Source organism: Hydra vulgaris, chromosome 03 (assembly GCF_038396675.1).
Source record: "Hydra vulgaris chromosome 03, alternate assembly HydraT2T_AEP".
NCBI classification, from domain to species: Eukaryota; Metazoa; Cnidaria; class Hydrozoa; order Anthoathecata; family Hydridae; genus Hydra; species Hydra vulgaris.
Genome location: NC_088922.1, coordinates 24,650,546 through 24,722,634, shown reverse-complemented (window position 1 = coordinate 24,722,634; position 72,089 = coordinate 24,650,546). Strand labels below are relative to the sequence as shown.

At 28.2% G+C, this 72,089-nt stretch overlaps 1 protein-coding gene and 1 long non-coding RNA gene across 2 annotated transcripts; one reads left to right on the top strand and one right to left on the bottom strand.

Moving 5' to 3' along the window:
• Positions 1-15,804: 15,804 nt before the first annotated feature.
• On the top strand, positions 15,805-34,091 carry LOC100209158 (uncharacterized). The gene is made up of 5 exons (XM_065792723.1): positions 15,805-16,293; positions 21,665-21,924; positions 32,191-32,354; positions 32,471-32,798; positions 33,075-34,091. The coding sequence occupies exons 1-5, from the start codon at positions 16,027-16,029 to the stop codon at positions 33,979-33,981; spliced, it is 1,926 nt and encodes a 641-aa protein (XP_065648795.1). The 5' UTR covers positions 15,805-16,026; the 3' UTR covers positions 33,982-34,091.
• A 21,682-nt stretch (positions 34,092-55,773) lies between these two features.
• On the bottom strand, positions 55,774-56,482 carry LOC124808751 (uncharacterized). The gene is made up of 2 exons (XR_010637189.1): positions 56,123-56,482; positions 55,774-56,024 (listed from the first exon to the last, which is right to left on the bottom strand). It is a non-coding gene; the product is annotated as an uncharacterized LOC124808751 (long non-coding RNA).
• Between the last annotated feature and the right edge of the window lie 15,607 nt (positions 56,483-72,089).

Genomic DNA, 72,089 nt, shown 5'->3' with positions numbered 1-72,089 from the left:
TGCCACATATCTGCTGAAGCTGCTTGATGTTGCTGTTTGATGTTATTTACGTAATTTAAACGCACATGACATTAAACGTAAAATAAAATGAAAAAGAAAGATGACAAATCAACCAATCCCGAAACTGAATTTTTTCCAACTTTTTTGCTTTCATCAAGGCAGCAAGCAACCACTAATTAGAGTTGGAAGTTACAGGAAGAAAAAAGATGAAGATTGTAGAAAAAGATAACGATTGAAAGACGACTTAAAAGATTACAAATTATATGAATCAGGAAAGCAAGATGAAGGAAGCGAATTCCAAAGAACTGATGTTTAAGAAAAAAAACTTGACGAATAAGAGTTTTTGGAGCACTTAGAAACAGTCCCAGAAAAAGGATGAGACAATTGAATGACGAGTAACACGAGAATGAATTTTAGAAGATGGCACAAGAGAAGCTAGCTCTTTAGAGCAGTGCCCATTATAGTATTTGTAGAAAAAAGAAAGAGAAGCAACATTACGAGAATGTGATATTGGTTGGAGGTTGGCTGCAAGAGCAGGTCCAACTATGTTTACAATACATTTGTTTACAAATTTCATGGAGAAATTAAATTAATTGTAATACAATGTGTGCAGAAGTTGTAAAAAAACTAAAGGCTATAAAGACGTTAGTGAAATTTTCAAAAAATTTTCAATTAACGTTTTGAGCGATGTTTTAATTTCTGATTACACATAAACTTTAAAAAAAAAGATTTTTCAGTTGCATAGATATTGATGAAATAGACGGCGAGTTTTTGTAATTATATTCTATTATGAAAAATAAAAATTTTATAAATGAACATAAAATATTACTTTTTTAAATAACATAGTGTCCAGCTTCCCCAATATTAAAGTAATTTTACGAATACATTTAAGGTATATACACTATAATTCTGAAAAAAAACTACATTTTTTTCCATTGTCTACCAAATCTTTTAAAATATGTTTTAGACAATGAAATTTACAGAGATGATTTAAAAATATTTGAACCATAATTATTTAAAAAAAAAAAATCTTAAATTGAACCAGGGGTTCGCTTAAAAAAGTAATGGCTCAAAATATAGTGCAGAATATTGGTTAAAATTGGCAATGATTATCTTCAAAATAATTGTATAAAGCAATCAATAATGTGGTAATAAATGGGATGTAGGATTTTTTTTTTAGTTTATGTTCCAGGGGGTAATATCTTAAAAACAGATTCTTTCTAAAGTAAATATTATTTATTACAAAAAAAATAAAATATGCTTTCTACATTCCATGCTAAATATCAATGTGTATGTATGTTCAAAATTTTTCATCAAAAGGGGAAAATACTTTAGTCAGGGTCTTCTGCACAGTGATGCTACCCACAAAAATGTTTAAACTGAGAAAAATAGTGTTTTATTTTTAAAAACTTACGAAATCCTTCCCCCACTGAAACTTAATTGAAATTTTGACATAATATTTCTTGATACATGCTTCATTAAAAAAGCAATCAAGAACATAATATATATGATAAACTGCTCAAAAATATAGAGTTTGGCATAAACCCTTTAGCATGCAATAGTATATAGTATTTGAATTAATTTTTTTTTTAATAATTTCTACATAAAAATATAGTACATTGAAATATAGATGTATATATGTTATATAGAAGATATATATTCAAAATTTTATAGGATTTAGGGGAGCATAAGACCCTTGAACACTTACCAGGTCCCTAATATTATATAAAAAAAAGTTTTCTAAAAGTATGTCATGTTGGGTCTCAAAAGAAGCGAATTTATATTAAAATTTTAAAAATATTAATAACATTATTATAAAATTATTATTTTAGAGTTTTTTTGCAGAAACATGACATTTTTTAACCTAAAAATACAAGAAGCGTATTTTTTTTTATAATTATTGCAAAAAAAATCTTAAATATAATTTTTTTTATATACTTTTTTAATAATATAATTTATTTAATAAACTTTATCTTAGCATCTTTTTAAGGATAGATAAAGAAAATTAAACTTTGTATATATATTCACTACATATATTTGTATATAAACACTTTATCATGACAAAAGCAAAATAAAAACTTTTAAAAGTGTTAAATGCCTTTGAAAACAAACTCAATGGCATTTTCATTAACAAACACTACATTAACATTTCCATCTGTAAAAAGGAGCACCTGATAAAAACAAAGGGGTTGTTTGTCTTTTGACATCTTTTCTTTTACTAATTGTTACAGACAAATCTTCTGGCTCCGTAGACAATCCAAAACTACCTGCAAGATAAACTGTTTCATCAATCTTAGATTTTTTTTGAACTCGCAGCTTACGCCGCCTAATTCTAGTTTTTTCAAGTATTTTTTTTTTTTTTTTTGCTGCAAATTTAATCCAAATACTATCTTGTTGTTGGAGCGCAGTAGCCATATTTCTGGAAATTGATAATCCAATAGATTTTGGAAATTCTAATCTTGACTTTGCACCAGCATTAAACTGTTAAAATTTCAACTTTGATTCGTCCGCAAAAATTAGTTTTAGAACATTTGGACCAAAGAACCCCTTCACAGATTCATTTTGATTTTGTGTCAAACCTAGCAAACAGCAATTAAGAAGCTCAATGTTTGTAAGATTTGTGAACAGTGGTCAAAAAACAGTGGTTAAAAGGTCAACAAATGAAGAAGAAAGTTGTTTAATTCTACATGAAAGTTGTTTAATACTACAAAACTGTGATTTATTTCTCCATTATGTAAACCAAGTATCAATATGCTTAGGAAAGAGAGAATATTGTTTTAACCTTAAGTCCTAACCTTTTAAGAATATAAAAAAAAGCCAATCTGTCATGAACATGATTTTACATAATAAGAAAGCTTTCAGGGGAAGAAAGTAACTGTATAATAGGTCAAATAAAAAAAATAAATACCCCTAATAACCAAAACAAAAAACGGTAACTAAGGAAGAAAAAAATATATGAAAAATAGGCTCACAAAAAACTCCCAAAAATATTACTTGCTGTTGGAATATCAAAAAAAAAATTTACATGCTTCCTCCTGAATTGTTTGACCAAAAATTAAAGCCTAATAAAAATTTTTTTTTTTTTTTTACTTTTCACAAAAAGATTGTGTATAGCCTTAACAATCATTAAATGTATTTGCTGACTTATTTTTTTATAAAAAGATTGTGTATGACCGTAACAATCGTTAAATGTATTCGCTAACTTGTTTAAGTAGAGCATTTATGAATTAAATTTTCATTGACTTCTGTTATTTCAGCAGATATAGCAGCATTTTGAAAAAAGCGGCGCGCTGTATTTCCATCGTTAGAGCTTCCATATCATGGTTTTGGTCGATCAACGATAAGCCCCAGTTTTATCCTAAATTGAGTCTGTATTTCTTCCTTACATATTTTCACATTCTTTTTATCTTCCTCTCGACGAGCTTGCCACTTTTCAGTTGTTAACTTATACAACACATGCAAACAGCACTCGAAAAAACGAATCCATGCATGCAATGTAGATATGCCAAATCTTAAATTATCTGTAGTAATGTCCATTTTTATAATGATGTTGATGTCATTAAATTTTTTAGAGGAAGCTTTGCACACGAAGCAGCGTTGTGCAGAAGTGGTACCATTTACTGCATTACAGGCTTTATCGTCTATCATCATAAAAGACATACAATAAGTTACTGAAACGGATTTTCCATTTTTTTCATTAGCATATGGTGCAAGGCCTTGAATCTGCAGTTCAATGTTGGTAACTTCGTTTAATGTTGACTGTACATCTTCATGTACAAACTGCATCGTATTGGTCTGTAGAATTGCGGAGATGATTGTCTAGGTTTTTCCACACAATGGTTGCTTCACCAGTCTTATGATTGTTGTGTATTAATTGTAAAGGTACAAGAGAAATACAAAAAATGCTTTCATCAGATTTTCCAGTCTCAGTAAATTTTTGTTTATTAACACTTTGACCGCTGCTTTCATCACATCCCCATTTACAGTGAATTACTAACTTTTGCAGAATTTCCGGACTTAGAATATCAATGACATCAGTCTGAAGCAGAGACGTGGTGGCACCTAAAAAGCAGGTACGAATTTCAAGAAGAGGGGCGAGTGTGAAGTACTTTTAACGTGAGAAAAATAACTGATCAAGGAAAATTGTATTTATACTAAAAATATATGGAATAAATAAATAAAATGTAAAAATTGGGTCAATTTCCACATTTTCTTATGTTCCACTGACAAGAGAACACGAACCCCAACATGCTTTGATGTCAACCGATTTGCTAGACGAGTTTTGACAAGTTTCAGTTTGCTGAAAACTTTCTCATTCTAAATTTGTTGGAATTGAACTAAATATCTTGTATAGAATTGCAACAGAATGGAATACAGCATCGAACATAGTTTACAGCATAAAATTGTAAGAGGTGAGGAAAGAAGGCAAAGTTATGTTATCCTTCTCAGCAACCTTTCTGTAGATCTCCACAAAATCAACCATTTCAGTAGTGAATTCATTTAAACCGATACCAATTTTGAACTTTTCAAGCATTGATTGAATTTTTTCTTGTGAATTAGAGTTATGAAAATTATGACTAATATCTTCACTCATATTCTTCAATAAAAGATAACTATGCTTTCTAAAAATTTCAGCTGTAAAGAAAATTTGTCAACAAGAATTGCAGGTGCTGAATCCACTAGAGTATAAAACACTTCTGCCAACCACCGATCTTTAGCCTGAGTAAGTCGCTCAACTTCTGTTTCATTGAAGTCCAGTCGTTTCTTTCTGCCAGTCCTATTCTCATCAAATATTTGCTGTTCAAGCTGAGCTTCAGTTGCAACTTTAACAGTAGATAAAATAGCATTTTGGTCAGCACTGTCCCTTGATACTTGAAGCTTTTCCAGTGATACATCGACAGACATTATAGCAAACAAAAAATCAAGTGTTTTTTCTTGAAGAATTTTATTTAAGGGACCCAAGATAGTAAAAATTTCTTTGAAGAGACATAAAGTCACAATTGTTTCGTATGACTGAAATCGGGATAAAAGACCTTGTGCTTCACTTCGAATATACATTTTAAGTTCCATGTCATTTGAAATTTGTTCGAGGCAATCGATTACTGCCTGGTATAGTGTCAGCAGTTGGTCGGTAGTATTTTTTGTAAGGCACTGAAACGAACCTTTTTGGTAGCAGCCAGTTCAATAGATTGATTCACATCCTCAAGAAGAGATTTGCACTTCTCAAAAATATTATTTCGTTTCCTTGTGCTTCCGTATAGAAAAGTCTTTAGTTTCTGCACATTACCAGGCTTGTTTTCTGTTCCAAAAAAGTGAACAGAAACAACAGAAGATTTTGCACAAACTTTCATAACCAGATTTGTTCCATGAGATCCACAATAAATATTTGTTGCCATGAAAGAATACTGCTTCAAATGTGTTACAACTCCTTTGTTTATTCCTTGCATATTACTTGTACCATCAAAACACATACCTATACAGTTTTAAATATCTACGTTAACTGATTTGCTTTCATCTTTAATTTTTTCTTTTTTTCCTTGACCAGTTGTTGTTCCAGTTTCAACCATTGAAATCAGATGTTCCTTTAAAACGTTCCTCTTCTGCAGCAAGCGTAACATAACGTAATACAGTAGAAGTTTGCTCGTATAGTGTAATACCATTGTTGCCATCAGCTGATGTTGAAAAGAATACTGAATTATTTACCTCTTCTGAAATACCCTTCTTGACTATCTGCGTCATAGTATGAATTAGCTTGTTTTGTGTATATTAGAAAGAGGCGTAATTCTAGCAACCCTTCCAGCAGATTGTTTTTGAGTACTGTGAACATTTGAAAGTTTTTCATTCAGCACCTCATCATACTGACTGAGTAAATTTAAAAACTTAAGAAATTTAACCGCACCACATTGAAAGATTTCACTTTTTTCAGAGTCATTATAAATATTGGATTCCTCATTTCTGCGTAAAGAAATACTCTCTGCGATCAAATACCGAATAGCATCAATAACTCGTATTAGGTATTGATGTAGTTTCTCCGCTTCTTTACGTTTCTTGTTCAGATGTCTCGTGGTTTCAATATTTAATATTTTATCAATTGTGGAGTCTGATAATGCATGGACCATAGCTTCAGCAGCATTTTGATAGTTTTTCTGGGTGCAATGCTTTGTTATGATGTGACGTAAGTTTGACCAATTATCAAACCCATCACGTAAAAAATTTCTGTCCTCTCTTGATCCAAAGCTTAAACAAGCAATAGTAGAGAGTAAGTTAGCCATGACTTTTTCTGCACAACTTCAATGTCATTAATTTTAACTGATTCAGTGCGATACTTAGATAACCTTGAATGTTTTGTTGGCTGATTTGGCCCTAATACATTGATTTGCTTTTTATCAATCGTCTTTGCATTTTTCAGCTCTAAAAATTTTGCTGGATCATTTTCAGTGACATTTACAACGTTACCTTGAAGATCATTTAGAAGTAACTATCTGGTTACTTCTAAATAATCTTCATTGGTAGGGCCACTGAATAATCTTTATTGGTCCGCCGCTGCATATTTATCAATGTAAAGCAAATGAATTCATGGACTTTATATATTTATTGTTTTGAACTTTTCAATAACAATTTTCTCTTTTTTTATTGATGGGATGGTTAATTTCAGATAAAGAGGAGACATTGTTTAATCGTTCCTCGCTAAAATGGTTGTTTTCGGTATTCTTTTAGTTTAACAATACATCTGCCTCTACCTTCTTTTGTTTCAGCCGCCATACATATCGTTCTCTTCTTTTTTTTAGCCTAGATGTTCGTTGTTCAGCTGATTCATTTGCTCTAGCTCGAAATTTCCGTTCTCTTTCTCGAGCAAGACAATCGATCATATTCAGTTTCCAGATTCTTTTTTATATTTAGCTTTCTTCTTTATATTTCTTTGTTTATAAGATATTTTTTTTATTTATTTACTTTAGAAACATTAATTATTATTTTTAATTACTATTTATAAGTAAAGTATTAAAACGTTACTTTTAATTTCTTTTCTTAACGATTTCTTTTATTTACGCTAAACTAAAGTTTAGCGTCTTTCTTTTATTATTACCGCTGACCTACTATTTGATTTGAGAGGACACCAAATAAACGAACAAGCAAACAAACAAACAAACCGACGTGAAAGCAAGTTAAATTGAATGTTGTAAAAAATGCCCTGATAGAAACTTATAGAACTGAAATAAATTTTTTCTGTTTGAGGATTGGGGGCCCAGTTTCCTGAGCCAGATTAAGAGCCCAGTACAAGTCCTCGTACCCTCGTACTGGGCCACCACGTCCCTGGTCTGAAGTTGTATAATTCTAGATGTGGTATGATCAAGTAAAGCCTGTAGTTCAATTTGTGCGAACGACTCACTAACAGTTGTGCACACAACTGATGGATAACAACGCTTTTTTTGCTTTTTCTACTTCAAGGTATGATGGGTATAATTTGCATTAATTTGCTCTAGCTACATTTCTTGATAGTTGATAAGAGTGCTTTGATTCTCCTTTCTCGATCATTAAAAAAAGTGCTTTGTCTGGGGTTAAAGGTACTTTATTTTGTGAACGAAAAGCGGATATATATTTTGAGGCTCTTGTTGGGGTTGTTAACGTGACATCTTTAACAACTTGAGCAGCATGTACTTGACCAGAAGTCCTTAAACTCATTTGAGCAGCATATGCTAATTTTTCTGTGGAAAAAGTAAAACGTACTTTTTGAGTCTTTCGCCTATTTGATCTATCACTAGATGAAGCAAAGGATTGCGAAGGTCACCCACATGTTCCTTTTTTATTATCATTCTTCACAATCTTCTCAGGTACCGTGCATTCAGTATTGAATAATTTTGAAAATTGTACAGTGCTCTTCAACCATTCTTCATTTTTTTTCAGAAAAAATTCTTCACATCTTCCTGCTGCTCTCCGTCTCAATCGAAAATTTCCAAATAACTGTGATAATGACATTTCATCCTCGCCTACTTGTATCACATGTTCCGTTTTTTTGAAAATTGCATCTGTCAAAACATCAATGATGAATTTATATTCATTTTTTGAACTGTCTTTTACCATAAAGAATATGGTAAAAGATCTTTTCTTGACAATTCCATATTTGAAGATTTGGAAGACTCTGTAAAAAAAATACAGTTATAACTGCTGAGAGTTCTTTGAGGACTATTTTATAAAATTTTGAGATTATCATAAAACGGAACGAGAAGTAACTTGTAAAGCATATATTTAAAATAATAAATTATTGTATTAAAATGTAATTAATGCCATTAAATTATGTTAATTCACTAATTTCTTTTTTTCTTTCTTTCTTTTTTTTATTATTTCAGTTTACAAAGTCAGTCGTTATACAATAAAATAAACTATTAAAATACTTTTACAAATATATAAATATAGCAGACTAACAATATAAACTAGGTTTCCGAAAGAAGATCACAAGGATCTTGTCATCGGGACCTTATAAAATATAATAAAATATATAGTTTTTTAAAACTTATTTAATATTTTTTTATTTACAATTTCCATGACCATTATAAGACATTATTCTATTTTAATAGATTAATGTCTTATAAATGGTCGCACCACGCATTCCTCCATAAAAACAAGTCTCACTATTAAAATGGCACTCAATGGCAGCCAGTTTTTTAAAATGTTATATTTAACACTATACACTATCAATTCCTTGTCGAAAAAAGGTGGATAACCGCGGTTAAATTTTTAAAACTACATTAGAAAATCGATTTTAGATAAAAAATGCTTACTTGTCGCGCGATTTAAATATTAAAAAAATTAAAAATTAGCAATAACTGTGCATAACCGTATATTCTACATACCTCCTGAAAGTGATTCCATATTGCCGAATTCCAATTGAAATAGTTTCTTCAGTTTAACAGCACTTTAAAACAAGGCAAGAACTTTTCGACGTGTCCACTTGTTTAGTGCGTACCGAACGGAGGCTAAATGTCAACTGATGTCCAGGCCACCCTAGAGCAGGTATACACCTGCACTGTTCAGTATTTTGTTCTAGGACTATCTGTAAACAAGATCTGAACGTAAAAAGACGAAAGTATAAAACTCAAAAGCTTGACTTTTGGCCACGAAACAGCATCTATGTTATTCACATATTTACACTTTATATTTCAATTTCAAGTTATATTTTGCGTTTCATAGAACTTAAATTTATTTTGGAGGCATTTAAAGTTCATAAATAATTTTTAAATATAAGTTCACTTTAGTTAAACTGAATAAACTTGTCCAAGATTTCAATAAGATTAAATTCAAAAAAAAAAAAAAAATCTATTCCATAACTCTGCAATGCAAGTGACAATTTTATTAAATTAGTTTGTCACAAAGTAACTTAGTATGTAATTCTTATATTGCAAGATTTATATGGAGTTTAAAGAAGATTAACTTTGAGTATAAAAGTATACATCTACTTATATGTATAATATATTTATGTATAATATACATATATGTTTGTGTACTATATGCTTAAAGACTTGATATTAGTATTGAGATGTGCTTTTGGATGTACAGATAAATCTTTTGAAGGGATCTGAAGATGTTTTCATAGGTAGGAACATAGTTCATAAATAAACTGTATATATATATATATATATATATATATATATATATATATATATATATATATATATATATATATATATATATATATATATATATATATATATATATACACATACATACATATATATTAGGGTGATTCATATTTGACGAACTTTTGAAAATCAAGTTGGTCCTACCTGGAATGGTTGACCAATAATATAAAAATAATTTTAAGCCCAAAAATTTTAATGTCACGTGACTTTAGAGGTCCCCGCCAGTCAAATTTGTATATAAAAACATAACAAACTTCAGGGGTCTGGCGGGGACCTTTAAAATCAACACGGAAAGCCAACTTTTATTCTATATGGTATATTTTAGACTACTTATGTATAATAGGGTAGGACCAAAAAGAAATACGGTGGTATTTATTCCACATGATGCGGAGAAAGTGGCGAAAAAACGGTTTTTTTACATAAAATGACGCATTACTATGTATAACTGACGCTGGTTTATTCATCATATTTAGGCCAAATTTTGAAAATTAATATTAGATCTAAGCATTAATAATGTTTATATAGAAGGGGCGTGTCAATAGCTACCCGCCCCCCTCACCCTATTATTGGAGATTTATACCCCCTCTATCCCTTCTTTGTTAGAAGGGGGGGGGACGAAGTTATTTAAATTTTATTATAAATCATAATATTTAAAATTACTTTTTTTCTTTACCAAAAAAAAAACATAATTTGGCAATATAAATATTAAAATCATGACATGTAAATATAATATAATATATTGCAATGCATAAATATAGTATAAAAAATCATGTTATTTTTTTCTCTGCTTTCCTATTGCTTCATACGCTAGTTTCAACTGTTCCTTGGTTTCTGACCCACGGAAGTGATCTCGTCTTTGCTGCACAGCTAGTATAAGTTGTTGACGATCATCCTCATTGTGAACATTGTTCACAAACTCTGATACAAGTTTTACAGCCCTTTCAGAACAATCGTTCACTACTTCAAGTTTACTTACAAAATTGGAGAATGTTTTGAACTGGTCAACATAGCACCACATAGGAGCAGGACAGTTTAACCAAAGTTTGTCCTCCATTCTTGTCAGGTTTAATAAACTGAAGATAAACCAAGAGTTCTCTCCAATTAATGGAGCAAGTCCTGGTGGAGCAAGTCCAAAGTTTCATCTAAGTACCAGGTGTGTCTCTTCATTGACATCATTGTACTTTCAATTCCGTTTAGAACTCTCTTGGAATCAGTGTCGCGTTTCTCTACATATTCTTTGTACTGCACCATTTGCCAATAGGCTTTTACATCCTGAAATGGTGCCGCTGAGGGCAACGAGGTTCTCAGAAATCAGACAGAATAGAAAATCGAGATAAATTCTGCCATTGTCTTCAACTCTTTATTTTGGGCAGCAGTCAAATCATAGGGCAGATGTTTACTCAATATCTGAATCTTCAAGTAGTAAATGGCTTTCGACATGAACCTAGCATGAGAAACACAGCCTGGAGCTCAAACTTTGAAAAATATTTTAGGATACAGATACATCAGGGAAAGTTCCAATAACTCCCTATAATCCCCTCTTGGAAATATGTCATTGTTTAATGCATCTTTGCAAAACTGGATAGTTTCCTCAATCTAAGTTGCCAAGAAAATATTGCTGATGGAATTGATATCAAACCTTATTAAATTGGAAGAATCGACAGTTTCCTTGATGTCATTCCAGTTTGTCTGAAACCGTTTGAACATTAAATTTTCTGGAGTTGCTGTTTTGCCTGAGGTAATCTGCTCCCAAAAATGTTTGAGATAAAGGTCATATATATGCCTTCTGCAGGCAAGCTCTAATAAAATACATTCCTGTCTTTGACTGAACCTAATATTGGTTCCTGAATGTCTTCCAGTATTTGTGGCAGTTGTGTCAAAATATAGTCCCTTCACACCGTCACGTATTCCATAATCTTCCAGTACATTATACAAAGCTTCATACTGAGCAGCTCCAGTCCCATGCTCCATTGCTGAAATTCCAAGAAGCTTAATGTCTCCATCAATATTAGCTGAAACAGCAAACCTGTCTCTTTTTTCTTTTTTCCCATTAGTAATATCTTCAATAATTTTGCCATCAAAGTGCGCTATTATAGGGAAAATTGCGTTCTCAGCAGCTTTTTTAACCTCTATTTTGAGCTTTGCAGCATTTTGCTGGATGGTTTTCTTTTGTGCCCGCCAAATAGTAGATTGAGACAGTAAAAAGTCTTCAACATTTCCACCTGAACTAACAACCAAATCTGTACACACATGCAGCAAATCTCTGGAGGAAATATTTTTGGAAACTGAAGTCACGGCAATATCTTTTACAAAATCCTTGGCTAACTGTGGCGTTTCATTACTTGGACCTGGCTGATCGAAATCAAACGAACAATCTGAGTCTATGCTGGTATTTATATCACTGGTTTCTGAGGAAAACTGAAGCTCTGTAGTAAAATCATCTCTCTGAGAAAACTGTTCAACACTGTGTACTAACTGTGGATGTTTTAATCTTCTCTGTTCTCTCTTAATTATCCGGTTATAAAGTTTGCCTTTTTTACCAAGAGTCATTTTGCAACTGGTCTTTTGATCTCTCAAAAACTTCATATCGGTACAATACGATTGCTTATTAAGACTAGTCTTCTTTAGAATATCTTGTATATTTGGTTTAGCAATCCAGAAAACCTTCTTTCCTTTTTCTTTGAAATCTTGTCTAGCTTCTCCTGCTTCTTTTGAGTTCTTACACTTACTTTTCTTTAAATTCTCTCAGCTGTATATAACAGTAATATATATAACAGGTTTAGAAAGTATTATATTATTCAAGTTTTGTGTAGTGTTTATGGTAACCTGTCCCTTTAATTTGAATTAAATTTTGTTTGGCCTACCTTATAAATGGGTCAGTGAGTATCCCATCCTTGTATCCTCCGTCTATCCATGGTTTCTTAACTGCAAACATAATGCAGTTTTCAGGACAGCTACCAAGACCAGAGCACTTTGCTGTTTGACGACCAATGGTACAAGCAATCAGCTTTTTTGTTGGAGTTATTTTGTCTGCAGATCTTCTAAACTGAAAGTAGAGAATAATGTCTGTATTTGTTGAAAACATTATTTCTGAAAGATTTTCTTTAAGATCCTCTTCTTCAAAAAGATATGCCCTTGTTTTAAGTCTTGTCGATCTTGGCATCTTAGTTTCTAAACAGTAATTTGATTTATAAAAACAATTGATATTCATTCTTTGTTTAAGTCACATGTATTTTACAATAATAATTTTGTATATATACCTTTTATTTTCTGTGTATACCTTTTATTTTCTGTGTGTTATAGATAAATGTGTGTGTACACAGAATGTAAAATTACGACAATATGTCTTCCGCAAATACGACAATATGATACAAATACGAATATGAATAAATATTCCAAAATAAGAATCAAAATGTAATCATAATTTAATGTTTATATTGTCTTTTTTTGCTAAAGAAAATAAAGTAATTTTAAATATTATGATTTATAATAAAATTTAAATAACTTCGCCCCCCCCCCTTCTAAAAAAAGAAGGGATAGAGGGGGTATAAATCTCCAATAATAGGGTGAGGGGGGCGGGTAGCTATTGACACGCCCCTTCTATATAAACATTATTAATGCTTAGATCTAATATTAATTTTCAAAATTTGGCCTAAATATGATGAATAAACCAGCGTCAGTTATACATAGTAATGCGTCATTTTATGTAAAAAAACCGTTTTTTCGCCACTTTCTCCGCATCAGGTGGAATAAATACCACCGTATTTCTTTTTGGTCCTACCCTATTATAAATAAGTAGTCTAAAATATACCATATAGAATAAAAGTTGGCTTTCCGTGTTGATTTTAAAGGTCCCCGCCAGACCCCTGAAGTTTGATATGTTTTTATACACAAATTTGACTGGCAGGGACCTCTAAAGTCACGTGACATTAAAATTTTTGGGCTTAAAATTATTTTTATATTATTGGTCAACCATTCCAGGTAGGACCAACTTAATTTTCAAAAGTTCGTCAAATATGAATCACCCTAATATATATACTAAATATATATTGTACTATTAATATTAGTATTATTGTATTCTTATTATATACTGTTTATGTATAAGAACAGAATGTTTGAATTGTATTATATTTCAAACATTTTGTTTTTATAAATTTAATATAATTTTTTGTGTAGATTTTAGAAGCACAGTATGTATAACAAATCTTAGCTATTCATTTTTAAATAGATATCCTTTGATGAAAGTGCGAAAAAAGCAAAATAATTTTTTTGTCTCTTCAACAAGTTTTTTAAATTGCCAAATATCTGGTTACTGTTTACAAAATATTTGAGACCTTATGCTATAACAATTTTTACTTGCCTTAAATGTTGAAAAATATTAAATTTTCGGTATTTAAAACCAGCCATAAAATATTCAAAAGCCTAAAATAAATTGAACTAAAAGAATCCTTTAAAAAATGTAAATAAGAAAAAGTATAGGTGCAATTTTGAAAAAAACATAATACTGAAAAAAGATTTATCTAGGAGATTGCATAGTTTTAAACAATCTGCTAACTGTCATCAAGAAGTTGTTGTTTTTTTTTTGTATTGAATTCCTAAAAAAATTACAAAGAAAGCTTTTCAGATGTTTAATGCAAAAAAAATTTTGCTCTGAAAAATGATTAACAATTTACAAGTTTCAGCTTGTAAATTGTTAATCACATTTCTCAAAAAAAGTCTTAATTCTAATATTAAAGATTTAATTCTAAAAAGAATGAAATGCAAAACCAATTTAAATATTACTTTTATAAATATGAACTTGCCCAAATCAACTTCGTTTTACCTGAGGCATCTTATCAAATACACTCACTATTCCTAATCTCTATCTCAGATGTTTTCCTAGCATTACACTGTAAAACGTACTCATTCCTAACAACATGTTCATATAAACAGGTCCAAAATTCATAGATGCAATTAAATTAAGATAAGGAAAAGTTATTTATAACAACATATTTCTAAAAACATGACAGATGCACGCAATACTTTAAATATATAAATATATATATATATATATATATATATATATATATATATATATATATATATATATATATATATATATATATATATATATATATATGTATGTAAATTATGTTATTGTATTATAAAAATAGAGTGCTCAATGTTCTTAAAAAACAGAGCAATAATAAATTAGTAAAAAACACTTATCTAACTTTTATCTTCTACTTTAAGTTTCTACTTTAAGTAAATATATGTATATATATATATATATATATATATATATATATATATATATATATATATATATATATATATACATATATACATATGTATATATATATATATATATATATATATATATATATATATATATATATATATATATATATATACATATGTATATATGTATGTATGTATGTATGTATGTATGTATGTATGTATGTATGTATGTATGTATGTATGTATGTATGTATGTATGTATGTATGTATGTATTTATGTATGTATGTATGTATGTATGTATGTATGTATGTATGTATGTATGTATGTATGTATGTATGTATGTATGTATGTATGTATGTGTGTGTGTATGTATGTATATATGTATGTGTGTATGTATTTATATAATATAGATACATACATACATTTGTATATAAAATTTGAGTAAATTTAATCCTTGTTATGACCGGTTTTATACATTTTATTTAAATAAAATGAACTACCTTTAACTAAAAAATTTAAATTCTTCGTCAATGTAGGATACACCAAATATTTATAATATACATAAATATAAATATATATTATAGTAAATATAATACACATAGATAAATATGTATATAAACTTGGTTACTGTCTTCTAAAAACACCATTTTTTGGAAAACCAAATTGATTCAATGAAAATATATTGTTAATATTTAGACTATATTTTATTTGTCAATATAACTTTACTATAAAATAGCTGCTTATCATTGGATTTTCAGGTCTCTCGATTAACGCGATACTAGTAAATTGTTAATAGACTTCAGTCTTCAGTCTAGTAATTTCATCATATAGAATATATAAGCTAACATAATAAATTTTGGATTTAGCTTATTAAACATTCAAATATTAACGAATTTGAATTTTAACTTTTTGCCTCACTCTACGTCACTCTTTTAACGGAAGGTCGGCTTCGCAAAATTTTCCAAAATTAAAAGGCTGGGCATGCCTATGCCGTATCCATTAATTTATATATTTATGGGCGAAATATTCGTCACTTGGTTACGGTAGCCGTACGATTATACTTTAGTGTATACATTTTTGAAAGGAAATATTTTGAAGTTTTTGAGAAACATTTCATGTATATCTTTGTATAAGTAAATATATACAGTAAATAGTAAATAAAAAAGTACAATGATACCTGCAAAATTACAATTGTTATCTCGTTCATCAGCAGTTTATAAACTGGAATTAGGAAAACGTTTTTTGACAAATATCTTAAATAACAGTTCTACTCCTGAACAATTAAGGGCACAATGGTCTGGTACATTTTTCGACGTAGAAAAAATGACAGAACTGTTGGATCATGATAACCACAAAATGAGGAAAGATTTTCGCAAGTTTTTGAGTGATCCTATATTTACACCAAAATATAATATATCTCTTGTGGAAGAAAGAGAAGTATAATTTTTATGCGTTTAATTTTTAAATTTGTGTAATAAATATAGCAATTATAATAATAATAGTAATAATAAAAACGACATCGAAAATAAAAATAATGTTATGTGGGGCATAATAACATAAGGTATACTATTATGAATTCCAAAATTAAGTTTTAAGAATACTGTTTTTGAATATTATCACTACCCACACAAAGTATGCTGTGAATTAGTTTATTAAATCAGTTGTTATAACAGCATTCACCACTTTGAATAATTTTTTATTTTGAATGCTATAAGTTGAATCTTTTTAATTTTAAACACATTCTGTTTCAAATGCAAGCAATATTTTTTTATATTAAACTCAAGATATGGGTGTAAAAATTTTGTGTATAATTTTATGCAATAATATATAAGTATTAAGATATAATAATATCTAAGTATTTGAAATTTCTTTGTACTAAATTCTTATTTATGAGTGTTATATGCAAATGTTTCTAAAAGGTAGCACTTTTTATTGGAAGACTTCTGGTGGCCAACCTCACTTATCATCAATAGTTATTTAAATTATTTTTTTATATTAAAAGTTAAGTTTTATTAAATATTTGAAATATTTTTTAATTATTACAAGTTTATGGCCTATATTATTAGATAAAGAGTTTAAAAAGCTGCTTATGAAGTGCATATGTCAGCAGAAAGACACAAAAGTTTTTGTTGATATAAAAAGAGATGGTATGATATGTGCCTGCCTGTAATCTAGAAAGAATATGCCAATATTTAATACCAAGGCACATTAAAACATTATTTAGTTCAATTTTGGCTCTATGTATATTAATATTATGCAGAAAATGCACCTGTTGAATTCTGAAATTCCTTTAAAATAACATGTTAATAGACAATGAAAAAAAGCATTCAAAAGGAAAAATACTACAAACCATTACTTAAAATAAAAAATGTCAAATATGGAAATTTTTAAAAATTTGCCTAACTTGGCCACAAATTGCTGCAAGGGGTAATTATAATCCAATTTTTCTCATCTTCTTCTTATCTAGTGGTGGCTCTGCCTGCTGTGAATTACTTTTATCTATCAAGTCTCACGTATTTTATGCCATAAAATTGAGAGTAGAAACTGAATTGCTCCACACTTGTTTGATTATCTTTCATACTTCTTTCTTCTCTAGCTCTCTGTGTATGCCTTACACCTAACTTTCAAGTTTGTAGCTGCTCAGCTGATACCATTGCCAGAACAATATTTTCTTGATGAATGAAGATTGTATTTGTTTAAATAACTTGTCTACTGCCTTATGTAGGGCATCTGGTAGATACTGTTGACTATGGTGTTGCATGGTTCGATTATAGTACTGCATGGGTGTCTTCTGTCATTACGGATAATAATCTCCTTTTTGATGATTAACCACATAAGAGCATAAACATGCATAATGTATGTTGCTATAGTTACCAAATTTAACGAGGGATTGTGGTAGAAACATATAATTTGAGGACCCTGTTACCAGTGGTGAGCCATCTAGATTGGCAGTTTTCCAGGGCTAGATTAGCAGAACAATACCACTTTTTTTTTTTTTTTTTTTTTTCATAATTCACCTCCCCAAGGCAGAGAAGGCCACTACAGAAGAGGAGGCTAATTGTGGTTATAACCCTCTCAACTCCCTAACTCCGAAACACGAACCTTAATGAACAAGGAGAAACAAGTTGAGCACAGTACTACCAGGGACGTGGCAGGAATCGAACTTGGAACCTCTTGCTTATGAAGCGAGCGCTCTACCACTACACCACTACCGCATATACATAGTACAGATGTCAAAAAGGCAAAGCTGATCTGTAGTGAGCATTTTTCTGTTTACCCTCTGGCATTTCAAATGTTGTAGTGGAAGCTCATTTGCATGTAGCAAACAAGTTACCAATTGTAGAGGCCATTGAAGTTTTAACTCAATCAATCTAATAACATTACCTTTGCTTCCAGTGTTTACACTAGTTCCATCACTGCCTATCAGTTACAAATTGCCCAATATGATATTGTGTAAAATGCTTCAGCTGTTCCGCTAAATGAAGAGTAGTGTCTCAAAATCCTCATTAAGGTTCCTGAATAAGGATATGTGCTTTTCCATCACTCTGGTTTTCTTTTTATTGAAAAATTTGAGTGTCCTGTCATTTTTAACATCAAAGTACAACATCTTTACTTGAACTTCACTAACTTTCAAGTTAAACCTGGCTTTCAAGTGCTTACGCTTTATCTTGCTCTGGTCAATAACTTGTGTTTTGTCATAATGTGAAATAATGCCAATATCCTCAAGTATATATTATGTTATAGCTGCAGCTGCTCTGTCCATGAGTCCATAACAGTTGCAGACTTATGAAAACGAAAAGATAGGCAATCTCATCTGCTTTGAAAATGACGATAATGCTGGAGTGTTTTTATCAAGAGCAAGTTGTTTTGAAGTACTAGGTATGGCAGAAATGATAGAATCTAGTTGCGCTGTATCAAAAAAGTTTAAGTTTTGTTAGCTTCAAATACTCTGCAGTTTTTTCTTTATTGTCTATTAAAAGTGTGCTCCATAGCTAGTATAAAAATAACTTTGGCATAGCAGCATACATAAGATTTTTGCATTGGGAAGCAGATATATCAATCAGTTTGGCTAGTCTGTCCTTATAGAAATGAAATTTTCTATTTATTTTCTCTGTCACCAGTTGTAGTTTGCTTCAGCTCTTTGTTCTGCTTAAAAAATTTAACAACTCTCTTTGTCAAGGATGTAAATGATGACACAATGGATATGTTGTTGTTAAAGCTGCTTTATTCTTTTTTTGTTGGTTTTTCCAGGAAGTTTTTTTAAAATTATAATATATTTAATTGTACTATTATTTAAGAAATAATATGCAGTATAGGTAGCTTACATTTTCTCACAAATACACCATATGCCACATCACATCTAGCCCCATCAGCAGTTGCACCTCAGAGAGTAATTTTGAATACCCAAATAATAAATGAACTCTTTTTATATCTAAATATCCTATTTATTGAAATATAATTACCCAAGTATTATTATAATATAGTATTATCATAGTATTATTAAACATAGCAAAGTATTATTAAACATAGTATTATTAAACATAGCCGCACAAAGAAACATACATAGTTTTGACAATTTTTTTACAAAAAAAATGTAGTAAAATGATTTTATACTAATAATATTTAAAAAATAATATTCTTTTTCAAAATTAGTTCTTGCTGAAATTTAGAACCAAAAAAGATTTTAGAGTTAAGCAATTAAGATTTTTAATATATGTTTAATATTTATGGTTTTTCTTAAATGTATATATATATTTTTTTTTAATTTTTTTTTTACTGTGTAAGTTTATTCCAAAATTGATTTTATCTTTAAAAATATTAAAATTTTTAATTAAGTTGAATACAGTATAGTGAAAAAGTAAGCATACTTAAATATTTATGCTCTTTGAGAGAATTTGAATTTTTCATATTACTTTTGTTTGAAAAGATCAAATTCTCTTAAATCTTCACTGGAATGTCAAAAATTGATTTCAAAGTTAAAAACAAATAAATTTTTACTAAATCTAAACAATCTAATCTAAAAGTTTTTTTTAAATCTGCATGTGCAAAAGTATGCGAACAGAACTAAAGTATCCGGACAGAACTTAACTAGTAAAGTTTAAAGTATTTTATTTAATTTTTAAAAATAGTAAATAAAAATCGAGATATTTTCGAATAAAAAATGTTTGTTTTGAATAAATGCTAAAAATGCCAAAGGAAAAAATACATTTAGCAACGTTTCATCACATTTAGCATTCAAAGAAGTAGTATTGAGTGTAACTGAACAAGACAGAACTACAAGAAATACTGTTTCTCAGTTTGTAATTGAAAATTCAACAGTCATGTATATAAATAAAAATATATATATATATATATATATATAAATTGAATGTTTCCAAAATTAAGAAAGCCACAAATTACATATGAAAAATAGATCAAAGTTTAATTTATGTCTTAAAAAGTGATCCAAACAAAAATACTAAATGCTTAAGTGAAAGAATTTCAATGTGAAATGTAGTGCTTGTCTGCAAATCTATTTAAAAAATGATCAGTAAAGAAAACATTTATTTCTATAAAAAATTGAAAAGCATGAGTGAAGTTTACTCATGAATATTTACTCATAAATTGGCAAAAGTATATTTTAGTGATGAATCAAAATTTAGAGATTGTGTTATTCCTATCCATTTGATTGATGACATGGAAAAAAACATGCTGCTTTGTGCTAAAGACATAATCCCATAAGGATGGATGTTTCAGCAGGACAAAAAGCCAAAGCACTCAATGGTCTACAAATTTCTTCAGAGTCAACAAATTTCTGGTCAAAAACCAATAAGTAAATATAATAATTAATGCTAAATTAAAAATAACTTGAATTCTAGTTATAATTGTTCCATGTTAATTTAATTTCTATAATTATTTCAAATTTATTATAGCAGTACCTCTTTTTTTTTTTACCTCTAATTTTTATTTCAAAACTTAAAAAAAGGTTAAGAAAAGTTGTCAACGTCAAAAAGTTAAATGTATGAAAGTATGGAACAATTGCGCTCTTCTATAAATTTTTTTACTGTAGGCATAGGACATTATGTTTTCCAATAAAAATATACCAAAGTTTTGTGCAAAGAAAAGTCTTATTTATTAAAAATTTTAACAGTATACACAAGTAAGGCAAGGGCTGTTGCTCTTGACATTGATAAAGCTTTTGATGAAGTTTAGCATGGGTTCTAGCTTGCTTCATATTGTGTATATGGGAAAATTTTTGAGATTATTAAATCATTTCTTTCTAACCAAAGTATTAAAGTCATCAACGAAGGCTTTCTGACCTCTCATAGGAACCATATATATAATCCATTACAAAGTTAGCATCTGCTAATGTTGCTTCTCTTTATAGCGCTTGCATTATCTTACTCCTGATTCTATTTTTCACCTCTGCAAATCTTTTATATGTCTCTGTATGGAATACTGTTATCATATTCGGGCTAATTCTTCTTATGATTTGTTCTTCTAATTGAGCTTTTTCCCATCGTCGTAAGGTTGCATCGCTTTCTCTTTTCTACAAACACTTTTCTACAAACACTATAAATTAATTATTCTTAATGATAAATATATAAATGTTTTTAAAACATCTATTTGTTGTAAAAGAAATATTTTCTCTGCCAAATTATAGATCATTTTATTATGCTGCATACAGATTCTAATATGTTTTTTTAATCATGTTTTAAGTCATGCATGTCTATTTTATGAGTTGATAAAACTTATTGACTTAATTTATTAGAGTAAGTTTTTTATCTTATGTATTTTTATTTGATCTATATCTATTTATAATATATAGGTAGCTCTTAAACGATTAAAGAAAATATGTGATGCTGGATTTATTTCTGTTTTTGACTTCCATAAGAATCCTTTAAAAATATTTGCAGCTCATGAACTTGCAAGCATAATGGATCCTGCTATGGCTACCAAAATGACTGTTCAGTTTAATCTATTTGGTGGAACAGTTCTTAAACTAGGTACTGATAGACATCACAAGCAGTTACTAAAGGGTATTGACAGTCTTGAAGACATTGGTTGTTTTGGGCTAACAGAGTTAGGGTAAACATTTTATTTACTTTTTAAGTTATTTTTGTTTATATTGTTTTTAAAACAGTTTTGAGCTATAATTATTTATTTGAAAACTCCCACATTGAGTTAACATAAAAATTATGAGTTTATTAAAAAAAAAAATTAAATTAAAACTTTTTTATTAGCCCCCCCCCATCCATGATCCCTTCGCCGGCCCCCCCCCCCCCCTCCTTATTTCGCCTTGCTAAGCGATATTTTATGGATGACTCCTTGAATACTTGTATTTTATGTTAAATATATTGTTATTGCTCCTAATTTCATAAAGTTATTAAATTAAAAAAAAATTTATTGTTTTAACAATAGTTGTAAACATTTCTGCGCAAATTCATTATTCATTGTTTTATTCTTTTTGCGAAAAAACCATATTAATTAAAGTCAAAGTATTTGCTCATCAAATACGCATCTAAATTTGCAAAGGTATATGTATATATAGAGTTGATCTTAACCATTTGCAATCATGTGTATATTTGAGAGGTGGGGGAGGGGGATTTTAAATTATTTTTTTCATGTACTTTAAATATAAAACATTTTTGTAATTGTACATTTTTTATTTAAAATTTAAAACAATGATAAGCTACAACCATTAAGTTTGCATCTCTTTTGTTTCTAAACATTTCAATGGGTTTTCAATGAGAGTGGGAGGAGGGGGAGGAGAGGGGGAGAAGTCAAAAAAGATTTTTGTGAAATTTTTTTAATTTTTTTGTAAATAAAAAAAATGTCAACAAGCAATTGCTAAAATAAAATATCTCATTTTAAAGTTTTTCATGTTGGAAAAAGAATTGAAATTATATACAACACATTATACATAATATATAACCAATAACACTTGCTTATTAAGAAAGCTGTATTACAGAGGTTATCCTATGTGTTAATTTTCCAAACATTTATTTAATTAATATAGTTTCATGTCTATTTTTTTACGGCTTAATGTATTGAAATAGGATGTTGTCTTATGGTAAAAAAATTTACCATGCGCCCTTTATTAAGTGAAGAAAATATAGTAAAATGCTTATAAATTTACAATTTAGTCCAAATTTAAATTGACTTAATAATATAGTAATATGTTTTTTACTTTACTTTTGATATGTCATTTAGAGACAAGAATATTGACTTAAAAAGGAATAGAAAGAATTTAAACAAACATAAAACCATAAAGGCAAAAATGTGGTTTTAAAAGAGGAAGATTTATTTGAAGAAAAATAAAAATATCTTGAAAGATAAAACACAAGTTTTAAAAAGTAGACAAGAAGATATAAATTTTCTCAACGATCAGAAAGGATTGCATGTTCAAAAAATGTTGTGCAAAAAAAATTTTGCAAAATAGAAAGTGAAGTAAGAAAAAAATTTAAAGGTTATAAGAGTCCAAAAATTTGAGGAGACAATAAAATGTTTAGATACTTGCAATAATGGAGATAATAAGATAGACAATACCGTCAGCCTTTTAGAAAATTTAAAGAGTATATTGTTCCTATTTTTATTTATTATCTGTAAAGTAACTACATAAATTAGCTCTTGAATTAGCTTAAACAGAAAAGTCTGCAAGTTATACAACAATTAAAGATTTTTTGGACCTGAAAACTGTTTTTCTTTGATTTGTTAAAAATGACATTACTTTAGACAGAATGACTGAAAACCAGTTCATCAAACTGGAACTTATTGCAGCTATGTGCTATGTGTATATATCGCTACATAATATATACTTATTTCCAGATTATAAAAGACTCTAAAAAAATTTATCACTGGTTTTTTTGTTCTACAATACAGTGCAGAATATGCTTCTAATTCTAGTCAAGATCTCATTGAAACTTTTAGAAACAAAAGTAGACAGAGAAGTAAACTTAATGGTTGTAGCTTATCATTGTTTAAAGTTTAAAACCACTAATAAAATTTTTCAGATAAAAACCATAAAACAGTCTTTCTTTAAATAAAAAATGTACAATCACAAAAATGTTTTATATTTAAAGTACATGAAAAAAAAAATTTAAAAGCCCCCCATCACCACCACCTCTCAAATATATAAATGGTTGCAAATGTTTAAGATCAACTCTTCCAATCATTTATACTAAAAAATAAAACATAATCTAAAAGTAGATAGAACAAGCTACAAAAATAACTATATGGTATTTTTGAAATTTTGTTAAGTGACCCTTACTATAAATGCAAAAACTTGAATTTTTTGCATTTTCAGACAGGTGGGACCAAATTTTCATCCGCACTGGTGGAAGAGTTTTTTTTCAATTCGGAAAAAAATGTTATTATCTTTAGTTAATACAAGTAAAAGTTCATCTTTTGCCGCTATGCCATTTCCGAAAAAATGAAATGTGTTTTGAATCAAGTACTCTTTATGTAAAAACAATTAAGTTTAATTAAGGAAACCAATTAAATTTTATCAATTTTTAAAAAACCAAAAAGACATTAATAATAGACTAGAATGTTTATAAAAAACTACTAAATGTTTTTAAAAAAAACAAAAAAACAATCTTAATGTTTTTATTTTTATTTTTTTACTGTTTACATACATAGTCTGACAAATAGGTAGAACATGCAAAGAGTGCTGCTACATAGACCAATAAAGAGGTAAAACACAAGAAGAGTGCTGCTACATCAACTGAAAATTTTGGTTTGGGCAGGCAATCTAACAATTAAAAAAAAACTATTTTAAAGTTTTTATGTTCTTTTTGGTCTACTAAATTAAATTTTTTTTTTTAAAAAAAGCATAAAGTTTACATTTTTTTTTACAATTAAAGTCTACCAAGCAAGAGTATAAATATATATATATATATATATATATATATATATATATATATATATATATATATATATATATATATATATATATATATATATATATATATATACACATACAGTTTTCATAATCTTTATTCTGTATTTTTATCAATGAAATCATTAATCAATAAACCTAAATCAATTGACTTAATTTTGTCTGAGTTATTTGATAATAATGCAAAATTATTTAATATATTTTGTGACATAGTAGATCGCAAATCATTTTTTGTTAATTTAATTTTGAAAATGACCTTTCTCCAGAGCCCTTAGATATCATGAAACATATGGAAATCCTAAGAAAGATTTCAGTTTTTGGAAATGCAAAATGATGATATAAACACTTATATAAATAGCATAATTTGGCAAGCTTGATTTATGGATCGTAATCTTCAAGAATGTTATTTCATATGGTCTAACTTCTATAATGAAGCGTGCTATAAGTTTATTTCAAAAGCATCAAATAATATTGCCAAAAAAAGACAACCCTGGATCACAAACAAGTTAATGAAGTTAATTAGACTAAAAAAAGAGCTCTGGTGCAAAAATACAAACTCAAAGTGGAAAAATGCAGCACTCATCAAGGAGTATACAAATGTCAAAAAGGAGGTAAAGAAAAACAGCAAACAAGCATTATGTGTCTACGAGTCAAAGCTAGCTAACGACAGGCACAATCCAAAAAGACTATTTGCTTATGTTAATAGTAAACGGATAATGAGCAATCAAATATCGGCCTTAACCTCAGATTCAAATCAAATGAGCAGTGATCGAATAACAAAAGCAAACATTCTCAACCACCAATTTCAATCAGTTTTTACAAAGAAACCACTGACTCAGACACTAAATGTCTTTTGCACCCAAAACAAATATTTTAACTTAGGCTATAACAATTGACCAAAACATTGTTCTCAAACACCTAAATATGCTTGATAGAAATAAATCAATGGGCTATGATAACATTAGTCTGTTTGTTTTAAAAGCATGTGCCACATTGAAAACAGTTTTGGGAAGAAGAAGAGGTAAAAGTAGTACAGTCTTGGGAAAAAAAAAGAATGATAAAAAACAAAGAGATTGAGTGAAGAGGTACTAAACAGAAGCACATAAAATAATAGCCAGTATTCAAACCTGGTTCTACAAAAAGTAGGGAAGTTAATACACAAGTCTATCCCCAGGCCATGCATGTGGCTATTGGAGTCTTTGCAAATCAAAGGATAATAGCCATTAATATTGAAATCTGAAGTGATGATTAACTTCTAGTTTAGTGAGTAAGAATAAGGTATCAACCTAAATATGCTAGGGTAGATAACAATCAAGTAAAATTATCAACATGGAATCAAAATAAATACACTTAAAATGCTTTTTGCTTTAGTATACACTTTATACACTTAGAATGCTTTACTTAAATACATAATAACTTTTTATTTATTTAAAAGTCTTTTTAAAGGGATCCCCAAGTGCCGAGACAAGTTGTGTTTGTATCATAGATAATCACTAGAAAATAAGTTTAAAGTTCATTAAATTTTCCAAAACAAATCATTGAATGAGATGTTAACAAAAGCATTTGCTATTTTGCCATTATACTTCTGGTTGAGAGCCTAATTTTAGGCTCTCAAATCTGCATAGTTTTTTCCATTAAAAAAAAACATCTGGTTTCAATAATAAATGTTTTCACTCATTGCAGATTTTTTTAAACTCAGTTCAGTTTTAAACAATTAGATTGGGGGTTCCCCTTTATATTTAGTCTGCAACGGTTATAAATAACATTCACTGTAGCATGTTTTTGTTTTTTGTTCAATGTATCATCAAGTGTTTGAGTTAAATAAACTACCGTCAACCGGGGTGCTGTAGTCACCCCAGTTGACGGATTTCAAATAAAATTTGACAATTTTCAAAGAAAATATTAAACTGTTTCATTAAAATCAATACAAAATGGAAATATTTGCGTGGATCGTACCACTGTAATTATAAAGAACATGAAGAAATTTTGGCTTTCAGCTTTCCAATATGTTATTAGCATAAAAAAATGGTCTAAAAATCAAAATTGGGAAAGTTGAAATTTCAACATCAAGGATTTTAAAATGAAAGTATAATTATGTAAAAAAGCTGTTTAATTAAAAAAAAATTTATTTCAAATAACAAAACAAAAAAACAACTATTGATAAACTATTTCAAATATTTTATACATATAGTTAATGATACAACTACAATGATTGAATGAAGAATCAATTACTAATCTTTCTTATTTTGTTTAAATTATTGACAACTGTAAAAGCAAATCATAGACAAATCATTGTCTTTTAAAAAAATTCAAAAAGTTATAGTTTTAGGCATACAGTGCAATCAGTCAAAATGGCATTTTCTAAACACTTTGAATGATACCAACAACCACAACGTTCACAACCAGTCTAATCAATTAAAACTTCCTCTTCTTCTTCACTGATTTCATCGTTTTTGTCATTATCTTCTTTTCCACAGATGAAACAAAGATCAGTTTCAATATCATTAACAACATTTAAAACTGTCCCAGATGCAATGCTTAACTTATTGCCCCTGCGTTTTTTTGTTTCATATGCAACATGATGAGACATTAGCAAAGTTGTAACCAAATAGTTTAAAATGGATACTGTTGATTCACCAGGTTCCTTGTACTCAGGAATTCTTTTTAAAACCTTTATACAGTTTATTGGGTATAGCCCACATATAATAAAGCCAGAAACCAAATTCTGACGCACTGTGTCTTGCAACTTAATTGATAAACTTTTTAATAGAGCTGGAAAATATTCTTTGGGAAAGCATCCAGTTTTTCTGCTTTGTTTCCTCCACTCATTCAGTACATATTTCCAACAACACTTCATTGGGTCAAAGACAGATACATCTAATGGCTGCATTAAATGTGTGACATTTGGTAGCAACATAGCGAAGTAAACATTATGCTCCTAAGCAAGTTTAATAATGTCTGGATTAAAATGAGAGGCCAAGTTATCTCCTAAAAGAAGCTTGGGTCCATTTAAATGTTGAAAGTTTGGCAAGAAGCATGTTTCAAACCACTTGGCAAATGTCTCCATATCAAACCAACCTGATTTTGTGCAACTGTATGCAACTGTGCCTCCTGTTACCCAACCTTTATAAACGTTTGATGCTCTATAAACTACCATAGGTGGTTGTAGTACTCCTGAAGTAGAGTCACACTACATAATAGATATTGAGGTTTTACCTCAATATCTATTATGTAGTGTGACTTTGAATATCACCAAGAGATTCATTTGTTTTTTCAAATTCATCAAAAAAATTATTTATCATCTCTACTCCTAACTTTGATCTTGATCATTTAATATTAGTAGCATTTTTGCCAGAAATATTGCTTCATTTCATAAAAGAATTTAACCAATCATTTCCAGGTATCTGCAAATTGAAACTGTTTGACCCATTAGGATTTTTGAAGAAATCAAAAGCCATCATTCTGACTTCCAATAGGAAAACCCCAATCAGCAACAGCTTCTAGCATTTGAACAATGAGTAACTCATCTGCTTTGCTTGTAATTGTCTGGCCTCTTACCTTCTTTAAGGTAGGTTTTCTAATGTGATCATGCAATGTTGATTTTTTTACTTATGCTTATCAACAGCTTTTCGAATACTCATGCCTTTACTATGATCTTCCATAGCTTTTTTTATATCTTCTTTAGAGCTTGTTCCATACAACACTTTTAAGTTTAGTTTAGGTTTGTAGTTTTGCGGCATTGCTAAAAGAAACTGAAGTAAAATAATAAGTAATGCTCTGTCCGGAGTCACCCCGCAGTCCGAAGTCACCCTGGTTGGCGGTAGCATAATAAAAATAGTAATTTAGACGAAGCAAACTTTAAAATACACAAGATGAATATTTTTCTTAGAAAATAAGTAATTTTTTTTAATATACAACACTAAGTACAATATAATCCAACATGGTTAAAAGGTTTAAAAATCTTTATTTTTTTAATAAATTGAGGAAACCATTTTAAAAATCTTATCTGTATTTTTAACTTATATAATTTTTATAATAATTTATATTTCTAATTCAAGATTTTGCTTTTAAAATGATCTAATATATATTTTTCAGATATATATATATATATAAAACTGATATTAAAAAGGGGAAACCCCTGCAATTTAAACTTGATTTAAGTTTTTTGAAAGAAGCTTTTTATATTAACGTCAAATATAAGCGCATTAATCAGATTTTAAAAATAAAAGTAGTTAAAGAGCCGGAACTTTCCATCACCAGAAATAAAATGGCGTTAAAAATTAAAAAGTTTTTTGTTAATATCTCATTCAATAGTTTGTTTTGAAAAGTTTAATTAACTTTTAACTTACTTTCTAATGTTTATCCATGATATGAACACAACTTGTCTTAGCACTTTGGGATCCCTTTAAATAAATTAGTTTTAGAATGATGTTGCAAAAGAGTTTAATAAAAAAAAAAAAAAAAGATGGGGTCAATGTAAATAGGTATTTTGTCTTCCATTTATAAAGAAAACTTTAAAAGCAGAAGTTCACAGCAGCAGTATAAACAAAATTTTTTTTATAACTTTAATTAGCTCAAGTTCTTAAATGTTACAGAAAAACTTGATTTGTTTATATTAGGTTTCTAAAATTGTTGTTATAAATTAATAGTATTATCATAAGTTATAAAGTATCAAAAAACAGCATAGTACTAACTAATTTTCCTTTTTTGTGATATTTCGGTCGAATTTGTATAGACCATCATCAGACGTAAAATACTAATTTAAAAACCGTTACAATATAAAATTTAAAAATCATAAAGAAGCCATTACAAAGACAATGTCAATAAAAGTTATTTTGTCTTTCTATGATTTTCTTAAATAGTGGTCTCAAACTATTTGAAGCAACTTTTACCCCGTTATCCCTGTTAAGCAGTACCAGGGATTGTTTAACCTGATGTTTGCACATAGTTAATTTCAAGCGATTCCCTTATTTTCCTTTTATGATAGTTGTTATTTATAGACAAAGTTTTTGGGTGCAGCCAGTCAAATATCCCATGGCATTCTTTGCAATGCTCAGTTGCTCCAGAAGCATGCTAATTGCCATTCATGCTATTAGTTCGATGTCCTATGCTTCTTTGCAAAATTCTCTTTTTTGTTTCCCCAATATAAATTCCACCACATGAACACGTAAGCTTGTACACCCTAGGGTTGCTGTTTGGCATTAAACTAGATTTGTTGTTACAGAGAATTGTTTTTAAATTAGGTGGTTTGTAAAAATAACTTTGGCATTATATGTTTTTAGTGCTTTTCGTAGTTTCGATCCAAATGTTGGTAGCCAAGGTAGCTTTATTATTGCAACATTATTTTCTAGTTTTTTTGGAACTGTATTGTTAGGATTGTTTTTACTTAAAAGGTAATTTGCGGCAATTGTTTCTAGATTTGATCACTGTTTTTTTTTTTTTGTTGTTTTTTTTTTTTTTTTTTTTTTTTTAAGATTATTCACCTCCCCAAGGCCCGAGGGGGGCCACTACAGTCGAGGAGGCTACTCATTTTTTTGTGTTTTTTTTTTTTTTTTTATTTTTTATTTTAATTTTTTATTTTTTAGTTATTATTCGTGGTGCAACCCTCTCTCAACTCTTTAACTCCGAAACACAAACCTTGCCGAGCAAAGCCGCTGCGCGGAGAAACTAAGTTGAGTGCGGTACTTCCAGGGACGTGGTGGGAGTCGAACTCCGAACCTCTCGCTTACAAAGCGAGCGCTCTTACCACTACACCACTACCGCATTTTGACCATTTTCAACAAACATATCTGTTATAAACTGAATCTCGTTGTTAATGTATTTTTCGAAGCAGATTTTGATGGCTCGTGGTATGAAACCTTTAAAAGTTATTGTAACAGTTTTTAAATTGGTATTTTACATCTGATAATGGTCTATACAAATTAGACCAAAATATCACAAAAAAAAACAATTAGTACAATGCTGTTTTTTGATGTTTTATAACTTATTATAACTTTACGTAGTACAAGAAATGTCACTAAAACACTTTATTATTATTAATATTACAGTAAAACATTTTAATTTGGTTTTATTTGTAGGGAAGTGGTAATTTGCTTTGAGTTGCCTTTTTTTTTATCATTAAACCATGAAATTAAAATTTTGTTTAGGTCACGTGTATGTATTATTGAAATTCATTTATTTTTATTCAATAAAATAAGTTTGCATAATTATGTCAAGAGTTACTCAAATAGTTACAAACTCATCAAAAGAGTGTCTAAAAAGTCAAAAGTGCCACCTAAAACCAAAAAGGTATAATAACAACAATATACAAACAAAAGACCACAAACAAATCCTAGACAAAAAAGAAAAAACAATTTTGCAGTAAATAAAAAATAAATAATAAGTAATACTAATAAACTACTACAATAACTGTAAAAAAAAGTAAACTTCTTGCAAAATAGAATCTAAAAAAATATAAAAATAATTTATATTAAAGTTAAAAACTGTTGTAATCCTAAAAACATCAAAGAATAATACTTATGAAGAAAAAAGAGAGTTGAAAAATAAATTGCTAACTAAAAAAACAAAATAAATAAAATTAAGAAATTTTTTATAAAACAAAATTATATAAATGATTTAAAAAGTCTTTAATTAGCATATTTTTCTTTACTTTTCTTTTTCTTTTGAGAATAGTGTTTAAAATTTAAATTATTATTGTTAATTGCATTTTTTTTTTTTTACCTATCACTTTTTTAATTTTTGTTTAGGCTTTTTTAATACAATTTTTCTTTTTTGGTGAATGATTTTGGATCTTTTTTGATTTTTTTTTTTTTTCTTTGGTAAAAAATATCTGCTATTATCAAAAAAAAAGTTTAGTAACCAATAGTTATTAATTACTTAAATTTAGTACCAATGGTTATTAATTAAAATCTAATGAAAAGATCACCAAAGCTCAGAAATCAAAATCCAATTGCTTTAAAAACCAGGTAGTTTCTTAAAATATAAAGAAATTTTCCTAGACAAATGAAGTTAGTTATTTTAAATATTAATATAAAACTTACTACCTCTTTTTTTTTTGAAAATTTCTTAAAATGCTACAAAAATAGCCTAAACTAACTGTAAAACTAATTCTAAAATATTAAAAATGACAGTTTTAATTATCAAGTTAATTGAAATATTATGAACAAAAGTTATGGCTACTTGCCTATCAAGTGATTCAACTTTTCGACATTAATAAAATAATTAAACAAACGTTATGAATCATTGTGTATTCAGAAATCTTTTTTGAAATATAAAAAACATTGTTTTTTATATTTCAAAAAGAAATGGATAGCTTGATATTTAAGAGAAGCAAGAGTGTTGCAACATATCTGACATGACAGCTTGTATGGTGTGGCAACCTTTTTTCTTGTTATTTGTAGATCATTTACATTATACTTGTAATTTAATAAACATTTTTATAATTTTTTGAGTAGCTATGGAAACAATGCTGTAGAAATGGAAACCATTGCTGTGTATGATAAAGCAACTGATGAGTTTATTATAAATACTCCTTCCACACTAGCCCAGAAGTACTGGATCACAAATGGTGCTGTTCATGCAAAGCATTGTGTAGTTTTTGCTCAGTTAAATGTAGGAGGTTTGTTTTTTTGTTCCATATTTTTGTCAAATAACTTATTTTATTTTTATCATTACACGTAAATAATTTATATTCAAAGTTTTTGCATTTTGTACTAACTAAAATAATTGTATTAGGAACTGAGCATGGTATACATGGATTTCTTGTTCGTATTCGAGATAACAATTTGAAAACTTTACCAGGGGTTGTTGTGGAAGATATGGGCTATAAAATTGGATTGAATGGTGTTGACAATGCAAAGTTAACTTTTAAAAATGTTCGCGTGTCAAGAGAAAGCCTTTTAAATAAATATTCTGATGTTGATAAAAATGGCAATTTTATAACTAGTATAAAAAGTGCAAGAGGGAGATTTCTTACCGTAGCAGATCAGTTATTATCTGGAAGAATATGTATTGCTTCAATGGCCCAAGGTGCTGCAAAAACTGCACTTGCTATTGCTTTGAGGTAAAATGCTTGAAGAATCTTTATGTTTCATTTATAGAACTCCTAATAAATATTTATGAAACTCCTGACAAATATTTATGGAACTCCTAATAAATATTTTTGTATATTGTAAAATAGGGCTGAGTTGTAATCATCTTTCCAAGTGGCACTTAATAGTATAAAAAGTGAATTTAATAAAAAGCCCTATTTTATGGTAATTAAATTTTTTAGTTGTTTGTGTTTTTTTAATTGATTCTTCTTTTTATCTTTAATAGTTAAAAGATTTTTCTTAAAAAGGTACTCGGCAACTAGATTGACAGTAGGAAAAGATGGAAAGTCTGACACTCCAATATTATTATATCAATTGCAACAAAATGCATTAATTCCGATGCTGGCAGAAACGTTTTGCCTAAATTTTGCTCTTGACTATGTTAAAGAGAGATGGGCTAATCAATCTGAAGATGGATCTGAACATCCTGAAATTGTAACCATGTGTTGTGTAATAAAACCTCTTTGTGGGTGGAATCTTGAAAACGTTGCTTCAGTTTCTCGCGAACGTACTGGAGGACAAGGTTATTTATCGGTTAACCGACTTGGTGAATTTATTTCTCTTGCTCATGCTTGCATTACAGCAGAAGGTGATAACGCAGTACTTATGCAAAAGGTAGCCAAAGAGTGTTTAGCTCGATTTAAATATCAAAATATTAATCTCCCAGCGGTCGATCTTAACTCTTTGGACTATTTACATGCTTTGCTAGAGAAGCGAGAATCTGTTTTATTTGCTCAACTTGGAAAAGAAGTTGGTTCCTTAGGAAAAGATCAGGTGTTTGAAACTTGGATGTATCATTCCAGTGATCTAGTACAACATGCCGCACGGTCTTTTGGTGAGCGTCTTGTAAGTGATAGATGTAAGGTAACCATAGATCATGCTGACGCTTCTTTGAAATCTACACTAGAAAAATTACATCATCTATACCTTGTAAATGTTTTGTCTCGCAACCTTGCTTGGTTTTTAACAAATAATCTTGTCTCAATAGAAACATCAAAAAATGTATCTGCGTTGTCGTCAAAGCTTTGTAAAGAAATAGCACCTATGTCGTTAGCACTAGTAAAATCTTTTGATCTTAATGACCATATGCTTTCTGCACCAATAGCAAGTGACTGGGTTAAATACAACAAGTATGACAATCAAGGAGAGTTATAAAATTATTTTTCGATATAAAATTATTTTTCAATTGCTTAGATATTTGTTATTTGTTATTTGTTACCATTTATATGAAGAAGCAGAATAAAACTTCTTTGGTAAAAAAAAAATCTCGAAAAGTTAATTAGAGTGGATATACTCTCCTCCCCTGATTTTATATATATATATATATATATATATATATATATATATATATATATATTATATATATATATATATATACACCCCGTAGATGTTGTCCGAAAGTTTTTTCGATATTTTGTTGACAAAAAGTAAAAATTAAAATGCAAGACCGGAATTTTTTTTTTTTAATAATGATAGACTGCCTGCCCTAACCAAACCCTCAGTCGATGTAGCAGCACTCCCTTGCGGGTCAGGCTATTTGTCAGTCGATGTAGCAGCACTCCCTTGCGAGTCAGGCTATTTGTCAGTCGATGTAGCAGTACTCCCTTGCGAGTCAGGCTATTTGTCAGTCGATGTAGCAGCACTCCCTTGCGAGTCAGGCTATAAGATAGTCGATGTAGCAACACTCCGCGCATGATTTTCAGTAAAAAAAATAAAAATAAAAACATTTTATTAAAAAAAATAAAAATAAAAACATTTTATTAAAAAAAATAAAATAAAAACATTGTTTATATTGTTAAAAACATTCGCAATGTTTTTAAAACATTCTGGTCAATTAAATTTGCGTTTTTGTGGTTTTTTTAAAAAACGATTAATTTGTAATTAAATTAATGGTTTTTACTTTCGTCCAACACGGAAATGTTGGACGAAAGTTAAAAGTAATTAAAAGTGACGTATATGTTGGCGTAAGAATCACTTTTTTCCTTCCGCTCTTCCCAAAGCCAACAAACTATAGATCTATATATATATATATATATATATATATATATATATATATATATATATATATATATATATATATATATATATATATATATATATATATATGGTTGTTTGTTTTGTATTTGTAGTTTAAAATTTTTATTTATTTACTATTGTTAAAAATTTTTTTATTATTGTTATATTTTTTGATCGATTGAACAAAACCGTTTTTCTCAAAAAATATTTATCAATATGAAAATGTTTTATATTTAAATTCGTAACTCACCTATAAGTATGAACGTAACTTGAAGTATGAACGTAATTTTTACAACTATTTAAAATATTTTGTGATGTCCTCAAAAGTGATAATCATTTTTTAATTTCATTTATTAGTCTTTTATATCATTAAAACTTTGGAAAAAAAATTTTTTAATTTAAATAAAATTCTATATCAAACTGTACAAAGTTATATAAAATATACTTTAAAAAAAATTACATTACATACAAAAAATGGATTGCATATTGTATCAACTAGACAAAGAACTTGAATCTCAGTGTTAGAGTTCGGACTGATGAAAACAATAACGAAACAATAACTATTGTTATTGTATTAAATTTTTTTTAAAAAAATAACAATACCTGTGTATTGTAATACTGTAATACAATAGCAATATATGCTGTATTGCAATTCGCCTTCTTAATACAATAACAACATCTGAAAAAAAAGGTATTGTAATGAAAAAAATTATTGTAATGTCAAAACAAATAAATTTTATTATAGTCCAGTCTTTGAGTCATGTGACCTTGAAATTGGGTTCAGCTAATATAAAATTATTGATTTTATTTACTGAATATCACTTCCCCTAGTTGCAAACTTTGTATAGCTCCATAAAACTGAGTTTGATCTGACCTGTTCCTCTTTTACTACTGGGGATAGTCATGTATACATGATCAATTACTACCATTTTTTCCACTGAGTTTTTTACTTTTATACTAGGCACTTTATACTTTTATACTAGGCAATTGTTTCGATAATTTCTCAAATATAACTCTAACAACTTTGTTTTTTTGTTTCCCGGAGGCTTTTATGGCTGTATATTTTTCATAAAGTAACTGGACTTTTAGGTCTAGTTGTGAAGTTATATAAGAATTTTGTTACATAAATCAAAAACAATATTTATTTGGTATTCTAAACTGCCTCATTTTTCAAAAATGAAACGCGTACAAAATTTAGCGATACAGTCTGATAGGTGATGGGTAATCTGAAAATGTAGAAAAAATTGTTGCAACATAAAAGTAGCTCACATATTTAGACAATCTAATACATAATTACCTGGTTCAATGGTTTCCTGATTCCATAATGATGTAGTTTATAACCCATTAGCAGTTAATTATAATAATACAAAAAATTATTTTCCCGCGCATTATGTAGTTAATCAATTAGTTTATACATCATCATCCGATTAAACATTTTGTTAAGTAAAACTTAATTTAAGCAGCCGTAGCTGCACTTGGCTCAGAAACAAAGGATTCGTGGTTCAAACCCCACCTCTGGGCAAGTTATGTGACAAATCGGTTGGGAAGGAGGCTTGAACTTTCAATTAAATGCTCATCCGAGGTGTTCTTTGATAATACCGTAAGGACTTCTTGGGGCAACTAAATGAAATTAAAAAAAAATCTTAACAAAATCCTCATCTTTGATAGCATATAACTTAGGTCTTAAATAGCAAATCTGTTTTTGTTTAACACTTCTGCTTGTGTCATAAAAAGTTTCTTAAAGTTGTTTTTTGTTTAAAGAGAATTTAAGACAATGTCTGTTTTTGAACTTCTTCGGGATTTGGATCAGTCGGTTTGCTTCAAGTTATTTTAAATTGAATTAAAATAATTTGAACGTCTAGTTTTGGAAATGATTGTATATCAAAAGAGCTGGAACGTTTACAAAGTATTTAAATCCATAAACTCCGTGAAAAACATGCTTTCTTCGTCCAAAGCTGTTCCTCATTCAAAATAATGTTCTCTATTTGACAAGAAGAAGTACACAAAAACATATCCTGGTAGTGGTAGCTCTTTTTCTTCTATTTCTTTGAGGAATTTCTATTGTTTAAATGTCTTTGCAAAAGTTAAAATAAATCCAGCACCGAGCAAAATCCTCACTTAAAAATACAATTCAAGAACTTAAGATTTAACAAGTCTGGAAATTAAAGCTAAAGTTAGGATTTGAAAATCTACCGAAACTAAATGATAATAAAGTTTTAAAACGTATGAAATTCCGATAGGCATATTTTATTTGAAATAAATTTTAAAAGATTACTTGTAGTCTACAGTAAGATTTTTAGTGTTTTCCTTAAAACAATCTAATTGTTTATCTTGCGGACCATATATTTTACGGAAATACCTCTAATGTTTTTGTTTTTGTTTTTTTTTAAGTTATTTAGGTGTCTCCAGAAGTTCTTACGGTCTTATCGCAGAGCACCGCGGAAAAGCATTTAACAAGAAGTTCACGCCTTCATCCGTAGATATATTTTTAACAGTAAACTCCATTGATCCGATTTGCTGAATTTAAGTAGTCTTCAAAAAAGCACGGCAAATTTTTCTTAAGATATATCATATAGCACATTAGATCTGTAAATAGAAAAAAGTAAAATATCCTAAAGATTTGTTGTTTTATATTAGTTTTAAACCAATTTTAATTTATTAAGTTTAAATTTTTTATGATTTGCATGCATTTAAAATATAAATAAATAAGGTTAGCAAAAAAATTACTGTTTTAAGCTGAGTATGCTGCTTCTCTAAGGTTATTGCTCCATTTTTTAATTTGGCTATTGCTAGTCCTAAACTGTGTTTTGAAATGTGGATTTTCACTCATTAAATTATTAAATTCATCAACCCATTAAATTTGATTTCATTCATTAAATCATTAAATTTAATAACAAGTTCGTTGTGTTAATAAATTTAGAACTTTTTATATATAAAGATATATAAAAAGTTTTTTATCAAAATTGTAACGAAACTATAATAGTATTTAAATTTATTATTAAAAAAAAAATTGTGTGCTTGCCTGTATTAGCGGCAGTAACTATGGTGATATGAGTTTTCAGGTAATAAAAAGTATGATTGAATAACTGAAGCCAAAAGGAACAGTAAAAAAAGAGCAAAAAGAAAAATTGATGAAAATAACGAAGGTTGATTTTCATTATTCAAAAATTCTAAGTCTAAACTTTGATTTCACAACCCCCCTCACCAATATTTTGACAATCTAATAAAGACAAGTGCATGTCTCTTGAGAGCGGAAAATTGCGGCGATCAACAATTTATTATTAATTACTAATTCATCCAATGTGTTGATACTTTTTTTGTAATATTTTTATTTATTTTTTTGTTTGAATTTTCATGCTATATTTTTTTATAGAATTCCCTTATATCCAAAGATATGCCAGCTTAGCATAGAAACAGCCACAAATAGTCATTAAAACTAATCTAAAGTAGCGTCCGTTATTGACCAACATTTTTGTGTACCGAAGTACTACTCAAGCGCTGAGTTGGCGATTTGAACTCGTATCGGATACCAGTCTGGGTTTTAACTTTTCGTTTGACTCTTTAACCAACTGAGCTATCCAGCCACGTCAAGAAAATACAAGACAGTAAAGGTCCGAGACTAAAAACCAAGATCCAGGTTTTCAAGACTAGACAGGTTTTCAAGACCAAGACAGGTTTCTCCAGGTTTTCAAGACCAAGACAGTTGAACATTAGTCTTAAGGTCTCTCGAAACGCGACCTACATCTCTGCCTATTATTAAAAAGAATTTTGTTTTAATAAAATTTAGTAATATTATTTAAAACAACTTTATTGTAATACAAGTCTTCTAAAAAGTCCTCTTTGTATTTGTCATAATCATTAACACTATTATCGTAAACATTGTCGTCAGCAGCAGAATCAGTGCTCTCCCACTTTGTTCAGTTACATAGATCCGAAAACTTTGAAGGTAATTTTATATACGAGCAGCAATCTTGAGGTGATTTACAATTCTGGAAAACTCTTTAAAAACAAGAAGATATGCCAACCATTATTATCATTATTTATTTCGTCATTAAAAAAAAAAGAATACAATAGTGTTATATAAATAAATCTGCATGACCGGGGCTAAAAAAAGTCAATATTTGCCTTATCACTATGCCCCGACGTGTTTTCATCAGCAAGCGTGTACAACCATTAAAAGGTAAACATACTATTACTTTGTACCATTTAAAAATTATATACAAATATTTACAAGTATGTTAAGATCAGTTACTAATCTATAAAATCGAAAAAAGAAAATAAAAAATAATTACACCTAAAAATAAAGATATGTTGATAAAATAATTTAATGAAAATTTTATATTTATATTAGATTTTAAATTTTTATATTTATTTTATATTTACTTTATATTTATTTTATATTTATTTTATATTTATTTTATATTTATTTTATATTTATTTTATACTTATTTTATATTTATTTTATATTTATTTTATATTTATTTTACATTTATTTTACATTTATTTTATATTTATTTTATATTTATTTTATATTTTTATATTTATTTTATATTTTTATATTTATTTTATATTTTATTAGAGACAAGTTAAGAAGATAGTTGTTAAAAAAAATAAAAATAAAAAAATTAAATTAAAAAAAATCTTAAAAAGAATTTAATTCATTAACATCGTTAATAAGTTTTTGTTTGAGTTTTTGTTTGAATAGAGAAAGAGAAGAACAATTTTTCAGCTGGTTATTTAATAAAGTGTTCCATAATTTAGGACCTCTGATGGCAATAGAAAATTTAGTAACCAAATAGTGCATTTTAGGTTGCTCATAATTGTAATTTGAAAATCTTGTAGGTTACGCGTGATTAATTTTATTGAAGTGTACTAAATATTTTAGAAGATATTTTTTATTATGAAGTTTGTACATAAATATAAAAATTTGATTAAGCTTCAACTGAAAAACATTGAGTATGTGATGATTTTGAAATAGTTCTTTAGAATGTGTGAATCGACCTGCACTTGAAATAATTCTGTCAGCGTTTTTTTCTCTACTAAGCAGTTTTTTAATTTTACATTAGAGCTGCACCATACAATATTGGCATAGTTTATGTGACAATGTATGAGGGAAAAATATAAGACTTTTAAGCAGTTTTGGTTTAATAATTGCTTAGCTTTGTATAGTATGCCAATTTTTTTCGAAATTTTATCTTCTATCGTTCTTATGTGTTCTCTCCATGTCAAGTTTTCGTCAAGTATCTCTACTAAAAAATTTAATGATGACTCTAACTATTTTAGAGTTCAACTCTCCGTTAAACTAACGGATAATTTGAGTGTTCGTTAAAATAAACTTTTAACGGCTGGTTATAAAACGGAGGAAAGTTAATGGTATTCTAACCCTTCGGAGTGGTTAATAAACGGAGTGGTTAATAGACTCCGTTTATTAACCACTCCGATAATTTTTTCAGTTAAAGTTTTTCCGTTAGCAAGCTCCGTTAACTAGTTTTCGTGCTGTTTTTCTCATTGCATCTAAGCGTTACGATGCCAACAGACGATAAAACTGTTTAACTGGGAAATCGAAGCCGTTGATTTTTTTAATAATAATTGCTGCGTAAATTTTAAAAATTTAATTAAAACACTGTACAATATGGAAAAACTTAGAAAAATTTAAAATGATTTATTGTCTAGAATGTCGCAAAGCAAAATCATCGCGAAATCGAAAGTTATTTTCAGCAACAATGTCTTTATTATTATTTTCATAATTTTCAACTCGATTGTCCAATTCAACTCGAAAACCCATATAATATTACAATTTTAAACGAAAAATGCAGAATCTCCGAAGATAGGTCGCGGCGTAATAACTTAAGGATAGACGGAATTCCTGAAAATATCAATGAAACTTGGGATGAAACTGAACAAAAGGTTCAGAATTTATTATGTGTAAATTTAGAAGTAAAAGGAGTCGAAATTGAAAGAGCGCATCGAGTTGGATTTAGAAAAGAATCCCGATCCCGAACTATTATATTGAAGTTGTTAAGGTTTGAAGATAAATCAAACATTCTAAAAGAAACAAGAAAACTCAAAGGTCTGAAGATTTACGTGAATGAAGATTTCTCTCAAGAGACGGCAAGAATATGAAGAAAGTTATTTTCTGAAACGAAAGTGAGAAAATTAAATGGAAAAAATTTAATCGTCAGGTATGACAAACTTATTATTTTAAAAAATGTTTATAATAATTCAAAATGATATAGCTAGAAAGCTAATCATTTTTAATCCTAATTTTAAATATTATAATAATGAAAATGGTTAACAAATCAAACGTAACAAATCTTTTAGAAATTTTTAATAAACAAAACACACTTCTTTTGAATAATGATAATGATCCAGATGTAAACTTTTTTGAGGACGTCATAATCAACTCTAACTATTTCGATATTGAGGAAGTATATAACCTCATGAATGCGTCAAAAATGTTATTTTCAACTCTAACTTTAAACATTCGTAGTATGAACAAAAACTTTGAAAGTTTTAAATCAATGCTCAAAAATGTAAACTCTGAGTTTACGGTAATATGCTTAATAGTAGACGATAATTCGTCTGACTTTTTTTCCCGTGAACTTCGGGAAGTCAGACGAGAAAACTTTGGTTATTTAAAAAAATTAATAATGGCGAAAAATATTTACGCTTAGCAGGGTTAAGGACGGGGGTAATAAACTTTTTAAAAACCAATTACCAACTATTTTCAACAAATTATCAACAATTTTATCAAATTTAAGACACGTCAAATATATCTTGTAAACCCGTATTTTTAACTTTCAAACTAAAAAAAGACACATTATTAAAGTTTTTTCTGATTGCAGATTTATAAAAATAATAATAAATTCATTTTTTTTTCTTACTCATAAGAAGTGGCCAAATTAAGTTGGATTAACTTCAAATTTAATTTATTCAATTCAAACATTTTGTTTTGCTTTTTATATACTCATAAGTTTCGGTGAACTCTTTTATTGCAACATGGTATCCAATTTTTAATAAATGGATGATAAGTTGTTTGATTTTCAATGCAATGATCACAATGTTTTATTACTTAAAAAAAAAAAAACATTATACCATTAACAAAAAAAAAGGTCACAACCTTCTAAGGTTTTCTTACCTCCTTCATTAAATGTGTGGATTTTATATCTTCATGATATCACAAGTATTCATCATGATATCAAAAGTATTCATCAAGTTTTCATAGAATCATCATTCATGATGATGATTCTATGAAAATTAATCTATGGGATAATAAGGGAAAAGTAACAGAGGGTGACCTAAATATAGAAAAAATCATAAATGAAAAGCTAACTTATTTAAATAACTATCATTGTATTTGTAAAACATGCTATACAAATGTAAAAAGAATATTAGCAAAAATAAAAAAAAATATAAATGCCATATCAAGAGGTTGTGAAATTCTTAAAGAAAACTCACAAAGAATATTGATATCTATACCAAAAGCAGAAGAAACGGATTGTAGAATATTTTAGAACAAACAAATGAAGCTTGATCAAAAAATATTTTTGAACAAACAAATTGAAACTTGATCTTTGTATTATTATATTTTTCATCATTAAAATCATCATCTGTTTTGGAATGAAATTGACCATATGTTCTATCAAGCTTTTATATTTTTCTCCTAGTTCTTTGTGAAAATACCAATAAATTGATCTCACATTAGTCATAGTTGTAGAAAAGACTAAAGTTCTTTTAGCTGAATAAGTATTCAAAAGAATATGTTGAACAACTGGGTAGAAAAATTTCTCTGGATCTCTAGAGTCAATGTGTATTAGGCTGTATTTAATATTTCTTCTTTCTGGTGTAGATGATATAATAACCAAATTATGCATACAAAGATTATCAATAATAAAGTCAGCAGTACTTTTAGCTACAGTTGCTGTTGATGCCAATACTGGAATTCTTTTAGGGACAAGTGATAGCAATTCGAGAGTCTATTATAATGAGACCGAAATGCATCTGATTGTGTACTTGAACATCTATAACAATCACAGACAAATAAGGTATAAATAAAATCATGTAAATCACAAGATTTTACTTATATAATGCTATAGGTAATGTATTTATCTTTTTTTTCAATGAGTAAAATTTTTTTAATTTTGATTTAATTTAATGTATTACAAGAAGTTCTGACATTAGAGTTGTAAATATCAATGTTTACTTTACGTAGAAAATTTATCTATATAACAAAATCACTTACCACTTTTTCGCACAATGACTTTCATCAATTGCAACTGCAACAAGTTTCTGATTAAAGGCAGAGTCATTGACAATTGATCTATAAGTTGTTAGAATGGCTTCAGGTAAACAAAATATTACATTTGCTTCATTGTAATTTATCTAAAAAAAACAGTATACTTTTAAACAATAAACAACACTCCATAATTCAAAAAAAAAATTTACTTGAAGCATGTCTAAATTCAATATCAGAATAATATAATACTTCATAATAAATGCTTAACACATTTAGAATAAATGAAATATAATAATGCATTTCTAATCTTCAATGCAATTTCAATCTAAATGCATTTAGCATTAAAAATTTCTTAATAAATGATTAATTATTTGCATTCACTAAAAAATATTTTACATATTTTCTACAGAAAAATGAAATCAAAATTCCAAAATTTATGAACAATAATTCAGAAAAAAAAATTTCTCAGGGTAATTACCAAGCAAAAACTAGACCTTCTCTAGAGAAATGAAAAACTTTATTTAGTAACTAAAATAATGTATAATAATGATAATTATTGTTTGATCATCTTCAACATTTGATAATTAATGATAATTAACTGTTTGATCATCTTCAACATTTTTTCTTTGTTGATTACGCTTTATAGAAGCTACTTTGATTTCCTTTTTACTAAGTGTGTATATGTAACCTTAAATTATCTATCCCAAATCATTCTTCGGATAAGTACGGTCATAAATCAATCACAAAACAATGCGTAAAATCTTGGAATAAATTAACACTTCACCTTTAAAACCTGTCTTCATGCTTTTTTTTTTGGAGAGATACTGTTTGTAAAATGTTGGAATTATTGTGGGTCATTATTATTATTGCTTTTGTATTGTTATACATGATATAAATATTATTATAACATTATTCTATATGTGTATGTATATGTGTATGTATGTATATGTGCGTGTATATGTGTGTGTACATATGTATGTAGGTATGTATCTATTTGTATATATGTATGTAAGTGCGTGTGTATGTGTGTATATGTATGTATGTATATATGTGTGTATGTGTATGTATTTATGTATATGTATATGGGTATGTATGTTGTATGTATATGTGTGTTTATATGTATATGTGTGTGTGTATATGTGTATGTGCGTGTGTATATGTATGTATGTATATATGTATATATGTATATGCATACATATGTATATGTATGTGTGTATGTATGTGTGTATGTATATATATGTGTGTGTTTATATGTGTGTGTATATATAAATATATGTATATGTGTGTATGTATGTGTGTATATGTATGTTTGTGTGTATGCACACATACATATATATATATATATATATATATATATATATATATATATATATATATATATATATATATATATATATATCTGTGTGTGTGTGCATGTGTATGTATATGTGTATGTATATATATATGTATGTATGTACATACATACATATGTATATATATATACATATGTATATATATATATATATAAATGTGTGAGTGTATGTGTGTATATGTGTATGTATATGTCTGTATGTGTATATATTTATATATGTATGTATGTGTTCATGTGTGTGTATACATATATATATATATATATATATATATATATATATATATATATATATATATATATATATATATATATATATATATATATTTATAAATGTTATACATTTTTTGTAACAATGACTTTTATTATTATTATTACTATTACTATTGTTAAATTTTGATAAATACTTGTGTTGTTCCTTATTATTATTGTTTTATATAATTATATAAATAATATACCTAATAATTACTACTATTATTCATATTTTATTATTATTAATATCAATTTAATTTGTATTTACTTTATACTATTATAATATCAGTTATTACTAATATTATTTTTATATTATTACTATTATTATTATTAACCTGTTATTATTACTGAAACTATTTCTATTTATAGTTATTATTTATATTATTGTTGTTGGTATTATTTTTGTGGTTAACATCGTTATATAACTTTTACAGTTACTATTATTTCTTCTTTTTCTTACAGTTATCACCTTTTATCTGACTTTACTTTTCTTTTTATTATCACTATTTAATATAATTAAATTTGATAGGTTTTTACTTGAGATTAGTATCATTACTATTTGTAAATATCCTTGATGTAAGATCTTTTATTCAGAATAATATTTGTAAATATCCTTGATGTAAGATCTTTTATTCAGAATAAATTTGATTTGATTTGAATTGATTTGTTTTCTTGATCTTTCATTCAACTCAAAAGCGGAGAAACAACTAAAACTTTATTATTGCACATCTTAATACATATTCATATCGAATACTATCAGGTGCTTGTCTTTATCTTAACAAGTTTAAAGAGAAGGTAAAAAAGGGTAGACATTGAAACACAATTGATTTTTCACTGCCTGTTGGTTGGCAAACGAAACAATTTACGCAATTGCTGAGAGCAAGATTATTTTTGGTAAACCTTCAAAGATTTAAAACAAAATAACTCACGAACTATTTAAATGTATACTCTAAATTATCTTTTTTGCTTGTCATATAGCTTCTGAATAGCACTGATAATTTAATAAAATAACGCATTTTTAAAATAAAAACCCCCGAAACTTTAGGATATTTCATAAAGATCAAAGCAAAGCCGCAGGAACATATTTGTTCCGGTAGATGATAAATTGCATTAGCGCAAAAACCAAAGTTTTCTCGTCTGACTTCCCAAAGTTCACGGGAAAAAAAAAGTCAGACGAAACATCGTCTAGCTTAATAGAAACATGGTGCAGAAATGAAAAAAATAAATTTCAAATTCCAGGTTATAAGGCAATCCACCAAACTCGAGGTGGTGGCATTGGTGGTGGTGTATGCATTTTTGTTCATGACTCAATCCATTTTCAGAAAATAGATATTTTAAGTATTCAAAACGCGGACTTTGAATTTCTAACTAACGAATTATTAAACCACAATAATCAAAAAAACATTTTAATAACTGCTTTGCATAGACCGCCATGCGGAAATAAGAAATCTTTTTTAAAACACTTAAAATGCTACTTAAAAAAAGTAAAACACAAACAAATTTACATCACGGGAGACTATAACCTAAATCTTCTTAATGTTAAAACTGATAGCGAAGTAAAACGTTTCTCAAACACTCTTTTTCAGTACAACATTATTCCCTTAATTAACAAACCTACTCGCGTAACTCTTCAAACCGAATCTCTCATTGATAATATTTTTACTAACAACTTTATAACATGCAACATTCAAAGCGGAATCATAAAAAGCGATATAAGCGACCACTTTCCAATCTTTTTCATTTCAGATGTTTTTAAAAAAGGAAAAAAAAGCAAAGTACAAAGGGAAGTAAAAAGGCAGATTAATGAAATTAATATTGAGGCGCTTAGAAATTATTTACTCAAAGTAAACTGGAAAAAACTGGAAATAATTGCAAAGATGTTAATATAGCTTATGATTTTTTTTACAATGAGTTCATTAATGCTTACAACAAAGCGTTTCCGATGAAGGAAATAAAAACTAAGCTTAAAAACCTGCAAAGTCCCTGGATTACAAAAGGGCTTATTAAATCTTTAAAGAAAAAACAAAGACTATATGAAAAATTCTTAAAAAATAAAACTTATCAAAACGAAAAAAAATATAAAATTTACAAAAACCTGTTTAAAAACCTGAAAAAGAAAGCTAAAAAAAATTATTTCTCAAAACCACTACAAAATAATATTGGTAATAACAAAAAACTTGGGATATAATAAAGGAAGTAATAGGAAAAAATAAACAAGATCATGGTAATACTTTACCAAAATACGTATACACTGAAGATAAAAGAACAGTAATTAATGAGCGAAAAGTTATTGCAGAGAGTTTTAATAATTTTTTTATAAACGTCGGTCAAAACCTAGCAAATAAAATAATTCCCGGAATTAAAAATTTTAAATCATATATTAAAGAAGAGGACTGTGTGATGGATGAGCTTGAAGTATCTCCTGATGAACTTCGGTTTACTTTTAATATGTTAAAACCAAACAAAAGCTCAGGTCTTGATGACATAAGCCCAAGGGTTGTTAAAGAAGTTTTTGATATTATTGAAAACCCCTTACTAATTATTTTTAATCTTTCATTTAATAATGGTATTTTTCCTGACCTCTTAAAACTAGCAAGAGTAGTTCCAATTTTTAAAGACGGTGATATTTCTAAATTGTCTAATTATAGACCTATCTCAATACTTCCATGTTTTTCTAAAATTCTAGAGAGAATAATGCATAATAGGCTATACAATTATTTTATAAAACATAAATTGCTTAATAATAATCAGTACGGATTTAGAAAAGGGCACTCGACAGAACATGCAGTAATTAAATTAGTTAAAGAAATTTTAAACGGATTTAAAACCAACCAATATACTCTTGAGGTTTTTATTAACCTTTCAAAAGCCTTCGATACTGTGGACCATACTATTCTTCTTTACAAACTCAGAAATTATGGTGTCAATAATAATAATTATAAATGGTTTTTTTCCTATCTTAATAATCGCAAACAATGTGTATCTTATGACAAAACCTGTACGAAACTAGAAAACATTTCTTGCGGAGTTCCACAGGGATCTATTCTAGGGCCATTATTATTTATTATCTATATAAACGATATTTACTTATCTTCTAGTGTATTAAATTTCAATCTTTTTGCTGATGACACTCAGGTTTTTTATACCCACTCAAGCATAGAGTCAATCTTTATCACTATGAATCGTGTGCTTGACAACCTCAATGAATGGTTGAAAGCCAACAAACTCTCTCTAAATCAAACTAAAAGCAAATATATTCTTTTTTCTAAATCCTCCAAATCTGAAACTTTGCCCCTAAAACTCCTAAATATTTCAATAGAAAAAACTAATTTACAGCGGACATTCTGCATTAAATTTTTAGGCGTTTTACTTGACGAACAAATAAGTTGGAAAGACCACATTAATTTAATAGAAAATAAAATTTCAAAGAGTATTGGAATTATTTACAAGACAAGACATAAGTTGGATAAAAACTGCTTAAAACTTATCTACTTTTCGTTTATCCATAGCTATATCAGTTATTGTAATATTGCGTGGGCCAGCATTTATCCATCAAAATTAAAGTGTATTTTAAATAAACAAAACAAGCAAGCCGCCTTATATTAAATGCTAATAAATACACCAGTGCCAATCCACTGCTTAAAAAGCTTGGAGTGCTTAATGTTTATCAGTTAAATGTCTACAGTATTCTTTTATTCATGTTTAGATTTAAATATCGTATGCTGCCAAATATTTTTGACGACCTTTTTGTTATTATAAATCATAAATATCAAACAAAGCATTCATTGGATAACTATCAGGTACCAAAAATTTTATTAAAACAGTCTAATTTCTCAATAGCATACCGAGGGCCACATTTGTGGAACTCATTCCTTCCAATTGAAAGTAAAACTTTAATTTCACTTCAAACTTTCAAAGTTATTTTTAAAAAACAGTTACTTGATTATGACATATCTCAAATTCTATTTTATTTTTAATATCTTCTCTTTCAATTCTTAACTTTTTTTTCGTTTGCTTAAAAGTAAAACATATATTTTTTTTGCTTATTTATCTAAATTTGTATTTATTACTTTTTTTTTATAGATATATATTTTTATAAATGTATAAATGTTTTTTTTTTTTATGTATAAAAAAATGTAAAATGTTTATTTAAAAGTATTTATATTATTTTATTGATATTGTAAAAATTTATGATAGATTTATGATAGTGTAAACGTTACAACGGGGCTAGATGATAAGACTTTTGTCTTCTGCCGGTCATATCTTAACTCAAAGTATTTTGTAAATAACTTATTATGAAAATGACGAAATAAACTATAAAAAAAAAAAAAAAAAAAACTGTCATCTGTGTCCACACCGTTTGACTCTATTGCTAAATTATCCAATACAGCGCACGCAGCAATTATGGTGCAGGTTCTTTCTGGGGTCATTCGAACCTCTCTATGAAGCAAGTGAAAGCGCCTTTTTCACCTTCCAAACACTTGTTCAATTAAAACCCCTTCCATCATGTGTGCTACCAGGCCATTTTGCAACAATATCAATGAACTTTCCGTTATAATCACACACCACTTGGATATTGATTGAATGATTTGATGACCTATTAACATAAATATATTCGTGCTCGCGTGATTTTTGTATGCAAATGAAGAAATTGTATATGGAATGAGGTAATCCTTTATATTATATATATATATTGAATAAAAAAATATATTAGACAGCATTATTAATTTGGTACTTATGTGTATTCTAGATCATCGATGCTGTAAACAGCTTAGGGTTTGATAAAATAACAGTTACTAGTGTGAAAGGTTTATGGAATAATCTTCTTAAAAATGCAAAAAAAAGAGATTTCTGCAACAACAAAAAGTTCCGACGGAGGGAGGACCAGCAGTAATTTTAACAGAAATAAGCCAGAAAATATTGGATATATACGGAGAAAATTCTCCAATATTTTTCAGAGTGGAAGGGGTGGAAACCAATAGCATCAATTTTGTTTGCAATGTACAGAATACTGTTATTCCAGATGTGATTAATGGTGCAAGTTGTACAATGACAACTAGACACTGCAACTACATCAGAAAATGGGAACAAAGACAACACAGGACAAACTGAACGATTTAGTGTGCAAGATTATGATATAATAAAAAACGATCAATCTTTGTCTTGGAAAAAAAAAACTCTCTCCAGCTCTCTACTTGCCAACTGTTGATAAGGAGAGTTACTTAACTTAGGAGAAAATTAAACTTAGGGAAGAAGTGAACTTTACCTGAACTAACAATTAACAATATTAAAATAAAAAGAGTTTTTTCAATGAAAATACTAGGAATAATTTTCGATGAGAATTTAAATTGGAAAAGCCAAATAAAGCTAGTCGAGAACGAAGTTTCAAAGACCCTGGGGGTTATGTACAAGACAAAACATCTTTTAAATAATTTATGTTTAAAAAAAATTATACTTTTCATTTATACATAGTCATATTAACTATTGTAATATTGCCTGGGCAAACAATCATTTTTCTTTCCTAAAAATTATTTATACAAAACAAAAGCAAGCAAGTAGATTAGTTTTGGGCGCAAGTAGATACGAAAGGAAATAAATGCTCTAAATGTATACAAACTAAATATATACCATAACTTGTTATTTATGTTTAAACTTCAAAATGAAATGATTCCAAAATATTTTTTTAAAAATTTCACTCGAATTAATCATAAATATGAAACAAGACATTCAATGAGTAATTACTACATCCCACTAACATCACTCAAAAAATCTGACTTCTCGACTATATGCCGGGGACCACGCTTGTGGAATTCGGTTCTTGACGAAAATATGAAAAAAATAAAATCTATTGCTACATTTAAAAGAACTTTATAGTTATAAAACACTTACTAAATTTAAACATTACGTACATTCTCTCATTTTTTTAAAAAAAATTGAAATAATTTTGTATTTTTAATTTTTTATGTACTTTATTTAATTTTAATATTGTATTGAATATGTACAGCTTGTAGTTATATATATTTGTTTAAATTTATGGATAACATTCTAAAATGTGTAAAATGACGAAAATAAAATTAAAAAAAAAAAAAAAAAGTGCTACCTTAGTTAAAAGAAAATTTATTAAAAAAAAAAGTTGTAGAAAGCCACTTTAAAACATTATAACTTTCTTGTCAACCGTTTTTGTAAAACCATTTTTGTAAAACTTATTTTTTGTATATTATTATGAGCACATAAAATAACTATTTATTTATTTTTAGTTGCGAATTTACTTAAAATTTCCCCAACCTTAAGGTTCATTTATAAGATTCTAAAATAAACTAATGGTAACAGTGAAAAAGTACTAAGATTAAATGATATATAATTATTTATCATTAATAATCATAACAGTTTTTATATAATACATTGATAAATTTCAATACATAAAATTATCTTTTGAAAATTGTTAAAAAATTTACATAAAAACTGATTTAAAAAAATAGTGTTCTTAAAATGTAAATATTTAGTTATGAAAATTTGTAAAGCCGAGAAATGTTCAAGAAAAAAACTTCTAAGTTATACAAATATTGTTTGATAATCAACCAAAGAAAAAATCTATTCTTTTTCTCTTTGTAAGATCGATTGAGCCTTTGCAATAGATCGTTTTTATTGTGCAAATTCAGCTTCTAATATTTCAATGTCTGCATTACTTATAATCTAATATTCAAACATATATATATATATATATATATATATATATATATATATATATATAATATATATATATATATATATATATATATATATATATATATATATATATATATATAAAGACCTTAGTGGGAAAACCGGCGTTGTCACATTTAAAAAGTATTGAGAAAGTATTTGTTGATCATTAATGTCTTTATTTAAAGCAAAGAAAAAAAAATTTTTGTATAAAAAATTACAAAATGTTTTGTTTTGAATAAATTTTAAATAAAATAATTATAATATAAATTTTTTTAAATTGCTTAGTTTCATTTGCTTTAAATAAAGACTTTTATTAATGATCAATAAATACTTTCTCAATACTTTTTAAATGTGACAACGCCGGTTTTTCCACTGAGGTCTTCATATATATATATAAAGACAGAAAAATGAACGTCACGTTTCTCTAGTTTTACTTAGGCAAACGTTAGCGTTCGCCTAAAAATTTTGAAAACAAACGCATTACTTGAGCAATTTTTTTTCAAAAAATTGAGTGATAGATGTTTTTTTATTTATTATAAAAAACAATTAGTTGCTAAAAATTTCAAACGCATTTTCAACGATTTAAAAAGAAACCAAGGTTAAACATGATTACTTTCTAAATAACTAAGTACGCAACTGAAGTAACTATATTTTAGTTATTAATTATGGTTTAGTTTAAACCATAATTAAAAACTATATTTAGTTTTTAATTATGGTTTTTACATTTTGTCCGTCTTAATTGAACACCCTATATATATTGTTTTCTATTGTTAAATTATTATTATCTTATTGTTATAGATAACTTTTGAACCATTCTAATTATGTGCTTTTAATACCATAAAAATCGAGTTTTTTTATAAGAATGTTATGGTCAACTGTATCAAAGGCTTTGCTAAGATCAATAAAAACTCCGAGGGTAAACTTACTTTCGTCAAATGCTTTAAATATATCGTGAACAGTATTAATCATGGCATGACCAGTTGAATACCCTGGCTGAAATCTAAATTGTTTATTATACAGAATATTATTTATAATTAGAAAAGTCAAAATTTGATTATGCATAATTCGTTCCAAGATTTTAGAGAAGCATGGAAGAATTGAAATTGATCTTTAATTTTTAGGATTAGAAATGTCTCCTGATTTGAAAATGGATATGACCCTCGCAATTTTAAGTTTATCCGGATAAACACCTAGCTTTAAAGAGAGACTAAAAATATGTAAAAGAGTGATTGTTAAGTCTTTTATAGATTTTTTAATTACATCAATACTAATATAATTGAATCCCACACTTTTGTTTAGTTTTAAAAGATATACAGTAGTTGCAAGAAAACAATTGGATAAGATTTATGGATACAGTTGAAGAGAGTTCGTGTATTTACCGGTATTCAATTTCTGTATTTACCGGTCATAAACGTATTTATGAAAACTGGAAGTCAGCACTCATGACCTGTTTAGATCAACCTCCTACAACTCTGGAGTATAAACTGATACAATTACGACAATACCCGTCTGGTTCAGCTTTAACAACAATAGATGGATTGGGACACTCTGATTATGCTTACGAAGTTGCAAAAGAAAATTTAGAAAGAAAATACACACGGACGAGTTAAAAAATTTCAAACCAATCAAAATCATTCATCCTAAAGGTCTGGAGAAATTCAGTGACTTATTAGACATCGTAGTAACCAACCTAAAAGAAGCTAAGCGAGAAGAAGAGCTTGGTAATGGAACATTTAATAGAAAACTTTTAAAAAAAGCTACCAGAAAAAAATTCTTGCTCAATATCAGCCTTGGTTGTTCAAAAATACAAAAGAAGAAAATGTTGAAACTATGCGACAGTTTATCATTAAAGAGTCGGAATTGGTTTAAGTTTATGGATAAAAGGATATAACTTACTGATTCAATATAAAGTCGGTTAAATAAAACAAGTTTATTGCGACGACACAGAAATCAAAGTAAATTATGTAAATTGATAATAATCTATCCACAAATTAATGTTTAAAGTCGGTAATAGTGAAAATTTAGACGGTAATGATCAAAAGAGATAATTGTGACGATACAAAAATCACAAACCAAAGCAAATTACGTAAATTGATTGTAATCTATTAATAAATATATATTTAATCTTTCTCAGAAAACTGTTAAAAACTGTTAAAAAAAAAAGTAAATTCAAATAAAGTAGTTCGATTTATCAACGTCTATGAACTGAAATGTATTTAACAAAATGTTAAAAAAAACTTTTTGTTTCTATTTATTATTTATTTGGTTTTTAAAACCACAAGGGTAATAAAGTTCAACTACCAACAATGTTTTTAAAGTAATTAACAAAAAAAAAGCATTTTGTTTTTTAAGCAACTTAGTTAAAAATTTTTAATTGCAAAATAACATTATACTACCGTGTATTCACCTTTATATATATATGTATATATATATATATATATATATATATATATATATATATATATATATATATATATATATATATATATATTTGATTATTTTGTGAAAGGTTTTGACAATAGATTTACAACAAGTGGCATGAACAGAGAAATCGTAAAGTGAGCGAATAGATTTAAAAACTTGAAGCTAGTCTTCCTTAAAAATTTCAAAATTAAAATACACGAATTGTCTAAAAATCATATTCTCTGAGATATTTTTTACAAAGTTTTGCATGTCTAAAAACTGATCAATTTTGAAAAAGTTTGTGAGAGCAGTTAGAGATAAAGAGGCGAATTTTAAAGATAAAGTATTTGTTTCAAGTAAGGGTTGGCATTTTGTGGATATAGAGAATTCGATGACTGGGGATAGAACAATGATAGTAATTTTCTTAAACTCATTAAAATTTTCTCAAAATGTGGTAATATGTTAGAGAAGCATGTCAATCAAAATTTCCGCAACGGTTTATTTCTTAGATCAGTTGAGGTAATTTTGATTGACATGCAGAATAGCTTCACACAGTTTTTGGCATCTAAAGTTAATGTAAAAATATGTTTAGTAGGGAAAAATGCAAAGTACTTTGCATTTATAATAACTTTCAATATAAACATTAGTCAAGTAAATTAATTTTGATTGCAATATGTTTCAGCAAGTGGAGATTTAGTTGAAAAGTTTGATAAATTCTAAGAACGTTGCCAATGCTGAATCTTTTATTATATTTTTAAAGCCTTTTTTAAATTACTTTAATTTCAGTCATTCAATGGTGCAATCACCATGTCTAATAAAAGTTTCGAGGCTGTTAAAAAGAGTCACCACATACTTGGTTTACACGTTACCCACATTTTAAGTTTTGTGTTGGTCGACGCTGTAAATTTTAATCAAATTTATTTTTCAAATCTTTTGAAATCAAGTACTCGTTTATTAGCAATTTGCTTCGTTTATTAGAAATTTGCTTCGTTTATTAGCAACTTCCCTAAGTTAACGTTGCTTAAAGAAGAGAAACGTCTGAGTGCGGAAAGTTTTGCTGCATCTGGTGTATTTATTTATTTGCCAATAAGAAATACCCACCTTGTATCACTTTTAGTGATACAAGATGGGTATCTCGAAAAGTAGAGATTGATTATTTATTACCAGGGATGTTGAGTCCCAAAAGGACTCCGGCTTTATAACGTTATTTTTATATGGTCTCTCGTGTCCAGAAGCTATAAACATGTTGGTTGATTAATGATCTGCTATAAGCAAAAAACTTTAATATTAAATGACTTAAAACTTAATATAATATTTAATGACTTAAAACTTATTGTTTTTAAGCTCCTGGAGTCCCGGAGTCCTTGCAGCCATAATACCTAAGAACTCCGAGTTCAAAAATTGATCGTTCTTCTGACCTATAAGTTTTGATTTTTCCCCCATTAATAGTTCATAAGCTTTTTTATATTTTTAAAGCTCCGGGAAACCAAAAATTAGAAAAAAGTAATCTTTTTTTGACATTCAAATCTGGAGCCCTTTTTGGGACTCCGTATACCTTTTTTTTACAATGTCTTCCAGCATTGGTAACAGCTTTAAAAAAAAGTGCTGCAAAGCAAAGCACAGCTAAGCACTAAGTAGAACTGCTACCGTAAAGTAAAGGTAGTATATTATCTTTTCCAAAATTTGACTTGTGATTCTAGTTTTTTGAAGTAAGATATGAAACCATGGTTACTGAAGCTGAATTAAGTTTAACATCCTATTCTTGATGTATTGTTGGGAACATTTTGCATAATTTAAAAAGTTTGTTATATAAAAATTTGTATATATATATATATATATATATATATAAATATATATATATATATATATATATATATATATATATATATATATATATATATATATATATATATATATATATATATATATTTACATACATACATATAAATATATATATTAGATATTTAAAATTTTCTTTAAAAGAATGTTTGATTTTTAAAGTTTATCTTGTTATATGTTAACAATTACAATTAAAAAAAATTTACTAAAAGAAAACAATTATACAATTATACAATTATCAATATTTACAATAACCCCAATAAATTATCACAAGATTCTTGTCATTTGTTTTGCGCTTAATTTCGGAAAATGAACACAAGTTTCTGTATGTTCGTAAATTAGAAGCACACAACGGTATTTGATCAAAAGCACGACACGAATCAGTACCAATGACTTCATCTAAAAATGACAATAAAAAAAAGTTTTACAAAAAAAAAGAAGTTTGATTATTAAGTTAAATATATTATTATAATATATTATTATAAATATATTTATACCGTTTATTTGTTTAGTATCTAATGGCACTTTTTTGACCGAGTTGCATGTAATTACACCAAAAAAAACAAAGCAAAGATAAAAGCTTTTCATTTTTTATATAAGTCTAATCTTATTGAAAAATAAGTTAAAAATCACGTAATCTCTCTTTGATTGATGCAAAAATAAAAAGTATAATTGAGAACTATTTATGCTACATAACATATGTTCCTAATTAACACGCCGTTCTTAAACGCCCCAAAATTCTGTTTGATATTCTCCAAGCCGAAATTATATTCTGAGTGCTATAACAAACATATTAGAGTACTTTTGATTGGCACAAAATGTGCGATCATTAAAAGTAGAAAAATACGCAGGATACTTTTTTAGATTTACTTTTTATTTAAATTTAAAAACTAATTTTTATTTTAATCTTAGAACTTAAAACCATTGAATTGTGAATACAAAGTTTATTTATTGTCTGAGATTTCTAAAACATAATAAAATCAAACTAACATTGACGGATCCAGGAATATTTGGTGTGTGTGGGGATGTTGAAATATTTTTGTACCACATTTGCGTTTTCTAAAAAAAAAAGGTCCTCAGTTTCTAAGATATTTTAGGACTTTCAGATTCTGGTGGTGGTGGGGATGAATAACACAAGTTCGCTTAGAAAAAAAACAACCTATTTTATTAAATTTTTACTTAAGTTTATTTAAACTTCTATAAATAATATTTATAGCTCCCAGTAGACTTCATAGATACTTAAACTTTTATGGAAACTTAGACTAAGTTTCCATAGAGATTATCAAACTCATCAAACAGATTATCAACGTTTCCACAGAGATTATTAAATATTTATAAATAAATTCAAAATAAACATGTCAAAATAAAGAACAATTTACTTTTATCGTTGAAAGAATGCGAGAACTGCTTTTGTTCGATTTGTAATTTTAACTGTTTTTGTACATCTGTCTGTTTAAAAAATTATTAATAGAATGATGTTACAAAGTTTAACTCTTTGAATTATAAATATTTTTTATGGTAAATTTTTTTTTCTTCTTGTTTAACTTAATTAACTAATCACAGATTGGCGGTAAAGATATACAAATATAAATATCATAAATATTAAGTCCAAAATATATGAAGTAAATAAAAATATAGTTTACAACTCCGAGACATGATTAAAATAAATATCAAATACAACAATATAATAATGTGAACGCAAAAAAACATCCGAGAAAAATATCTCTACATTCTTCCAATTAAAATAAAAAAAACAATAAATAAAGTTGAATCTGCTAATTTTTGGAAGTGTGATAAGATGTTTTGGAGGTGTGATAAGATTTAGAAGGTATTTACAAAATAACTATCAAAAGTTTGGGTTTTAATCAAACCTCATATCATGCAATGTCTCCTGTATCATATCTTTAAACAAAATATAAAATTTTAACACAATCTAAAATTAAACCATGATCTATATATATAACGGTATATAACGGACTATATAACTACTATATTACACGTCCGTGTATGTTACATTTACAGGCTGTTTTAAGACTCCAGTATACCCAAAAAATATATAAATAAAATTAATAAAAATGACAATGCAGTATTAAAAAGAATTTAATTTTAAACTTACATTAGATTTCTGTTTTAAAGAGGACAAATAATTTTTGTTGTTGTTGTTTTTTTTTAGTTTTTTTTTCGTTCTTCAATAAATTTCTTTAAATCAATAGAATGAAAGCCAAATAGTTAAAAATTTTTATTCTTTATTTTTACAAGAAAAAGATTTTTAACTCTTTTTTTTTAAGTTCTAAAGAATTTTGAAGTGTATTTAAAAACATAAAAATAAAATAATTTTTTTTTAAACTATTTCATTCTACCCTCGTATTTGGGGAAAATGAAATATGCAAATTGATGGGTAATTAAAAGAATACTTAATTAAAAGTGTAACTGATGATAACAATTAAAGAAACAACCATAATTAAAATTTTTTTTTTAAATTTATGTGATGATGTTGATCCTTTAAGAAGTTCTGGAGGTTTAGTTAAGTTGTCACTTTTTTGAGTGCTAAACTTTTTGGTGCAATAAAACTCGGTGTCTCTTATACATCGCTTTGAAATACATGTTCGACAAAGCCAAACCTTGCTTTTCGAATTTTCTTTTTAATAGCCGGAGTTATGTTGAAGATTGTTTGCAGACGAGTTGACTATGGAGTTGACTTTTGAGTTGATGCTATATGACGTTTGCTAATGCTAGATGTTGTTGGTTTAGATTAATAAGTCAATGACTGAGATGGTGTTGCTAGTGGTGGTGGTGGCACTGTCAGATTCTGGTGATTGTTATGAAAGTTTTCAAACGCATAAGCAATTTGTAATTTAGATCAATTTTCTTGATGTTGAGCGGAAACAAAACAGTATTATGAACTTTGTCTCAGCATAAAACTCTTGAAGTAATTTGCGCCAAATTCTTTTGACATGGCTATAAACACTGACATCTAGTGGATACCGAATTTGTGGCGAATAAGTTGGTAAGCAAATTAACAAGTTACTGTTTTCGATATAAATAAGTACAACCCGATAGGTAACATGACATGTTACCTATCGGGTTGTACTTATTTATATCGATTAACTTGTTAATTTGCTTACCAACATATTGGCTACAAATTTTCCATCCACTAGGTGTCAGTGTTTATTGCCACATCAAAAGAATTTGGCGCAAATTACTTCAAGAATTTTATGCTTTACGGTCCCGCCATTAAAAAAAGAACTTTGGTTATATATATATATATATATATATATATATATATATATATATATACATATATAAATGTATATATATATATATATATATATATATATATATATATATATATATATATATATATATATATATATATATATATATATATGTATATATATATATATATATATATATATATATATGTATATATATATATATATATATATATATATATATATATATATATACATATATATATATATATATATATATATATATATATATATATATATATATATATATATATATATATATATATATATATATATATATATCTGTGTGTGTGTGTGTGTGTGTGTGTGTGTGTGTGTGTGTGTGTGTGTGTGTGTGTGTGTGTGTGTAAATGCAGGCCTGTAGGAACAAAAATTATCTTAGGGGAGGGGGGCAGTGTTGGATTAAGGGACCCCGAAATAGTTTTAAGGACCTTTTTTATCTTTTTTCAATCATTTGTTCAGTCAATTTTTTTACAATTATTTACTTGAAAAATTATTGGGGTGGAGGGCAAGTGCCCCGCTGCCCCCCGGTTGCTACGGGCCTGATATATATACACACACAAATTGTTTTTACTATGTTTCACAAAAACACTAATAAGTTTGACATTTTTGTTGGTGTTATATATGCTAAAATGTATTTTTTAATTATTTTTATTACTTTCGAAACTTACTAATTGATATGAATAGCAAACTACAAGACCGAATATATAGATTTTCAATCAAAAATCTGAGTATAGATACATGGTTTTTTTAATGTGTAATTAATAATGATTACTTTGTAATCATTACTAATAACACATTAAAAAAACCATGCCTATGACACAATCTGTACATAAAATAATAATTCATGGTGTTTTTTTGAATGTTATGCTATTGTTAATAGTTTTGACTATTTTTGTTATTTTTTTTTTGGTAAAAGAATCTCAATAATAGTTTATAATAATAATATAATAATAATAATAATAATAATAATAATAATAATAATAATAATATCAATAATAACAATAATAACAATAATAATAATATAGAAATATAGTTTATAATAACAACAAATGTTTTTTGTTTTTAAAAAAAATTTAAGAAATAATTTAATAAACTTTAACTAGTAATTAACTAATCTAGAAAGGTCTCATCATGATCATCATATCATGAACTAAAATGTTCTACTGATAAGCTCTTCTGTGTTGAATTTTTGAAAAACGGCTATTCACAGCCACAAGTTATTAAAAACATCTATTAGAACGTTGAGAAACTTGTAAGAAACTAAAGAACGAAGAATCAGGTGATAGCAGCTTTGTTTATAATTTTAATAAGTTTATATTCAATGATATTATTTATTATTAAATCGTGCTAATGATATAGTTTGTAAAATTTTATAAAATATCGGCGTCTACTGTTTTTTGAATAAAAATATCTGGACTTAAGTAATTTTATGGATAAGTCTGAAATTAGTCCGGAAAAAAATAAACTCTTTTTTTTATAAAAACCGGATATTGTTCTTTTAAATATAGAAATTTAGCAGGTGCAGAAGTGCCACTTTTTCACTTTTTTATAGTTCCCTAGTAAGATTATAAAAACCATTTTCCAGTTTTCTATTTACTGAAAAACAAAGTACAAACAATGGAAATTTTCAAAAGATATCTTATAATACGTTATAAAACTTATACTTTGGGTCTTATCTTTGTGCCAACGATAAAACACTTGTCTTAGATTTGTCCTAAAGCTTTCTCCGATAATTTGATACAACTTGTAATAGATATTGATTCTGTTGCTAATCATTGGTGATTAATTTGTTGTGATCTTCAATCAACTTCAATCCTCTTTCAGTAATATCATTAACAACTTTTATGTTTCACTTCGATGTATGTTTTTAAATAACTCTCATCCAGAAGGCCAATCTTCTACTAGTTTTATTAAGAATGCTGAAGACAATCCAAATATACTAAAAGAAGAATTTGTGTTATTTGTTACAAAATCTTCAAGCTGCTTATAGTCAACCTTCGGAAACTGATCCTCTTTGGAGGATCTGTTTCCGAAGGTTTATAATAGCATCCTTTTATTTTTCTTTTGGTGTCAAAGATTACTTTACCATCAAAGAAATCCAACGCAATCAACTCTTCAGAGAGATACCACAAATGATTTTTAAATTTTCCTGGTGCAACATTTGCTAATTCTTCATTTGTACTTTTGTAGCTGTTGAGAATCTTGAAAAGACTGAGATCATTTCGTGAAGCACTTACTGCGCAAAGAGCTTAATGTATACTCTTCCATAGCTGTTATTTTAAACTGATCTTGATTTTCAAGGAATAAATGTCTTTCGCCATCCAACGCTCGGTGAAAAACCCCAGATTTTCTGAATTTAATTCCAGTCTTTGGAGTACTACCAAGCTATATAAGTGAAAATTCCAATAATTATTTGTAATTGTCGCAAGGTTGATCTTTTTTGATTTTTTTACTGTAAATTGTATGATTTCTTTATTTATTTTTGTGGATAATTGTCTTATTTATCGAATGAAGCTGATCAATATTACTCTAGTTTTTTTTAAATCTTTTAAATAAGTAAATGTTAGGGCCTGATGAAGCTGACAATGCTGTGGATACCACTGCTTTCAACACGATTTTAAGGATAAAGTGTCAACTAAAACACCATAAAAAATCTTTTTCCATATTTTGTTCAAGCAAGACACAAGTTCCGTTTTTACGACCGGTGTTTGATGAAATTGTCTCGAAGCAAATACTTTTTACATAATCTGTTAGATTCCATTAATTCAGTCATTTAACTTATCTAATTTTGGCACTCCAAGCAATTGATCATCTCCACTGCCAGATACTAGGACTGGCAACCGATCTACAACCTCATTCCCAACAATATCTTAAAGTAGTCTGCCATCCGAATGAACAGACAATGTTTTGTGAGTGTTAAAAGTCTCTTTCAAACTTTCACCGAAATTTTTTCTTGATTTTTGTTTTGCCCTTCGTAAGCGTCCATGTTTTCCTTAAAATTTTTCGAGATAAGAATCAAGAATATGGACACATTCAGAGACATTCTGCATACTATTTAGGCGTAGTTCTTTATGAGAGTCTGCACCAACTCCACATAGCTATCAGCTTTGTGATTACGGAAGCAGTTTCGTTGCAGTTGTTCAGGAAGCTGTGAAAAACTGCAACAAAACTACTCCAAGCCGCTCTTTCCGTCCTATTCAACAGCTTTGCGAAACCCTTACATTCTATGATCTTCTTGGTCTGTGATCCGACTAATATACCAGCCCTGACCTTAGTCTTGGACAGCTTTGGAAAAAGATTTAAGAGGTATTGAAATGCTACTGACTCTTTGTTAAGAGCAGTGACAAATTACTTTATGCTGCCTAACTTGATGTGCAGTGTTGACATAAACATTGTATGAGGTTCTATCAGCGGCTTCCACTTCACATTGCTCATCCCAACAAAAAACTTAAAAAGTTAAATTATAAAATATTTTACAAATATGGAAAATTCGTTTAAAAATATAGAAAAGTTAATCATCAAGAAATTGGAGGAACAAAAAATATGTATACTGCAAGAAACAGAAAAGTTGTTAATGGAACAAGAAAAGAGCTTTGCGTCGATAATGAGTGCAAACTTAAAAATATTAACCGAAAGAATTGAAAAAATCGAAATTTATGTAAATAACAATAAATCCAATCTGATGAATATTCAAAAAGACTTAAGCGATGTTAAAACTACATTAAACTTTCAAGAAACAAACCTAATAGAAACGATAAAACAAATTAAGAAATGCTATGATAACGAGTTGAACATTTTGAGCAAAAAAACAATCGACTTAGAAAATAGATCTAGACGAAATAACCTCCGAATAGATGGAGTAGAAAAAAACCCGAATGAAATCTGGACTGATTGTGAAGATACAGTAAAAGATATTTTTAAAAACCAACTTAAAATAAACAGCCAAGTAGTTGTAGAAATAGCACATAGAGTAGGAAAAACAATGATAGCAAAATACCCAGAACAATAGTTCTTAAACTCTTAAACTATCAGGACAAGAACAGAATTCTAAACGCCGTTAAAAACTTGAAAGGTACTGGTGTGTTTATCAACGAAGATTTTGCGAAGGAAATGATCGAGAGTCGCAAAAAATTATGGGAAGAGGTCAAACGGTTGCGCGGTGAAGGTAAGTATGCTATTATTAAATATGATAGAATTTTATGCAGATAATTTAGAAACCCTATCCCTTACACCAGGGACGTGGTGGCACCTGAAAAGTAAGTACAAATTTCCAGAAGAGGGGCCCGGTGAAGTACTTTTAACGAGAGACAAATAAGCGATCAAGGAAAATTATATTTATACTAAAAAAAGTTTTTTATAAATACAAAGTATTACGTAACTCATTTGTATCAGCATAGTTTTTTATTATGTCTGAATGCGTTAAATTTTACATTTTCTTATACTGTTTATCTTGTATAGAACTGCAACGGAGGAGAATACAGCATCTAACATAGTCTTCTGCTTTTAATTGTAATGGTGAGGAAAGAAGGCAAAGTTTTGTATCCTTCTCAGCAGCCTTTCTGTAGATCTCCACAAAATCAACCATTTCAGTAGAGAGTTCATTTAAACAGATACCAATTTTGATTTTTTCAAGCACTGATTGAATTTTTTCTGCTGAATTAGAGTTTTGAAAATTATGAAACTTATGACTGATATCTTCAAATTATGACTGATATCTTCACTCATATTGAAAATAATGACTGATCATAGTAAAAATTATGACTGATATCTTCACTCATATTCTTCAATAAAAAGGTGTCAAGAACAGCAACTGCTGAATCCACTGCAGTATAAAACACTTCTGCTAGCCACTGATCTTTAGCCTGAGTAAGCCGCTCATCTTCTGTTTCACCAAAGTCCAGTCGTTTCTTTCTGAGAGTTCTTTTCTCAACAAATGTTTGCTGTTCAAGCTGAGCTTCAGTTGCAACTTTAACAGCAGATAAAATATCATTTTGGTCAGCACTGTCCCTTAGAACTTGAAGGTTTTCCAGTGATACATCGACAGACATTATATATCCTTGAAAATTTTTATTTAGGGACCCAAGATAGTAAAAATTTCTTTGAAGAGACACTTAAATAAAAGAAAGTAAAAATTTCTTTGTATGGTACTCAAACGAACATTGTGGGTAGCAGCCAGTTCAAGAGACTGATTCACATCCTCAAGAAGATATTTGCACTTCTCAAATATATTATTTCGTTTTCTTGAGTTTCCGTAATGAAAAGTCTTTAATTTCTGCACATCACCAGGCTTGTTTTCTGTTACAAAAAGATTAACAGAAACAGCAGAAGATTTTGCACAAGCTTTCATAACTAGATTTATTCAATGAGATCCACAATAAATATACTATTGCCATAGAAGAATACTGCTTCAAATGTGTTACAACTCCTTTGTTTATTACTTGCATATTGCTCGCACCATCATAAGGCAAACCCACACACTTTTGAATATCTACGTTATTTAATTTGAGTTCAGATTTTTTTTACTTATTCCTTCACCAGTAGTTGTTTCAGTTTTAACCATTGAAATCAGACATAATACAATAGAAGTTTACTCACAGAGTGTAATATCAGTGGTGCCATCAACTGAGAGTGAAAAAAATACTGAATTATTTACCTCTTCTGAAATATCCTTCTTGACCATCTGAGTCATAGTATGAATTAGCTTGTTTTGTGTATAATAAGAAAGAAACGTAATTCTAGCACCACTTCCAGCAGATTGTTTTTGAGTGCTGCGAATGTTTGAAAGTTTTTCATTCAGCACCTCATCATAATGACTGAGTAAATTTAACAAATTTAGAAATTTACCCGCACCACAATGAAAGACTTCACTTTTTTCAGAGTCATTGTAAAAGTTGGCTTCCTCATTTCCACGTAAAGAAATACTCTCTCTAATCAAATGCCGAATAGCATCAATAACTTGTATTAGGTACTGATGTAGTTTCTCCACTTCTTTACGTTTTTTATTCAAATGTCTCATGGTTTCAATATTTAATATTTTATCAATTGTGGAGTCTGATAATGCATGAACCATAGCTTCAGCAGCATTACTATGGTTTTTCTGGGTGCAATGCTTTGTTTTGATGTTACTTAAGTTTGACCAATTATCAAACCCATCACGTAAAGAACTTGTGTCCTCTCTTGACCCAAAGCATAAACAAACAGTGCAAAAAATTTTGTCTAGTGATAGAGCCATGACCTTTTCTGCACAACTTGAATGTCTTTAACTTTAACTGATTCAGTGTAATACTTAGATAACCTCGAATGATTTGTGGGTTGATTAGGCCCTAAAAAAATAAATTGCTTTTTTATCAATCATCCTTTCATTTTTCAGCTCTAGAAATTTAGCTGGATCATTTTCATTGACATTTACAACGTTGTCTGATTGTTTGTGAATAATCTTTTCTGCTAGAGTTAGGTCTGCCGCTGCAGTTACAGGCACTTCATAATTACCCATTTCTACAGTCACTCTCTTAATTTCAGTAACGTTTCGGTTTCTGAATGTTTCCGAATATTGTAGTTTTGCTCCTTTATCTGCTGCAATTATTACATCTTGATTACTTTTTTGTTTCTTGTACAGATGATTGGTCACTAACTTCTGTTATTGGCTCTGTTTCAATAATAGGCTTACTTGTGATAATCACAATGGATGTTGATGTTAATTCTACATTCTCTGTTACTGTAAAAGATGTCCCAGCTTTTCTCTGTATTTGTGGCACTTGCACTGACACGAGACCTGCCGTTAACTTTGATTGTTTTGGATCATTACGAGCTGTTTTTAATTCATATTGTTGTTTTTGAGCTTTTTTTTCTGCACCAGATTTGTATTTCCATGTTGCCTCTTCCTTTTTTTTTCCTTTATTTCACCTGTAACATAAATAAATATAAAGTTAAAAATACGTCCTATGATGAAACCAGGGCATTGATTTCTTTCGTTTGAGATATAACTACTATCGGTCCATGGAATTTATAAATAGTAGTACTATTTATAAAATCCATGGAGCGATAGGGAGAGGACTGGAACATATTGAGTAGTAGTGAATGAAAGTAATAACAAAAATTTATTAAACACACAATTTTGTCTATCAAACATATATTAAGCATATTTATTATGATGAACATGATATTAAGCATATTATCAATGCATGAATTTATTTGCAAAGCAAATAAATTCATGCATTTTATATATTTATTGTTTTGAACTTTTCAATAACAATTTTCTCTTTTTTCTGTTGATGGGATGGTTAATTTCATTAGATAAAGAGGTGCATCGTTTAAGCGTTCGTCACTACAATGCTTGTTTTCGGTATTCTTTTCGTTTAGCAATACGTCTGCCTCTATCTTCTTCTGTTTCAGCAGCCCTTGCCTTAACAAATCGTTCTCTTAATTTTTTTAGCCGAGATGCTCGTTGTTCGGCTGATTTATTTGCTCTTGCTCGAATTTTCCGTTCCCATTTTCAAGCAAGACAAGCTAATTGATCAACTTTAGTTTCTAGCTTTCTTTATTATATTTCTTCTTTATATTTCTTTAGCTTTATACTTTTTTATACTTCTTTAACTTTCTTCTTTATATTTCTATGTTGATAAGATATTTTTTTTTACTTATTTACTTAAAAACTTTAATTATTATTTTTAATTGCTATTTATAAGTAAATTATTAAAGCATTACTTTTTTACAGTATAAAATCAGGTCAACAACGTTTTTCGTTGTTATTATTCAACAGCGGTTTTATTTATTTACACTAGACAAAGTTTTTTGTTTTTTGTTTGTTTTTATTTATTTTCTGAACGGTTTCTTTTATTTACGCTAAAATAAAGTTTAGCGTATTTCTTTTATCATTACCGCTAACCTAGTGTTTGCTTTGTGAGAACACCAAACAAACAAACAAACAAACCGACGTGAAAGCAAGTTAAATAAAATGTTGTAAAAAATGCCCTCATAGAAACTTATAGAACTTAAATAAATTTTTTCTCTTTGAGGATTGGGGACCCAGTTTCTTTTTGGGGGCCCAGTTTCCTGAGCTAGAATCAGGGCCCAGTACAAATCCTCGTACCCTCATACTGGGCCACCACGTCCCTGCCTTACACTACATTTTAAAAAGAAACTTTTCTAAAATGAATGATCTGATAAATTTAAAAAAAAAAAAAAAAATGGCTGGAATAAGTGATTTTGAATTTATAAGACTTACCTTTACTGAATTGAATTCTGATGAAAATAGACCAATTTCAAGTGACGTATAAGCAAAATGTAAACAATAAGCGCGCAGATACTGGCAGGCAAAACAAAATTAAAATAGCGGTTTTACTATAGTCAACATTTACTTTTACTTGATAAACATAACTATTTAAAATATTAAAATCAATTATCAATAAGTAAAAAATGAATATTTCAAACCCAATCGAATTAAATCCAGCAAATTTTAATGAAAGTGTTTGGAAGAAAGACATTACAAAGTTGCCTGACATTACTTGGAGAGACGTTTTAATTTTTCTCATAGACACTCCTAGTGAGTTTACAAAAGAAAATACCAAAGCATATAAATCATTGGAGGCATATAAAACATTTTTTTGTGTGGCCATGTGCAGGATTGTTGGTATGCTCCCAGCATCAACGAAGATTATTATTTTTTTTTAAAAAATAAGGTTATATTTTATTTTTTTATTTATTACTTTGTTTGAGACAACAAGTACAAGGTCCATAGTTGAAATAAACATAATCAGTTATTAATTCTGTCTGCATACACATGTCTGCAATAAATTTACTGCATACACAACTGCATTTTTATATACATATACATATATGTATATGCGGGTATATATATTATATGTTGGTTTTAAACTAAATTGCTTGCTCTTAATTTTAATATATTAGTAGCAAACGATTTTTGTTCACTACCACTGTCAAATAACTTAGTTACGCTATATAGAGTAGGAGAAATTAAATAAACATTTCATTACATCCAACTTTTTTATAATTCAAAAAATAAATCTTAAATTTTGAGAACTACATTTTAGAGTATAGCAAAGTTGACAAAAAATTTGATTATATAGAAATAACTTTTCATATTTTACTGCAAATAGGTGTTATCTTTATTTAGGTTCTTCCAAGCCAGCGAGTCAGCATAAAAAGATGTATGGGTTTGTCTTCACAAAGATGGGTGGGTTAAAAAAAGCAGCTGCACTTGTCCAGTGGGACTAGGTTCAATCCTAAATCTGTTATATTTACCAGCTTAGATAGTAATAGCCATCATAAATCAAGTAATAATGAGTCAGGTTCTGAAGATGAAATGAATTGTTTACCAGAACCTATAACTAGCTTGTTTGATTCTACTTGCAAAGATCTCTAAACAACTTTATGAAGACTTTAGTCAAACTTATTTTGAAAAGCAATACGATCAACTTGCCAAAGTAACATATCAACAAAATCTATCATCAGCTTGGCAGGTTCATCAGGCAGGAAGAATTACAGCTTCAATATGTTTTAATGTATTTCACACAAATAAATTTATTCTCAGTGAATCTCTTATCCAAGAAATCATGCAATATAAAAAAGATTTTTATAGCAAATTTACACAATACAGTAAGAAAATGGAAAATTGTGCCAAAAATACATTTTATGAGGTCCAGTTAAAGAAGCACAGCAATTTTTCGTTTATTAACTCTGGTTTTTATGTTATGGCTGATATGCCTTTTTTGGGAGCTTCTCCTGATGGAATATTTACCTGTTCTTGTCATGGAAAGGGTGTTTTAGAGATTAAATGCCCATATAATTATAAAAATGGTTTTATTAACTGGCAAAGTGATGAAAAATTTCCCCTTAATAGTAATGGTCTAAAATCAAATCACCCTTTCTTTTTCCAGATGCAATTACAAATGTACGTTTGCAAAGTTACCTTTGGTGAGTTTTTTATGTGGTCTCCAGTTGAGCAAAACAATTATTTACAGTGTACTGTACAACGTGATAATGATTTTCTTAAAGTAGTTGTCGATGTTTTGGCTAAATATTTCTTCAATGTTATTTTACCAGAAATTGTTCGCAGAAAAAGAGACGAAGACTTTCAACATAGAAAACAGTGTTGTTTTTGCATGAAACCTGAATTTGGTCTCATGATTTCATGCAGTAATGCAATTTGTTCCAAAAAATGGTTATGTTACAAGGAAACCAAGAGGTTCCTGGTTCTGTCCTCAATGCAGGAGTTAATTACTATATTTCTTTATTTAAAGTACCATTTAGCGATAACTAATATTTATGTTATGGGTATGTATTCATATTATATTTTTATTAGATATAGTAATATAACACAATAGAAGAATGTCATATTTAAATAAAATAAGCTATTTATTACAAACAGTATGCACCTTTTGATTCTTAATTACCCATTGCAAAATGCCTAAGGCTTGTAATATATTTGCAAGGTAAACAGCTCTACAACATTATTTGCTGTATGAATCATTAGTTGGGCTCTGTGATGTTAACACAACCCAAAGGTTCCTAAGGCTTTTTTATAGATAAAATAAAACTACCCTTAGTTATATATAAATATAGTTTATGTAAATATTCTTAAGCAAAATTTAAGGAGATTCATCAATAAATTGATAAGACAGAAAGGTGTGGTTCATTAGGTTGTTTTTTTTATCTAACTTAGATTTCATACATTTCTGCAATACATTGTATCACTTTATAATGCCTTTGTTTAAATTTAAAAGTTTAAAGTTAAAATTTAAAAATTTTAAGTTAAAACTTCTTCTATTTGCACATCCTACTACACAGCAACTATCAGGCATTTTTTAAAATAACTTACAAACGTATCTAGAGCTGTAATTTTAGGTGAAAAATAATAAAATGCATGTTTCCTAATTATTGCAGAATGTTTATATTTTTTGCCTGCCAGTTTAGTGCGCATGTCCACGGGATTGAATATTTTGTACAGCGTGATAATCTATATAAACCCTAATATAAAAAATTGCTCGGATTGCTTATATTACTATCCATGCGAATTAGAAGGGTTTCTTTTTTAAAATGTTTATGACAAAAATTTAAATAAATTAGAATTCTACAGGTAAATATTTGAAGTCTTAATTACAATTTTGAAAAACTTCTTAACTTGTTAGATGAAACAATAGCTTAATAAAATGTTTTGTGATTGATTGTTTATAATTGTTTATAAAACTTTGAACAAAGTATTTTAGGAAAAGGTATTAAAGAAAAAAAAAAGAGTTTCATTATTGGGGACCTAAATATGAATTGTCTTCTGTATAATGAAGATAACAAAATTAAAAACTTTTATGACTCCTTTTTTGAAACAGGTGCAATTCCTTTAATAAATAGGCCGGACCAGAGTTACAAAAAACTCGGCATCTATGACTGATAATATCATTACAACAGATATATTCAACAATGATATTCAAACGGGTGTCCTAAAATCTGATATTACTGACCATTTTCCAATATTTTTTACACTTAATTCAAAATATGAAAATAAAAATAAATCAATCAAAATTAAAACACGCACTTTTAACCATACTAATATAAACCAGTTTAAAAACCAATTATCGTTACTGCACTGGAAGCATATTAACTTCAATGACAATGCAGACAAAATTTACAATAATTTTTTTGAAACCTTTTACTCCGTATATGATGCAAACTTCCCTATTATTGAAAGAACAATAACTCCAAAAAATATAAACGATCCTTGGGTAACAAAAGGATTTAAAAAAAAAGTTTAACCCAGCTCTACCACTCATTTATACATAGTTATTTAAATTATGCAAATATTGTATGGGGAAGCACAGAAAAAAGTAAGTTACAATGTCTTTACCGCCGTCAGAAGCATGCGATCCGTTTAATTAATTTTGCGGATCGATACACTCATTCCAAACCTTTTTTTATTGAAATGAAAATTCTCAATATATACACTGCGACCATTTTCTATAGGCGCATGTGGATTATGTCTTAAAAGCGTACTTAACTTCTTTTTTATAGTGTATTTCAATAAATTATAAATAATTATCAAAAAATAATATCAAATTTGAAAAGAGGTTAATCATAAATGAATTAAATTCAAAAGATAGCTGACTATTTTCTATAGAAGCAGTTCACATTTTTTTAACAAAACTATCAAAAAAAATGTTTTCATCAAGTAAGGTAAATAAAATTTTCATCAAGTAAGATAAATAAAGTTTTCATCAAGTAAGGTAAATAAAGTTTTCATCAAGTAAGGTAAATAAAATTTTTGAAAATTATTTAGGTCTAAAAGGCATTAAAATAGAAAGGGCACACAGAACTGGCCAAAAAAACTCAGTTAAACCAAGAACAATAATAATAAAACTTCTGGACTTTAAGGATAAAATCGAAATTCTTAAAAAGACCACTAATGTTTAAGGTAAAAATATCTATATAAATGAAGATTTTTGCGCTGAGACAGTGACACAAATTAGGAAGAATCTACGAGAACAGATGAAAATCGAACGAGCGGCAGGAAAGTTTGCAACCATCTCGTATGATAAGCTGATCATACGCGATTGGGCTTCAAAGAAAAGTAATAATTTAATATCCTAGTATTTTAATTTTTTAATATCTTATTTTTGTGATTACGAAATTATTTTATTTTTTTTTTTTTTCAAAATGGATGACAACTTTTTATTTAATTGTAATAAGGAAAATAGCAGCTTTGATGACTATTTCAATAAAAAAAACATTGTAAGTGAATACTCTTCAGTCCGTGAATCTGCTCAATTTTTTAGTAAAAAAATAAATAATTTTTCAATTTTAAATCTAAACATTCGAAGTATTAATAAAAACTTTGATAATCTAAAACTACTATTGCATGATCTAAACCACGATTTTAAAATAATTAGTCTCACGGAAACGTGGTTAAAAAGCAATGAAAAAAGTTGTAATTATGAATTAAATAACTACGTATCAATTCACCAACCTCGTAAAACCCACGTTGCACAGTGCCTCACAGCTACGGAAAAACGGCAAAAACCCTCAAAACAGTGTTTCTGAATGGATTTCAACCTTTTTTGGCTCTAAATATATTAAAATTTAATCAGTAACCCAACCCGAAAGTCAGAAAATAATTTTGCACACTTTTTTCAAAATATTTTTGCAAATTTGCAAATTCTGAATTTTTTTCCCACTTTCTCAA

What these genes read in the sequence shown, in the direction of transcription:
- LOC100209158 (XM_065792723.1), top strand. Translation starts at nt 16,027, where the DNA reads ATGATACCTGCAAAATTACAATTGTTATCTCGTTCATCAGCAGTTTAT. An exon ending in CTCTTGTGGAAGAAAGAGAA is followed by an intron (nt 16,294 to 21,664) that starts GTATAATTTTTA and finishes TATAATATATAG; the next exon opens with GTAGCTCTTAAACGATTAAA. An exon ending in TGCTCAGTTAAATGTAGGAG is followed by an intron (nt 32,355 to 32,470) that starts GTTTGTTTTTTT and finishes TAATTGTATTAG; the next exon opens with GAACTGAGCATGGTATACAT.